The sequence below is a fragment of the Dermacentor andersoni genome, chromosome 3 (genome assembly GCF_023375885.2).
Source record: "Dermacentor andersoni chromosome 3, qqDerAnde1_hic_scaffold, whole genome shotgun sequence".
NCBI lineage: Eukaryota > Metazoa > Arthropoda > Arachnida > Ixodida > Ixodidae > Dermacentor > Dermacentor andersoni.
This window is the reverse complement of record NC_092816.1, coordinates 87,931,908-88,003,996: the sequence shown is the minus strand read 5'-3', so window position 1 is coordinate 88,003,996 and position 72,089 is coordinate 87,931,908. Positions and strand designations below refer to the sequence as shown.

At 45.7% G+C, this 72,089-nt stretch overlaps 3 protein-coding genes across 3 annotated transcripts; 2 read left to right on the top strand and 1 right to left on the bottom strand.

Annotated features, from left to right (window-relative positions):
- Positions 1–18,350: 18,350 nt before the first annotated feature.
- Positions 18,351–21,259, bottom strand: LOC129383185 (solute carrier family 35 member G1-like). The gene is made up of 2 exons (XM_055067506.2): positions 19,893–21,259; positions 18,351–18,535 (listed from the first exon to the last, which is right to left on the bottom strand). The coding sequence occupies exons 1-2, from the start codon at positions 21,189–21,191 to the stop codon at positions 18,386–18,388; spliced, it is 1,449 nt and encodes a 482-aa protein (XP_054923481.2). The 5' UTR covers positions 21,192–21,259; the 3' UTR covers positions 18,351–18,385.
- A 6,895-nt stretch (positions 21,260–28,154) lies between these two features.
- LOC126524974 (neprilysin-2-like) lies at positions 28,155–30,581 on the top strand. The gene has a single exon (XM_050173042.2). The coding sequence runs from the start codon at positions 28,155–28,157 to the stop codon at positions 30,579–30,581; it is 2,427 nt and encodes an 808-aa protein (XP_050028999.2).
- Positions 30,582–39,750: 9,169 nt separating this feature from the next.
- LOC126525059 (scoloptoxin SSD14-like) lies at positions 39,751–68,241 on the top strand. The gene is made up of 12 exons (XM_050173114.3): positions 39,751–40,027; positions 44,286–44,714; positions 46,536–46,658; positions 48,228–48,325; positions 50,710–50,899; positions 53,936–54,099; positions 57,555–57,747; positions 60,186–60,261; positions 63,469–63,662; positions 64,846–65,083; positions 66,783–66,896; positions 67,588–68,241. The coding sequence occupies exons 1-12, from the start codon at positions 39,999–40,001 to the stop codon at positions 67,732–67,734; spliced, it is 1,995 nt and encodes a 664-aa protein (XP_050029071.2). The 5' UTR covers positions 39,751–39,998; the 3' UTR covers positions 67,735–68,241.
- The last annotated feature ends 3,848 nt before the right edge of the window (positions 68,242–72,089 follow it).

Sequence of the window (72,089 nt, the reverse complement as noted above, 5' to 3'; positions counted from 1 at the left end):
GTAAAAATGTTCAAATTTACGAGAAATTTCTAAGGGAGGTTCCTGTAAACAAAGTAAATTAATGCATTGGAAAGAAAATTAGGTAAATTGCGCTCTGGGTCAGCAACCAATCTGGGTCTCCGGGATGCGAGAGGAGCAGGCTTCCTCGACGCCATGGTGGCTCCACGGTTCTGGTTGACTAAATGTTTGTGCAGTGCCTGCGTCATTGCGGAAGTCACGTCGCGGCCTCCTAACATGCGGTCTAGTGCGTGCGTCACTCGGAACGTGACGGTTGTTAGGTATGGCCGGACGCCAAGGGCCATACGTCATCCCCCTACCTTCTACTTGGTCGGACGCCAAGGGCGATACGTCATACCCCTACCTTCTACTTGGTCGGACGCCAAGGGCGATACGTCATCCCCTTACCTTCTACTTGGCCGGACCCCACGGCGCCGAAGAGGGTCATTCACCCGGCCTTCTCCCCGGATTCGTTGAAAAGAGGATCGACTTCTCCTTCCCGTGCTCGGTAATGCAGGAGGAGGGGCCCTCTCTCTGTGCCTGTCACGTGTCATCGACGGAAGCAAGATCCCGCCCGCACTTGTAGAGAGCCTATTTAAGGGGCTCCGAAATGTACTTTTGAGATACTTCAGACTTGATACTTCATGCTTTTATTTTCTTTCGGCTACCTTTGAATAAACCGTGCAAGTTTCGCACTAGCAAATCGTTTCGCCCTTGCTTGGTCGCCATGATCTACCGGATGCCTGCAGCCCGCCGACAACGCCACGCTACCCAGTAAGAAATGTCGGTCGAGCTTCGATAGGCAGGCGCCGCTACTGCTCGGCAGCAGTACGGTACGCTACCCTGGAGTACGCAAGAAACAGGTTGCTAGCAGTGGAATCGCCTACAAACGCAACAAACTGGTTGCTAACGAAGGGATCGCCCCTGAAGTGCAACAAGCTGACTGGCAGCGATTGGGATACGGAATCCTGGAGACCCCAACTTGGACGACAACCACGAGATCATAGCCTCTTCGTCCTGGCGACAACGTTCGGAAGGAAGGTGTCTGGATCATGACTGCATATGGTGAGTGCATGGCTTTTCTTCACTGAGATATCACTTGGTTTTACGTATATTTTTGGAAAGTACATAGCAGTGATTTTTCTTTAAACCGTTGACGGAAGTTTGAGTATGTCAAGGTTGTATAGAGTGAAGGTTTAGCACCACTAAGGGCGGCCATGAATTTGAAGGCACTAAAGAAGCCGGAATTGTTGAGCTTGGCCAAAAAGTTGGGCCTCCAAATTGCCGAATCAAAAAGAAAGCCGGAGATCATTGAGGCGATCGGAGCGACCGGGGCAGACGACGAGGAACTGACGGAATGTCTAGAGAGCATTAAAGAGAAAGAGAAAGAGGAAGAGCGTAAGCGCCTAGAGAAAGAGGAAAAAGAAGAGCGTAAGCGCTTAGAGGAACAAGAGGAGCGCGAGCGCGCTGCACGTGAGGCAAAAGAGGAGCGCGAGCAGGCAGCGCGTGAGGCCAAAGAAGAGCGTGCCGCACGTGAGGCCAGAGAAGAACGTAAGCAAAAGCACGAGAAAGAGGTAGCGGCATTGAAAAAACAGATACTATATTTCCAGCAGTTAAAGGAACAAAGACAACGCCTGTCTGAAAATTCTGTAGGCAGTACAGAGCAAAAGAATGAGAATGTATCTAGCAGACTTTCGCCAAAAGCCGACGAGAAAAGTATTGTCTGTGAGATTAGTGGCCCAGTCATACTCGAACGGAAAGGGCTAGCTGCTAACGATGCCTTAGTGTCAACAGAGGCCTTTAAAGGCCAGAGTGAGAGCGACGAGGTGCTGTGCCAACAGAGGATGTAGAGACAGCTAGGCCAGCTGCGAACAAATTGGTACAGTTACCGCGAGTGTGCGTCGCATCTCATGGTAGCGAGGTTGTTAGCGAGGTACAGAATACTGCGGACTTGACAGACACGAGCACCCATGTCGAGTCAGACCTGCGTGCCGAAGTTAGGTGCCAGCTGGACGATGCAGTTGAGAGTAGTTCTCGGGATGGCGAGCGCCGTAGCTCACGAGAGAACAACTGCATGGTTCAGGGATCGGTGCGGCTCTCCGCCAGTCTAGGTAGCCTAGAGATGGATGATTTAATTAGGAATCATTCAGACTGTGCGTGTGAGACAGCGCTCGAGACCGACGGGCTTTGTGTCGATGCACAGCGTGAGCTGGGCAATGCAGTAGAGGGCAGTTCGCAAGAGTGCGAGTTGCATAGCTCGAGTAAAGCCTGCTGCATTGTGCCAGAGTCGGTTGAGCTGTCCGCCAGTCGAGGCAAAGATAGAGTCGATTTAAATGATAATCCCTCAGACTGTGCGGGCAAGAGACCGATCCGGGCCGATGAGATATGTAACGGCAAGCACGAGGCGCCAGAAGGCGATATGAAGGAGAATTCAAAGAGGAAGCACCGCAGACAGAAGCGCCGTAAGGATCGGAATGCGATGGCTAAAGTAGCGAAGCCAAAGGCGGCAACAGGCGCGAAAAGGCAGGGCGCAGCGAAAAGAAAGGTGCAGTCGTCACGGACGATGTTGACGCATCAAACACGTTCGAGCCACCGGTCAAAAGGGGACCGAGAAGCATGTTCTGCACGGACGCGGAAAAAGGGCACGGGGCAGTTAAATTCCTCGTCGTTCCGTCGTTCTTTTCGAAGCTCAGCGTGCAGTATAAAGAAGCGCAAGGTGGCAAGACGAGACCAGGTGGGGAGTAGCGACGCGGTCAATCGAGGACATGATGAAAGCGGGGCGCCAGGACGCCAATTGGCAGGGGACTCTAACGTCTTGGGGGAGCTGATAGTGAGTCAGCCCTTTTGTTGTTCCTTCGTAGCCAGCGTAGCTTTCGGTCCGCGACCCCCTCGAGTACGGCTCAAAGTATGAGTCAGTCAAAAACGTTTGAGACGGGAGACCAAGGGAGCTTCCGTAGAAGTGACATGTTTTGTTTCATTTTTGAACATTCGGATAATTTTCGCGATTTGAGACTAAGAATTTCTTTCAATATGTAAGGTATGAGTTTTGTTTGTTTTCGTTTGAAAAGCTCCGAGATTGGAAAGATGCCTTTTAGGTAAAAGTTTAGTCTCGCGAGGTGTACATTAATGAGTAGATAGGCTTCCATTTTTTGTATGTAAGTAACCTGAGTGTCAAGGTTATCGGTGAGAGGCCTATCGTAGCGCGCGTGTGTATTAGTTAACTTTCTTTTAAGTGTTTTTTTTATTTTCTAAGGTTAAGCGCGTAAGTTTTCAGTGAGTGCATGATTTGCACCGAGAAGCGTTCTTAGTTCCATTAGCGCGTGTCCTGTGTGGACGGAATGAAGCAGAATTGTGACTGGGTTGCTCGTGTGTGTTGAGGGCAGCTGTATTCTGACTTCTTTAGTGAGCGTGCGTAGAACGAGTTATTAGGAGACGCAATTTTTTAAGGGTTCTGCGGAGTGCGTAAGTTACGCAAGTTTAGTTACTCGTTTAAGCTACGTGTCCTGTAGGTACTAAAGGAAGAAACGTGAGTAGGCGTAATGAAAAGTTTACCTACGACGCAAGTACGCGCTCTGAATAGTGACCACAAGGCTAGCGTGCTTGTGATTACGTACTTGTGAAGATGGCCAGACTGTTCAGTGGCACCAATACATGCGATAAGTACGCCACTGCGATAGGTTGAAAACATGCGGTTCGTGTAGTTTGGGCGGTGCAGAAGCCAGCTTGCTATATCACTGGTTCAAGAAGGCTAAGCTTAACGGCAATGCCGACGGTTTAAGTCGTTGCCCCTTAGAGTATCGAAAGCCTCATGCTCGCCCGGGTTTCCGTGGCATTTTTTTGTTCATTCATATGTTTTTCCGAAGTGGAGCCGACGGTTAGCTGATTTTAATAACCACGTCCTAACGCTTTCAACAAATGGCTGGTTTTAGTGTTGAGGGGGGGAGGACGCGCGTAGGAGATGGGAAAGGTGTAGCGGGTTTTCTTTTTTGTTAAAAGCCGGGTGTGTCTTGGGGGAGAGTGGCCTTGTGCTCGCTGCTTTGTGGTTGTGGGTCGGGCACTGTTCTGAGGTGATTCCTTGCCCACGCAGGAGACGAAAAGTTGCGAGACCTGCTTGCAAGACCAACTTCACCGGACCGGACCAAGGCGAAAAGTCACAAGAGCGCCACGAGGACTCATGACCACTCCCCGGAATCTACCTGCTTTGAACGAACGGTTCGTGACCTCTACGGGGAATCCTGATACCGAAACGCCGATCCCTCGTACAGCGGCTACTGGCCCCTACACGTCGGGATCTTCTTCCCCCGCCGGAGATGCTGTTAGGTATGGCCGGACGCCAAGGGCGATAAGTCATCCCCCTACCTTCTACTTGGTCGGACGCCAAGGGCGATACGTCATCCCCTTACCTTCTACTTGGCCCGACCCCACGGCGCCGAAGAGGGTCATTCACCCGGCCTTCTCCCCGGATTCGTCGAAAAGAGGATCGACTTCTCCTTCCCGTGCCCGGTAATGCGGGAGGAGGGGCCCTCTCTCTGTGCCTTTCACGTGTCATCGACCGAAGCAAGATCCTGCCCACACTTGTAGAGAGCCTATTTAAGGGGCTCCGAAATGTACTTTTGAGATATTCAGACTTCATACTTCATGCTTTTATTTTCTTTCAACTACCTTTGAATAAACCGTGCAAGTTTCGCACTAGCAAATCGTCTCGCCCTTGCTTGGTCGCCATGATCTACCGGATGCCTGCAGCCCGCCAACAACGCCACGCTACCCAATAAGAAATGTCGGTCGAGCTTCGATAGGCAGGCGCCGCTGCTTCTCGGCAGCAGTACAGTACGCTACCCTGGTGTACGCAAGAAACAGGTTGCTAGCAGTGGGATCGCCTACAAACGCAACAAACTGGTTGCTAACGGTGGGATCGCCCCTGAAGTGCAACACGGTGCAAAATGGGTAGGATGTGACGCCACGTCATAAGTGTATCAAATAAGCGTGCAAAATTAAAAAGTATTGAAGCCGCCGAGTGGTCCTTCGGCATATGAACTACTCGCGGGCAAGCGAGCGGGTTGAGACGCTTGGCGCGTTTCCACTTATTCTTAGCGAGGCTAGCTAAAACGAAGGCGAGATTTGCACGGACAAGGAGCGCGCAGAAAAAAAGATTTCACCAAAATGACTATAATGCTTTCGCATTCATAGACGTAAGTAGCCTGAAGTTTCTCTTCCGAATTCTTATTTTCAATTTCGCTCGTTAGACCCTGCACATGTCGCGCGTAGAATGCGTATTAAAATATGTACTTGCCGCCAAACGTGAAAATCTCTGTGAACCATAATGACTCATACGCACGCTAGGTTTAGGACGACAATTCGCTGCTTTACAAAATGTAAATAACTTAATTTCTTTCTACTATCTGTACCCAGCTGTACTAATCTGCTCTGATAAATTTAAGAGAATTCGATTATTCATTATGTTTTTCCGAATCTAATTCGATTCTTTCTAAACGAGGATAAGGAGAAAAATCTATCAGTAACATTGCTGTGTGCGCCCAGTGTTCCGCATTTAACTGAATGTTTCGCACCTGCATTATAAATCCAAAGATCACGTCTGACGATGTCTTGACGATGGTCACCAAGGACGCACTCTCGATCTGGAGTGCCTTGCTCAGGAACATTTGGAGTGCGAACGTGAGATGAGAGATGAGCAGCAGGTATCCGATCTGCGAGCCGTCGTAGAAAACCTTGAGGCGACCCATGGCTATGGACAAGATGGACACCAGGAGCATCGAGAGACAGCCGTAGTGAAAGACCACGACGCTCCGTGACACACCCTTCGTCGACCGTATGCACACGGTGGTGACGCCGTTCAGCAAAGCGTGACTCAGCCCGTAAGCGATGCCGATGTACTGCGTCTTCACTTGCCAACCAGCAGCGGCGGTCAGAAACGTCGGCTTCACCACGAGCGTAATGCCGAGCACTGACAATGCCATGGCCACGCCCTGGGTCCAGTGAAAGCGCTCGGCGAGGAACAACGTCGCCGTGATTGCGACCATGAGCGGGGTGAGGCTCGTCGTGATGGACGAGTCGGCGATAGTCAGGTAGGACAAGCTCGTCAGCCTCAGCATGGACGAGGCCATTGACAGAAGGACCCGCGCAAAAAGAAGTGGCTGGGCTTTTCTCGGTCCGAAAGGCTGCACTTCTTCCGTGGCCGTGGGGAGGATGCCTATGAAGACGCCGAACGACATGAATGTGAACACCTCAAGCGTGCTCACAGTCTCCAGGCGCTTGATGATCACATTGACCAGGGAAAGCACGGCACTGGTACCGCCGGCGAGTAGGATGCCCAGGATGAGCGAGTGGTAGCCGCTGCCGCTCTGACGAACCGGGGTGCTGTTCTCAGTACTTTCACTTTCGAGAGGTTTCAAGTCTACGCAGCTGTAGCTGCGGGCCATCTTCACGGCGCCTGAGGCAGACGACAGGGAGTGCACCAACCGTCGCAGGGATGGCAGGATGCTTCCGGATTGGCGCGCTTTGGTCTCGTTGAGGGGTATTGGATGCATCTCCGCAATTATCTCTCCGGGACATTTGGTATCTTTGGCAGAGCCGGTTACTGACACGTGTTTGTCGACGAGTGAAACGGATACCTCTTGCCCGAGGCCGGTGGATGACGATGTCCTGGAGTCGGCGTTGGGATTACAAGGCGAGGCGTCGTCTGATGAAAAGTGGTCGGCCGAAGCCGCTATCACGTTCGGAATTCCGGCGCAGGCCACGGTGCAGCTTTCGGTCGTGTTCTTGGCTCCTCCAGGCCTGCTGGCACTATTTCCCTCCTCATCGCCTGGGAGTACCATTCTGGCTTCTACCTGTTGAGGGCCACTATCCATTCTAGAAGAGTGCGCTGAACGATAATTCTTGAAGAGTGCTAGGCCTGCTCGCTACTGCGAATAACGCGTGTCAGAGCGTTTGGAAAGGAATCAATGTCTCCCACACGAGATTCTTCATCTTCGTTTCGCAGAACACTGACTCGGCATGCTCTAGCCGGACGCAGAGACTTTTATAATGTTATGAAGAAATCCAAAAGAATATAATTGTTGAAAAGGTATAACTTGTATCTATAATATTATACGAGTGAATGAAATTGCTCAGGTGAATAACCTCCCATAATTTGCCATGCCTGTCCATTCATACCAAAGTGCAATAGTCCAATGTGGTGGCAGCATATTCCCACTCTTTTAACAGCTGTTGTTACTAGAGCGTGGAAAACTTTTAGATGGGGCACTGGTGCTGTTCCGTGCCGGATCCTTGGGTTCGGCATGGGGTGCGATGAAAGATATCTGACTCGATCCTAACTATGCCCCATAAACTGTGACCAAATAGTAGTAACGGGGCGTCCTTCAAGAGAACTTCGGTATTGGCGTCACTATGGGCGCGGATATAAAAAAATACAGGAAGCTATGCTTTCTATTAATAGCTTTTTGCGTTTCGCGCATATCTTGCGCATGATGCTATCGCACTGGAAAGACAGGCATGTTTGTCATGTTCGCCTACGCAACACCGCCGCGGCAGCAGACGGAATACAGTACCGGCTTTTGAATAAACCTCGATAAACGATCGATAAAAGAACTAACGGATTACTTTCAATACCACTGGCTAGAAGGCACGCTGCCACAAGAATGGCAGCACGCCGATATTACAATGATGCCAAAGCCAGGCAAGCCTGTCTCTAAGCCAACTGAGACCCATCTCGCTAACATCATGTGTAGGAAAGTTATTCGAAAACGTCGTCCTGGCTAGGCTTCAGCCGTATCTAGAAGAGCAAGCCTTATTGTCGCACATAATGTTCGGTTTCCCATCAGGGCTATCCATTCAAGACGTAGTGCTCCAAATTAAGGAAGGGATAATTGACCATGTGAGCACCCAAGAAACGAAAGCCATCCTTGCATAAGACCCCAAAGGCGCGTTTGATAACGTAGCTCACGATCTCATACTCCTCAATCTAGCGGCAACTGAATGTGGCCGACGATTAAACAATTACGTCCGGGCGTTTTTCAAAGATCGCAATGCAACAATAGGTATAGGACATATACGTTCGGACTCCATCCCTCTTGCGGGAAAAGGCACGCCACAAGGGTCAGTGTTTTCCCCCGTGCTATTTAACAGAGCTATGGCTAGACTACTTCCCCTACTGGATGCCATATTAGGAACTGGACATGCTCTCTATGCTAATAACATTACCATCTGGGCGACCACTGGCTCAGATGGCGAAATACAGGACGCCCTACAAGGAGCAGCGGATGTCACCCAGCGGATGTCACCCAAACTAAGACGTTCCCCAGCCTTGCTCTCCGCCACACTTTTTACCCTACCCAGTATCCCGACAAATGCCCTATCTGTGGAGGAAACCCAAACCCCTAAGATTATGTGTGGGAATGCTCCAAACCACCCGCCCTTCCTACAATACCAAACGCTTCCAATCCCAGTGGGAAGCTGCTCTTTCCAGCACAGCCTTGGACAATCAGCGATACCAGACTGACCGGTCCAGCCGGATAGTAGCAGCAAATGGGGCTTTGGACTAAGGGCTCCATCCTCTGGGACTTCATTACAAAATAACAAATAAAGATTTCTACTACTACTACTACTACTACTACTACTACTGCTGCCTACGTATGTTCTTGTGAAGACCGATTTAGTTTCTTCAAAGTCCAGGAAAAATAAACGAATAACCACTGGCGACAGAACCAAATACCTATATGTCGTAAGTATCGGACCTACCATTAAGGTATTCCTGACGCCTTTGGTTATATGATTCGCAATCGCTCGCCAGACAACCATAATATTTATGTTACCTGCCAACGTGTATGGCACGACTTTCTCGATAGTCGAACGGGAGACTCGGGCGCGGCTGATTGGCGAAATGTTCGAGCAGACGACGTAGTTGCTTGCTGCTGTATTAGAGCGCAGCTCTTAGGCGTCCGTTCCTGCATTGGCGTCCCTCGGCGTAACCAAGCGAATGAGCACGCAGCAGGGGATTAAAGGCGGTGGTAGTAAAGAGAGCGCGAGGAGAAAAGCGAAGGAGGAGAGTATGGCAATAGCGTGGGAAGGAAAGCGGAGTGCCGCCAGGAAAAGGCACAACGACGGTGACCAGGCATGCAGCGAGCGCACCCACCGATATTGATACAAAGCCCTGGCATGGGCTTCGGACCTACTGCGCATGCGCTTCTTCACCTCCGCTGTCAACGCTAGAGAATGCGCTCCGTGCGAGTCAGGTGTTCCCGAGTTCCCGCTTTCTTCTGGAGAATGAGCGACACCACCGGTGGAAATGCTTCATCTGCCGCTGTTGCTAAAGAAGCTGCCCGAGCAGAGGCTCAGCGCTGCCACCAAAAGGACCCTGTGGTTTAGAATCAAATTATTTGGCCCAATATATAGGGAATTCAAAACACTTTAATGGCTGCGCTCGAAATTTGCATTAGGGAGTATCGTAATTGTCGGTGAATAGTTTCAAGGACAAAATACAACTAGCCCACAAAAATGCACGGATGTGGCAGGAAGAAGCAGAAGAAAACAACATGAATAAAACATATGGTAAAAGAAGGAGTGTGTCAGTTGAAGAACCTCGCAGGAAAAGGCACCTTGAAAGGATAGCTTTATTAACAAAATATGAACTCCTTTCGCTTTTCGTCCAGTCGTTTATGGCGCTTCTACGGACAAACACCGAAAGAAGTCGCAGGCCTGCGCGGCACACGCAGCACAGTCACAGTGTAAGGTAGATGAGTGCATTCATAGCAGCTGCATTTTTGGCAGCACGCTCCAGAGAATTTGTACCTTGCGAGGAGGCAGCATAACGTGCCCCGAAAACCAAACGCAGGCATTGAGAGTACGCGGCGCACTTGTAACATCCTTTGAACCGTGCCACGATACGATGCTGTTGATGATGCTGATCATTTATTTGCATCCCCTGTAAAACGAGGCTGCGAGAAATGGTCACCTAGCATGCTTGAGTGGACCAGGTCCAGCTACATGCAACATGGCAAAACTACGTGCAAACGCTACGCGCAGCTGCTACACGTCGATGCTACGCGGCTTCATCTCACATTGCGTGACCAGTGGCACGATTCGATGCAAATGATGATGCTGATATTGAAGATGATAATTAAGGTGATTTTTTGGTACCTTCTTTGAAACGGGGCGGTGACAAGCGGTTAACTAGCCTGCTCGATTGAATCAGTAATGTCATACATGTTTTCCATTCCATGATTTCTTGTACACCTCCTTAATCTATTTTTTTTTCCTTTTTCTTTAAGATGTGCTCGTGTATGATGTCAAGCGTGTGTGCAGTCGGAGAAGTACGTTGAGAGAGCACGTGGCAAATCGGTGGGCATCATGGTGCAGTGCAAATCAGCGCTGTAAAATTGCGTCAAGGCTATGTTTCTTGACTCTATGGAACTCGTCACGCAGTGCTCGATCTGGGCTTTCGGCGGCGTAGTAAAACGTGAAGTCGTTTTCAACGTCGTTGATGTAATGGTCCTCTAGTGAAGTGACTCGACTCGTGAGGGTCTTCGCTGCGAAGCTGCGGGGTCATGTTTTCGGTTAACCACATGTGAGGGTTCTCGAGTAGAAGCAGTGGCGCCTGATTTTCGGCAGAACGCACTTGAGGGTCGGCGGCGAATCTGTCGGGCCACCTTTCAGTAGCAAGGTCTTGGCGGCGAAGTGTTCTTGCGTGCTTTTCTCAAACAGGAACTAAGCTGTCCACACAAGGTCGATGGCGACCTGCGGCTTGTGCTGCTCTCTGTACAGTAGTCTGCTGAGCCTGACGTTGTTTATTTGGAGCCTTGTGCGTAGCTCTACGAGCCACTTCTTTGTAGCGGTTCGTACTTTGCGAGGAGGCGCTATAACACGTTGCGAAGAGGTCACCTAGGTAGCGAAACTCGTCGAGGTAGCGTCACATCCTATCGAGGTAGCGTCACATCCCTCGATACGTCACACGATAAGATGCAAGTGTAAACTTAAGCAAACAAAGCGCTCAGTCCACAGGAACAGCACAAACGTAGATTTAGATGTAGGCCCTTTTGATCTGCTGGCACGTGCCCGCTCTGGGGGATCGACCAAGAATCAGGTAGGTTATAGTAAAGTATAAACTAAGTTAAAACTTTATAGGTAAGCTGTAATGGAAAGATAGCGATTGCAGAGCATGCATTATTTTACGACATTGAAAATTCTACCGTGACTATAAAGCAAAAACAATTCAAGCTCAATTTAGGTGAAAGAAAAGAAAGAAAAAAAATTTCATGTTCAGAGTTTAAATCTCATTGATCCTAAAAGAATATCTAGGATGACAGCGCTAACCTTCCCGCTGATATGCGCAAGTGTAGGGGCAGCCAAAAGAATGCACATTTTGAAGAATTAAATATAATTCAGAGAGCCGGAGCGGTGTTTCTAGGGTTAGCTTTCTTAAGCTAGTAAATCGTTCACTAGAAATTAAAAAAAGAATTTTCTGTGATCTCATCTTCTCTACACGCATGACAAAGCGGAAGTAGAGGATACTCTAGAGGATAAGTAGAGATACCGGAAGTAGAGGACACGGCGTCACACCATGACATAGAGCCAGTGAAAGCTGAGCTTAGCCCCGATCTCTGGAGAACGAGGGGAGGAGAGAAAGCATGGCTAGGAAGAGGATAACTTGTAATCCTTCGTAGCTTTGAATTACGTGCGATAATGTTTTGTCGTAGCTGTACACTACGCATCTGCAATATCTGTTCAAACAATTTCAGAGATGCTTTAAAAATAACACTCAATTTTTACCTCTCGAATTAAAAAAAAGACAAAACTCAAGAACGACAGACCTTGGGTATGTATTGGCCGAATTTAAAGGGCTTTCGTTATTTACGGTTTGTTGAATAGATTATGCATTAAATCGCTTCAGGGTGTTAATGTGCTTTCCGTGTGTCACAAAATGTGCTTCCGTGTGTCACTCTGCGCCTGCATAATTAAACAATCCACGAAGATGAAACTTAGTGAAAAGGGAGGGACCATTATGGAATATCTGTGAGCGAAGATAAAGCCATGTGTTCTGAAGAATGACTTTGCAAAAGGATTCCTTATTCAAGTGTTTGGGAATATTACACAGCCGTTATCAGTGACGTTCATCAATGCCCCGATATAACCAAGCTTGTGTTCATTGGAAATCAGTATCGTGTTAATTAAGTGCAATGTTTGAAAGAACTTTAACGTTTCTAGCTTGATTAGAAGCCGTTGCAAGGGATTATTGAACCCTCCTTGCACTTTCGTTGAGTTATACGTAGTTCATAGTAGGTTTCCCCGGTGTCTTCGGTGAATTACAAAAGGCACCTTGTTTATGTATTTGAAATAGTAAGGGCAACTTATGCGTAATCTGTGGGCGATCTTCTAAGTGTGTTGACAAATTGCGGCCCTAGTTGAACGAAAAAATGTATGCAGGCTATCCAGACTTTAATAATTGCATCGCCATCGAAGTTACATTTACAGAAATCGGGGCGAAGTGACCAACTTTACCGTGAAATACAATACATGAGCATGAATTGCTGCCAATGTAAAATTTCCCAACAAGTGCTCGAAACCGTTATATGCGTGCAAGGTTTCAAATGGATCAGTCATACAGGAGCGATTAACCTTCTAATGTGTAAGCTTTAGAGGGACTGAACCAGTTTTTATGGCACCAACTTGTTTTAGTGAAATGAAAAGCTTAACGGTCAGACTATCGAATCATGCGATGGCTACACGGAAAACACAATGCAGGATTGCAAACACAATGCAGCTCTAAGGTGCCCGTTTCTGCGGCGAGCGTGAGCCTAGGCGTAACCGAGCGAAAGAGCACAACAAAGGACGAAAGATCGAACACGGAGCGCACCGGGGGATGAAACAGGCGAGGAAGAAAGCGGAGGAGGAGGGTACGGCAAAAGTGTGAGAAGAAAAGCGCAGTTCGGCGACGGTGTGCATACGAGATGGCGCCGGAGTAGCGCGCGGGGTCTGGCAGGACTGTCTACCGCGGCTGCGGCGAATCGCGCCCACGCGTCACCCACGCGCTGCCTCTCGCGATCTCCAGATTAACGAGGAAGTCGCGCCACACTTCGCTCCTTTTGCAACGTGCTGCACGAGACAGATTGTCCGCGCCAGCCAATAGATCGCGAAGTGACAACACGTGTAGAGCTGCGCTCAAATTTCGCATTAGGGAATATTGTTAGCGTCGGTGATCTTTTTTTATCAGGATTTTTCGATCTGTGCAGTGAGGATGTAGTCGTTCACTGGAATCATGCTGGAAAGAATGATAAGTGAGCGCGATAGAAATTATATGCCGGGATTGGCGGTAGGCAGATGACAAGTGCGGTCGTAGCTTTGAGAAAGCATTAGTTTGTTTATCAAGCCGATATACCTATAATTCATGTTTTCTGTAATGTTAAATTATTTCAACAATAACAGCTACGCGCTTTCGGAGTTTCCTGTGCGACAGCTTTTTTAAGAAGTGAACGGTGTTTTTCGCCAAGTCAAGTTCTCGAAAGTATAACGACGATTTTATACGTAATACGCAGTCCAGTGTGTTGTGGTATAGCCACGCGTGTACTTTTGAATTCCGAAGCATGTCGTCTCTCGAAGACCTCAGCGAGGTAGAACAAAGCTTATTAGCTCGAATGCGTGCACATAATGCCGCGAGCATACAACGGCAATCATGTGCATGCCATGCATTGAGGGACGTGAGTGCCACTCGTTAACATGGACTAAATTTTTTTACTTCGGAATACGCACAGAATAAGGCGCAAAAGTCTAATAATATACGAACTCCAATTTTGAGCAATAAATGTGTAGTTCTTAATAATAGTCGTCTTACGTACAGTAACGCCGTATACTACATCCTGTATGAAGGCTTGACCACCAGTTCGCGCCACTTACTGGTTTTTGAAACTTTCTTTGTAAATTTAAAATTATATTAGCTATTTAAATCGCGAACAGCGGGCAGTGTTCTATCATTATGAATTATGGTCATTTTATTTCCATCAACGTCTCAACATATTCTGGCCAGTTGCCAGTCCCTCTAACATCGCCATTAAGGCGTAAGTCGTAAGCCTTTAGGGGCTCATGAGTGTCCGTGCACAGTCCGTGGTGGACGCAGGAAAGCGGTGATCAATCACAGCCGGCGACACTGCGCTTGCATCCCACGCTCGCGGCAACGGCAGCGTCCGTTCGCAGAACAGTTCAGACAACAGCAACAGAGGCATTCATAGATAGGCTTTCGCCTATCGCAGTTTAGCTCAGCAAACTATCCATCGAGTTCTGTTACAACTGCGCGAAAGAAACAACTTCGCTGGAAATTAGGTTGAGTATGACAAGTCGTACAAGTATGCTATCGGATTTTCTAGATTGGCTTCACTCCCACGCAATGAAGATAAATAGGCAATAACAAGTGTAGTGCGATAGCGCAATCGTTTGTGCGTCTGGCTCCACAGTGTGTATTGCTGAAGTGACGTGAGCTGAAATCCTAGTGCTGGTGGCTTTAGACCAAACCTTCTTTTTTTGTTCGCCGTAAGTCGATGGTGTATCTCAGTATAAGGAGTCCTCCGAAAGATGACAAAATGACTCTGGTGACGAAAACAGTCAGGTTTCTGTAATGAACAGACTGAGGAATAAGGCAAACGCTGTTTGCAACACTTACATGCAGTCGCAGTAAAATATAAAAGAAAGAAGAAAGCAATAGTATCAGAGGCATAAAAGTGAACTTTTCCTTTGATCCAACCAATGGACACAGTAAATAGTCATGCTTGCTTTAACCGTTTCTCTACATTTCATAATAAAAAATGATGAGTCTTGAGTTCTTACTTGTGCAATATACAGTGGTTTGCTTGCAAGGCAAAATAGACGCACTGAGAAAGCGCGGCCATGTTGTGGAAAATCGCACCGGAAGATTCAGCGTTATCTTGGGCATTCAGCGAGACAACCAACGCATCCTCGCCAACTCTAACTTCAGGAAAGGCGGCGCAGTGGACGGCGAATGAGAGGTACTCCTCCTAATACGTGTTTATTAAACTTAAGCTCGTTTGATTGTAACCAGTTGCTTATGTCTCTAAGAAAATATGAGTTGATTAGGTAAAACGCAAGACGCTAACCTTCTCTATGAAAGGCTCCACATACTTGATGTCCTCTTCACTGCAAAATAAATATTGTGACAAATTACAAGATAATTTTCAATAAAATACAGAATTTTTAATTGTGGTACTGTTGAATCCTTCCGTAGGCGCTTCGCATCCTTGATGCGCAGTTCAGTTCAAAATTAATGTGAAAAATTAGAGGGACATATTGCAATAAAATACATAATTCTTAATTGCAGTACTGTTGAACCATTCCTTCATTACTACTTGAGTGCTTTTTTATTCAAAGTGACATAATAAATTTTCGTATGATTGTTATGATGGGTTCTTTAATCAAACCACATGAGCTGTCATCCCAGCGTTATTCCCATAGGGGGCTAAACATTGCCATACAGACAGGATAATACCAAACGTTAGCGAAATGTGAACTTTCTCGATACCAAACTATTGGGTGCCACACTGGATTCCCAAGACATATGGAGGTTTTACGCAATGTTCTTGAATTGAAAATATTTTCTCCTATATGTGCTTTCTCTTCTGCTAGAGTACGCTAGAATGGGACTTCTTGTGGAGTAGAAGCGTAAATTATAAGTTAGTCATCGTTAATGTTCGAATAAGGGATGTCTCTGGAGCCAGCGCTGCTACAATAAAACTTTGGCCTACCTAAGACAAGTCCTTTTGTTGGAACGTGAGCTCCACTTTGAGATATCTGTTGCTCGACCACTATTCGATCATTTCAACTCTCTATCATTCCGGGTGGCATTCTGTTGATTGAATTTACTGGATATCGTTTGGAGGGTGTACAAGTCTGTAGGTTCCTTGTGGGTAAACACCAGCCGGCGGTGACGGTAGCTTCGTGAATGCGTAATGATATGAAATGGAAGGAAACAGTGACCATGTTATATTTTTGCCTAAAGGCCCGGAAGAAAATAACTACTTTACTGGCGTTAAAATTCTTTCAGCTTGAAATCAAATCTGAAATGCAGAAGGAAAATGCCCATGTCGCGTGTAGTACAATACCGGGAGCAACGAGGGCATTTAATGGTATGCACATGATTATTTATGCGAGAACTGCCTGACTCATTGTGGTGTTATGTTACTATGCTAGCATTGAAACTAACGACACTCGATGGATTTCAACAAACATTGTTAGTCTCTCAACGAGAGTGCTTTGATGCTGAATAGCGGCGAATACGTAAATAACAAAGGTAGTTTTGTTCTTATGTCACGAGAGAGGACAATTATCTCCTTCCCACCCACTTTCAATAAGTGTGCGCATTCACATGAGCAAATTGTGGTTGATATGGAATAACTGAACTCAAGACTGCGAACTTTTCATAAGAACATACTGTCATTGGCCAGGAACATTTGTATATATTCTGGTTGCAATGACAATTAAAAACCGCTGTTCCACGAACAGCCCCAGCGAGCCAACGTGCACTGTGAATACAAGCGAGGAGTTTGAGTCACCTTTTGCGATATGGCGTCTGCACACCTTGTTGCCAAGAAATTCTGCTGCTACGGCTTCTCCCTTGGAATTAGATTGAATTGGGAATTACTGTACTTGTCGAAAACGTGAAAAAACATAAAGAGAAATGAAAAGCCCTAGTGCTATGACAAGACGAACACCAGTTGTTCAGACAAATTTAGTGAAAGCCGAAATGTGAAATTGCAAAAAAAAAAATAATTTTTGGTAAACCACTCCAGTATTAAGCTTTTATATAGAGGATACCCCGATCAGTCATTCTGGAGGGAACAGGCTGCTTACATGCTATACTTCAAGTGAAATTTTGAGTGATGAAAGAAACAGAGCAAGAAAAATGTATGTGAGCGAAGCTTTCGATGCTGGTTGCTTTGATTGACCATAGTTAGATGTGACGTTGAATTCTCTAATTCTCTAACGCTGAAGCTATTTACGAAGTCTCGTTGGGGAGCTATCTTAGGCAGAAATATTATAATCAATTTAGGGACGCAGTTCAAAGCTAAGATACTGCCACGGATCGAGAGTATTCCACAGTAAATGTAGCGCTTCATGTCGCATTTTGAGGAAGTAATGCAATGGCGATTGTATCTTCGAGATGGTCTTGTTTGGGCGAAAGGTTGGTTTGTAAGAATGAGTGTACTTAGGTGCTGGGTGCCATTCTTTCAAAAATAAATTTATTGAAAGACGGTGCTGGGGGCTCTGCTCCTCTCCTCCTTGTAATCCTCAAATTGTGCATATTAGTCGTGAACAAGGAACAAGCCCAACTTCCACCCATTCCTAAAATGCCACATTTTTTGCCCTTGCGCTTTCGAGTAGTTTCAGTCTGAGCAACGCTGTAACGCAGATATATTAGCAATTCGCCCAAAATATTTCACAGTTCGTCCCTAAGGCGAAGGACTTATTGCGATAGCAATGTATTAGACAACTGCACTAGTAAATATAAAGATGAAGCGGTTAGCAGTCTAGATAAGTAAGCGACAATTAGAGATATCGTGAAAGAATAACAAGGAAAATATTGATTGAACTGTAGTAACTGCAAGTGTAGATAATGATACAGTATAGAGACAGAGGTTTTAGGTACCAAGTTGGATAGTGATAGATGTAGCGAAACCCGATTAAATAAAGCAAGCTTGGGGTATATTTGTCCCCGCCCCTTTTCGAAGGGGACACCTATCATCATCATCACCATCATCCGCAAGTAAAATAGTCTGACGTCGTTCGTCAGCGAGGCCAGGAATATGGTGCGATATTTTGAATGCTATCAAACGCGGTCCTGTGTCAACGTTACTGCATGCACGTTACTCTTCTGAGAGTACGACGGTTCGTTGTATAGCCTGCGAAGTACGGCTACTTAAGCGAGCTACCCTGCTCCACTACGCAAGTTCTCATTCTTTTTCTACACTATGCCCGCAGAAGTGAAAGTTTACACATACTTGCTCAAATTTTGTTTAATGGGGCGAAGTTGACGGCCCATTAAATATTCGAAAAATAATAAAAAAACTATTCGAATTTTCGAATAGTAATTATTTGATTCGGAAACTGAACCGGATAGGGCTCTAGTCGATTCGTTATCCGAAAGTTTAAAATATTCGCACACCTTTAGGCGTTGTGCTGTGACGCCAAGGCTATATATAATAATTTGCTATTTGCTATTTGAAGAAGCTATATATATGACCTATATATACATGTGCTGCATGTATATTACTTACTGTATGTTACATTACCAAAGATAAAATTAAGCCATGTCAGGGCTCTAAGTGAAGCAATTGAAGACGTTTGAGAGGTAAACATATCCGGGAGCATCTTTATTTCAAAGCAAAAAACGCAGCTTGCGCTTCATGCTGCTTTGGGGATCTGCTGATTGAGCGATCTTCCGAAGGCCAAGGATCAAGACGCCGAAGAGAATCAGTGAACCACCGGTGACACTGAACATGTCCGGATGCACGTTCAAGAACACGGCCTGCGAACGCACGCGGGAGTATCAGATATTAAGTGCTGTCCAAAAATGTAGGCAGTAATTTCGTCTTATAAGTTTGAATAGAAAAATATGCTTTATAGCATACATTGCACACTGAAGTAAATACAAATGCTTTCGGAGGCGGACTCCGTTTTCTTCTTTACTGCTGCGTAGTTAACGCACTGTTAGCATTTCTAGGCAGGTGGCGAGCGGCTTAAAGGCACTGGGAAGTGGGGCTAAATGTAGCCGTCTTTACATTACAGTAGCGCACAACGTTGAAGGATACTGTATATATTGAAGCGAAAAAGGAAGTTAGGTGCGCTGATACCTCGACGCACGTGAAGATTCAAGAGCTGTCAAGATGAATTAATTTTTTTCGTGTTGACGCGACGCGTAGAGGGATGGACATTGACAACCGCCGGTAATTAGCTATATGCAGATTCGCTGTAAAAATATTCGAATTTACGACAAATTTCTAAGGCAGGTTCCTGTAAACAAAGTAATTTAATGCATTCGAAAAGAAAATTAGGTAAATAGCGCTCTGGGACGGCAACGAGTCTGGCTCTCCAGGATGCGCGAGGGGCAGGCTTCCTCGACGCCATGGTGGCTCCACGGTTCTGTTTGACTAAATGTTTGTGTATTGCTGCGTCATTACGGAAGTCACGTAGCGGCCTCCTAGCTGAATAAACATGCGGTCTAGCGCGTGCGTCGCTCGGAACGTGACGGTGCAAAATGGGTAGGATGTGACGCCACGTCATAAGTGTATCAAATAAGCGTGTAAAAATTAAAAAGTATTGAAGCCGCTGAGCGGTCCTTCGGCATATGAACTACTCGCGGGCAAGCGAGCGGGTTGAGACGCTTGGCGCGTTTCCACTTATCCTTACCGAGGCTAGTTAAAACGAAGGCGAGAGTTGCACGGACAAGGTACGCGCAGAAAAGAGCATTTCGCCAAAATGACTCTATGCTTTCGCATTCACAGACGTAAGTAGCCTGAAGTGTCCCTTCCGTATTCTTATTTTCAATTTCGCTCCTTAGAGCGTGCACATGTCGTGCGTAGAATGCGTATTAAAAGACGTACTTGCCGTCAAACGTAAAAATCTCTGTGAACCATAATGAATTCATACGCACGCTAGGTTTAGGACGACACTTAGCTGCTTTACAAAATGTGAAGAACTTCATTTCTTTTTGCTATATGTACCCAGCCGTACTAACCTGCTCTAATAAATTTAATAGAATTCAATGATTCATTATATTTTTCCGAATCTAATTCAATTCTTTCTGAACGAGGATAAGGAGAAAACTCTATCAGTAACGCTGCTGTGTGCGCCCAGTGTTTCGCATTTAATAGAATGTTTCGTACCTGCATTATAAATCCAAAGATCACGTCTGACGACGTCTTGATGATGGTCACCAAGGACGCGCTCTCGAACTGGAGTGCCTTGCTCAGGAACATTTGGAGTGCGAAGGTGAGATGAGAGATGAGCAGTAGGTATCCGATCTGCGAGCCGTCGTAGAAGACCTTGAGGCGACCCATGGCTATGGACAAGATGGACACCAGGAGCATCGAGAGACAGCCGTAGTGAAAGACCACAACGCTCCGTGACACACCCTTCGTCGACCGTATGCATACGGTGGTGACGCCGTTCAGCACAGCGTGACTCAGTCCGTAAGCGATGCCGATGTACTGCGTCTTCGCTTGCCAACCAGCAGCGGCGGCCAGAAACGTCGGCTTCACCACGAGCGTGATGCCGAGCACGGACAATGCCATGGCCACGCCCTGGGTCCAGTGAAAGGGCTCGGCGAGGAACAACGTCGCCGTGATGCCGACCATAAGCGGGGTGAGGGTCGTCGTGATGGACGAGTCGGCGATAGTCAGGTAGGACAAGCTCGTCAGCCTCAGTATGGACGAGCCCATTGACAGAAGGGCCCGCGCAAAAAGAAGCGGCTGGGCTTTTCTCGGTCCGAATGGCTGCACTTCTTCCGTGGCCGTGGGGAGGATGCCGATGAAGACGCCGAACGACATGAATGTGAGCACCTCGAGCGTGCTCACAGTCGGCAGCCGCTTGATGATCACATTGACCAGGGAAAGCACGGCACTGGTGCCGCCGGCGAGTAGGATGCCCAGGATGAGCGAGTGGTAGCCGCTGCCTCTCTGACGAACTCCGCTGCTGTTCTCAGTACTTTCGCTTTCTAGAGGTCTCAAGTCGACGCAGCTGTAACTGCGGACCATCTTCGCGACGCCCGAGGGACGCGACAGGGAGTGCAACAACCGTCGCAGGGATGGCAGGATGCTTCCGGACTGGCGCGGCTTGGTCTCGTTGAGGGGTATTGGATGCCCCTCCGCAATTATCTCTCCGGGACATTTGGTATCTTTGGCAGAGGCAGCTACTGGCACGTTTGTGTCGACGAGTGAAATGGTTACCTCTTGCCCGAGGCCTGTGGATGGCGATGTCCTGGAGTCGGCGTTGGGATTACAAGGCGAGGCGTCGTTTGATGAAAAGTTGTCGGCAGAAGCCGCTATCACGTTCGGAATTCCGGCGCAGTCCACGGTGGAGCTTTCGGTCGTGTTCTTCGCTCTTCCAGGCCTGTTGGCACTATTTCCCTCCTCATCGCCTGGGAGTATCATTCTGGCTTCTACCTGTTGAGGGCCACTATCCATTCTAGAAGAGTGCGCTGAACGATAATTCTTGAAGAGTGCTAGGCCTGCTCGCTACCGCGAATAACGCGTGTCAGAGCGTTTGGAAACGAATCAATGTGTCCCGCACGAGATTCTTCATCTTCGTTTCGCAGAACACTGACTCGGCATGCTCTAGCCGGACGCAGAGACTTTTATAATGTTATGAAGAAATCCAAAAGAATATAATTGTGGAAAGGTAATACTTGTATCTATAATATTATACGAGTGAATGAAATTGCTCAGGTGAATAACCTCCCATAATTTGCCATGCCTGTCCATTCATACCAAAGTGCAATAGTCCAATGTGGTGGCAGCAAATTCAGAGTCTTTTAACAGCTGTTGCTACTAGAGCATGGAAAACTTTTAGACGGGGCACTGGTGCTGTTCCGTGCCCGATCCTCGCGTTCGGCATGGGGTTCGATGAAAGATATTTGACACGATCCTAACCATGCCCCATAAACTGTGACCAATTGGTAGTAACGTGGCGTCTTTTAGGAGAACTTCGGTGTTGGCGTCACTGGGGTGGGATTGAAAAAAAAATACATGAAGTTATGCTTCCTATTAATTACTTTTTTTGTTGTGCGTAAATCTTGCGCATGATGCTGTCGCACTATAAAGACATGCATGTTTCTTATGTTCGCCTACGCAATACCGCCCCGGCTGCAGACAGAATACAGTACCGCCTTTTAAAGAACCACGATGACCGATCGATAAAAGAACTAACGGATCACTTTCTATACCACAGGCTAAAAGGCACGCTGCCGCAAGAATGGCAGCACGCCGATATTACAATGATGCAAAAACCAGTCAAACAAGCTGTCTCTAATCCAACTGAGACCTACCTCGCTAACATCATGCGTAGGAAAGTTATTCGAAAACGTCGTCCTGGCTAGGCTTCAGCCGTACCTAGTAGAGCAAGCCTTATAGTCGCACATAATTTGCGGTTTCCGATCTGGGCTATCCACTCAAGAAGTAGTGCTCCAAATTAAGGGAGAGATAATTGACCATATCAGCACGGAACAAACGAAAGCCATCCTTGCATAAGACCCCAAAGGCGCGTTTGATAACGTAGCTCACGATCTCATACTCCTCAATCTAGCGGCAACCAAATGTGGCCGACGAATAAATAATTACGTCCGGGCGTTTTTCAAAGATCGCAATGCAACAATAGGTATAGGACATATACGTTCGTACTCCATCCCTCTTGCGGGAAAAGGCACGCCACAAGGGTCAGTGCTTTTCCCCGTGCTATTTAAGATAGCTATGACCAGACTACCTCCACTACTGGATGCCATATTGGGAATGACGTCACTATCTGGGCCACCACTGGCTCAGATGGCGAAATACAGGACGCACTACAAGCAGCAGCGGATGTCACCCAGCGATATGCACGGGCAGGAGGACTTACATGCACAGTTGAAAAATCAGAACTGCTTGCAGTAAACACGAACTCGAAAGGAAACATCACCTACTGCCTGACATCACGTTAACTATCGAGGGTGAACCTATAAATAGGGTAAACATATAACGGTTACTGGGACTCCAAGTCCAAGCCAACGTGAAGGCGACACACGCTGCTGAAGAAACAAATTAATCTGGTAGTTGACGTGACCCGTAGGGTCACCAACCGCCGTCACGGTCTGAAAGAATTCGACGTAAAGTGCATCATACAAGCTTTAATCGTAATCCGTATCACCCATCACGCACCATCCCACCGACTCACCTAAAAGCAAACAAACTAGTTAGACATCCTCATACGCACAGCAGGGAAAACGGTGACAGGTGTTCCCATGTACACCTCAACAGTGAAACTATTACAGCTTGGTTTGCACAGCACCATGGTCGAATTATTCGAAGCTCAGAAACTTAACCAGATCGAACGTACCGCGCGACGTTCCTGTCAGGCCGCGATGGCAGGCTACGAAGGAGGGGAGCATGCGACACGACAAGCACACCCTTGCAGAGCCAAACGCCAAGTGTTTATTTTGTACGCGCCCCATAGCTCGTGCACAGAGAGCAGCCTTGGTTATCTGATATGTGGCGACCACTACAGAACGACTGAAACGTATATTGACCGGAAGGCACGTACTCAGACAATCACGATACCCAACATCAGAGTTTGCGCCACGCGAGACCCTGTCAATCGCACCAAATATCAGATAAAACATTGCAGTGGCCCCATTCCTCGGAATACGCACCCCGAACACTATGAAGGTGCACGTGCCATCGCAGTACACTGAGCATACGGCAACGACCGCGACATCTTCTATACAGGTGACGCATGCTACCCCGACATTACAGCTAAGGTGGCAGGGGTAGACGACTGGAGGGGCGAAGCAGTATTATCAGCCACAATACGGACTGACAACTGAACGGAAGCGGAAGAATAACTCTCACCATAAGCGCTCAACCCCCAGATAATATATATTCTTACGATTCCCAAGGCTTCCGTGTGGAATTCGAAACGTCTTGTCACTTAATAAGTTTTACTTGGTCGGTGTGCATCTTTCTCTTTCATTTGTCATACCGACCACATGGGCTTCCGTCGAACTCTCGATTAGATTCCTAGCAAGCATGTCGAAACTACGCACAAGGCCGGATTTCTCCGATGACTCATAAACTGCTACACAAGAACCAACATATCCCTCAAGTTCACCTAGTATGGCAACGTGGGCATGCGTCTCTCCCTGGCAATTTGCGCGTTCGTGCGACAGCTCGAGGCCTCACGCGTTGGGCGCAGGTGGAAGGCCGGTAAAACAGAGACTTGGTGGAAAAGGTACCACTTACATACACACATATACTACAACACTACAGACTGTCCCATAGAGCGTTCTCTCCACCACGTGTGAAACTAAACCGTGCAGATGCAGCCACTTGGCGCCAGATCCAAGCTAAGACGTTCGCCAGCCTTGCTCTCCGCCACACTTTTTACCCTGCCCAGTATCCCGAGAAATGCCCTTTCTGTTGAGGACACCCAAGCCCCTACTACTACTACCATTCTATGTGGGAATGCTCCAAACCACCCGCCCTTCCTACAATACCCAACGTCTTCAATCCCAGTGGGAAGCTGCTCTTTTCAGCACAGCCTTGGACAATCAGCGATACCTGACTGACCGGTCCAGCCGGATAGTAGCAGCAAATGGGGCTTTGGACTGAGGGCTGCATCCTCTGGGACTTTATTACAAAATAACAAATAAAGATTTCTACTACTACTACCACTGCTACTGCTACTGCTACTACTACTACTACTACTACTACTACTACTACTACTACTACTACTACTATTACTATTACTACTACTACTACTACTACTACTGCCTATGTATGTTCTCATGCAGATAAATTTCGTTTCTTCATAGCCAAGGAAAAATAAACCAATAACCGCTGGCCCCAGAACCAAACACCTTAATTGTCGTAAGTATCTGACCAACCATAAAAGTATTCTTGAAGCCTGTGGTTATATAGTTCGCAATCACTGGCCAGACAACCATAAGATCTACGTTACCTGACAACGTATATGGCACGACTTTCTCGATAGTCAAACGGGAGACTCGAGCGCGGCTAATTGGCGAAACGTTCGAGTAGACGATGTAGTTGCTTGCTGCTGTTTTAAAGCGCAGCTCTTAGGCGCCCGTTCCTGCGTTGAGCGTCAGTTTTGGCGTCCCTCGGCGTAACCGAGCCAACGAGCACAGCGAAGGAAGACCGAACGCAGAGCGCAGCAGGGGATGAAAGGCGGTTATAGGAAAGAGAGCGCGAGGAGAAAAGCAGAGGAGGAGAGTATGGCAAATGCGTGAGATGGAAAGCGGAGTGCTGCCAGGAAAAGGCTTAACGACGGTGACGAGGCATGCAGCGAGCGCACCCACCGATATTGAAACAAAGCGCTGGCATGGACTTCGGACCTACTGCGCATGCGCTACTTCACCTGCGCCGTCACCGCTGGAGAATGCGCTCCGCGCGTGTCAGGCGTTCCCGAGTTTCCGCTTTTTTTTTTTTAACATTGAGCGATGCAACCGGTGGAAATGCTTCATCTGCCGCTGTTGCTAAACGAGCTGCCCGAGCAGAGGCTCAGTGCTGCCGCCAAAGGGACCCTGTGGTTTAAAATCAAATTATTCGCCACAATATATCGCGAATTCAAAACACCTTAACGGCTGAGCTCAACATTCGCATTAGGGAGTATCGTAATTGTCGGTTAATAGTTTCAAGGACAATGTAAAACTAGCGCACAACAATGCATGGATGTGGAAGGAAGAAGCTGAAGAAAACAAGATGAAGGAATACTGATGGTAAAAGAAGGAATGTGCGAGTTGAAGAACCTCTCAAGCAAAGGGGCCTTGAATCGATAGTTTTATTAACAAAATAAGAACTCGTTTCACTTATCGTCGAGTCGTTTTTGGCGCTTGTACGGACGTCACATTCGTCGATGCGTCACACGATACGATGCGAGTGTAAACTTGAGCACACAAATAGCTCAGTCCACCTGAACAGTACATTTAAATGTACATGTATATGTAGACCCTTGTGATGTACTGGCAGGTGCCTGCTCTGGGGGATCGACCTAGAATCAGTTAGGTTGTAGTAAAGTGTAAAGTAAGTCAAATCTTTATAGCTAAGCTGTCAAAAGATGGAGATTGCAGAGCATGCATTATTTTATGAAATCTAAAATTCTACCGTGACCATAAAGCAAAAACAATTCCAGTTCGATTTGGGTGAAAGAAAAGGATGCTAAACATTTTATGTTCAGAGTTTAAATCTCATTGATTCCAGAAGAAAATATTTAATGGCGGCGGTAACCTTTCTGTTCCTATGCCTAAGTTTAGGGATACCCAAAGAACGCACATTTTGAACAATAAAATATAATCCAAGAAGGCGGAGTGGTGTTTCTAGCGTTCGTTTTCTTAAGCTGATAAATCGTCCACAAGAAATTTTAAAAGAAGTTTCTGTGGTCTCATCTTCTTTACACGCATGACAAATCGTTGAAGGTTCCAGACAAGCCCTGTATATGCGAATCGAGAAATAACAGTACAAGAGCGGATTGTTTAATACCACGCGCTGGTCACTTCTTCCTGTTCGTTATGCTTGTTTGCTTGCTTGCTTCCTATATCATGGCGCGTACCTACAACACAGGCATGGCGATGAAGCCGGCAGTTAAACGAAAAACTGTTATATGAAAACATGTGTTTTTAAAGGAGAGCAAGCTAGAAGGTAACTAATGTTAATCAGTTAATTCGGAATTCTGTAACGTAATAAATATAGGATCAGTAAATTAACTTGAATTGCAATTTTGTGAAATAATTACGTTTCTACTAAATGACAATATGTCTTTTCTTTTTCGTCATTGTCCTTGCCGCTCTACAGTCATGGTATTTTCCGCCCTTTCAAGGGATGCGCCGTCACAATGTGAAAGTTAACCCCATGTATGCCTTCAAACGTGAATCCCTTGAATAAGTATGGCTTTATACTCACCACAACATGCAACTACAATGCAAATTGAGTGCGTATCGACGCTATGTGGCTTATCGACGTTATGCACTATACCTGAGTTCTCGTACGCTAGACGATAGCTGCAACGGACACCGGGGGCGGTGGCGGCGGACACCATCGCCAAACGAAACGGCTGTTCGAATGAGCCCAAACCAGCTTACGCTGTAGAACAGATAAAACAATTAAAACAAATTCAGCGGGTTTTGTGCACCAAAACCACGATACCATAGCAGGGCATACCGTAGTTGGGAAATCCGGAACATTTTGCCCACGGGCATATTACACTTCGCCTCCATCGAAACTCAGTCGCCGCGGTTTGCATTTGTTGCCGTGCTCTCATGCTAAGCGGGGGAACGCCAAGGCCACGGCCCCACCACGGCGGAGAGACATGCATATTCGGCCGTGCAGTTTTTATGAACAAACTTTCCTAAAAGCGGCACAATTCCCAAAATTGTGGCACACGTTGCTGAATGACAACAAATCAAAAGTGGCACATGTCTCAGCGCGGCCATATCACGCTAGGACATAAGGGGTTGAAACTTGGGAAGGAGACATAAAATAGATTAGCGACACGTAACGCAGGTTACTGCTGACAACGATGGCGCTGCACTGAAGTTCATTGGAAAGCAAAGTTGGCAAGACTTTCAAAGAGATGGCGCAATGTCTAGTCACTCATCTACTGATGCAGCCACCTCGGCTGACTTATTCGACATTAAACAAAAATATGATGGCGGGTTTCAGCCACCGACATCAGCCTGTTTCTCAGCCATCGGGGTTTCAGCCTGATACGAAGGTCACTGGGATTCATCCTAACAATTATCCCTGTAAGAAGGTCGACAAAAAAATTTCTTAATGCACATTTTAACGCAAGACATTATGACTCAGTTCTAAAACAAAGGTTGAAGGAAAACCAAGCTTGATGTACCACTCCTCTGCTATGATGGCTCTTGTAAGAACTAATTGTGAAAATTTTATATCGTGGATTGTGCATTGCTGCAAATTCTCAAGATAGTCTTTTTTGATGCCTCCGAATGTTGGTTCAGCCGCAGGAAGGTCTGTATGTCCATTTGTGATACTTCTTTGACGCAGTGTACAAACCCTGTTAATTTCTTGAAATTACCAATTAGATTTTTTAGGAAATACATAAATTAACGCTCGATTTCTGACTAAATTTCAGATCGGAAGATCACAGATTTGAAATTATACTAAAACTGCAGATTTGGTGTGCATTTATAAATCATACGTTGTCCATAAAAAGTACGAACTTCTTTAGCATTACCCTTTAATTATTATTCATACAAATCCTACTTTGTTCTGATATAGTGTCTGCTTTAGTTTTTTATCTGCCTTCCTCGCTTTCACCGCCGGCTACGTGGCCAATGCTCCGCAGTGGGTAAGCGCCATGTTTCAAACACCGAGCATGGAATCGCTGACTGACGCGTCCACGTGAAACCTTCCTCCAGAATGTCCCAAGAGGCAAGAAACGAGCAGCGAAGTGCCTCGAGAATAACAGTCCTGCCACCGGCTTATCCTAGAGCTCGGACTGGCAGCCTCAGCACATTACCCGCTTTCGCCGTTGTGCTTCTCTCGACCGCTGGCTGCACCGTGGTACTGGGCGCTTTAGTCTGCTTCTACACAGCTTTCTCGGGATCAACATTGGCGACAGTTGGCGCGCGCGGCATCGGCAAAGGCGAGCGCCCAATTTTTGACGTGTCCAGCTTGAAGGACACGGTGTGCCGGTCTCAGTTCTGCGAGTGGAACAAGGACTACATTCTTGATGTCGTGGACGAGACGAAGGATCCGTGCGACGACTTTTACGCTCACGTATGCAATCCCCAGCGCTGGCTTGACGCGGGCAACAGAAGCACATCGAGGCCCTTTTCGGAATTCAGCGCGGCGCAGCTCATGGACGACATGGAAAGATTCTTTCGCTACTTCGTTGAACTCAGAGGCAAGCCGATCGGAGACAACTTCCTGGTACGCATGATGTGGGTCTATGATGCGTGCAAGAGAGACTCTGGGGCAAATGGTAACGCCTCTGCCGAACTCGCCGACATACTTAGCGCTCTGGGTTTGTCTGGAGCGACGGGGTTCGAGAGTGCGATCGTGGGAACTATTGCGCGAGTGACAGCAATTGGAGACAGGCACTTGAGGCTCCATCCGTTGTTCAAGGTTCACGTAAGGCACGCAGGCGCGCTAAACTCAACAGCGGGCTACGACGTTATTCTTTCGGCGCCTCATACGCACTACCGACGCTTTCTAACAAACTTTCCCGGATCAACCGATTCGCAGTACGTCGATTTGGTCACCAGAGCGCTGATCTTGTACTCCGCAACGACGAGTAGTGCCATGGCGAGAAAAGTAATGCTGCTGGAGAAGCGACTGGAAAGAATGATGTTGACCTCGGAAGAGCAGCTGATGAGGCCTCCTCAGGAAAAGTATTCGTCGCTTAATGATTTGTTTCTCTCCGACAGATGGGACTGGTCACTCTATTTTAACACTCTGTTCAATACCTCTGGCAGAGGCATCGGCAACAAAACTGAAGTCTTCGTTAACGATCCCACATTTTTCTGGGGCCTCGGCGCTGTCTTGACCGTCGCATGGGAGCCGATCATCGTAAACTACATGATATTTAAAGCCATCGTAGAGCTCTCCCCCGTGTTGGGGCAAGAAACAGAATACCTCATTAGGCTTACGCACGACTACGAAGCACAAAACACGGCCGAGCGACAGGCAGCTTGTTTCGGCCTCCTTGAGAAACTATTCAAGTACGGCACCGGCATCGTCGCGAAGTTAACGCTCGGGAAAGAATTCGCTACCACGCCACGGTTACACATGAACCGCCAGCTCTCGTCTCTATTCGGCGTGTCCCGCAGGCTGATCGCGGACTTGGTGAACTCGGGACGCTCGTGGATTAGTGCTGCGGACAAGGGCACGGCCTTGGGAAAGCTACATGCCATGAACTTTGAGTTTGGCGCTCAATGCAACCTTGTCGAGTACGAGTTATACAGACGAGCGTTAGAGGCTAAATATGATGTGCACGTACCACAATCGGTAGCTCAAAGCGCGGAAACCGGAGTTACGCTACCTCACTGGAACCATTATTCGCTACCACGCGTCGTGTTCAACCTTTACTCCCTAGCGGCGAATAGGTATTGGGATGCCTGGGGCAACGACACGTCGCCTGCCTATGACAACCGATACACACTCACAGTTTTCCGACCGGGCTACGAGCTTCAGCGCCCTAGCAATGTGCTTGTCCTCTCGCACGCTACTACGGCGTTTCTCACCCATCTCAGCAACATCATCGAGCCTGTCGTGTATGGTGTGGTGGCTGTGCACCTGGTGAGGGGCTTGCTAGAAGCGCTTACCTTGAGTGGATCTTCTCTGGACGCTCACTTCCTGTCTCGCCCTTGGTGGAGCATCGCGACCTTTAATGCGTACGAAAACGTCAGTACCTGTCTAAGGTCTGAGTACCAGCCGTTCCTGGCTGAAGGAATTCGCATGCGTACGTTAGAAATGGACTTTATAGACAACGCTATTCTCTACCCTCTGTTTCGTCTTTATAGAAACGAAGTGACCATCCGCGGAGACGTGAACTTGACTGATCGTTTTGAAAAGCGTGAATCGGAAGAAATAGCTGAAATGGACCAGATGTTTTTCTATAATTTGGCCATTGCTCTATGCGATCTGAGGGACGAAGAGTTGTGGCAACAGCAAAAGCTCTTTCACAGAACTCCAGCTCCATGGCGCGTAAACCTTCCACTTCGGAACTTTCCCAAGTTCGCTGAAGCTTTCAAATGCAAGCCCAGTTCCCGAATGAACCCGGAACGGCGCTGCACTATCTGGAAAGAGAAACTAGAATTGGAGGAAAAATTAATACTTACCTGAGATATAGAATTCTTGATTTGAGTGAACGAAGAGAAGGAACTGAATGAACGTTTGCGATTCAGAACACTACAAAAGTGCAACGCGATAAACTTCCCTGTGTTATAATGCTAGCCACACTAAAACTACTTCCTGTTGAATTACGTCGATACCCAGTTTATGTCGCCGCTACACATAAAATTACGTGTGAGTGCTTTGACAGTAGCAAAGCAGCTAGTGTAAACTAAATAAAAATATTTATGGCCAAGACGACAGCTTCTACATGTGCGGGGTAACAATTATGGTTTGATCGTCGTAAATACATTGAACAGAAATTATTGACGACCAGTCGATGTCGTAGCTGACTTTACGACAAGGAATAGAACCACAATGCGTCACTGATGATGACGAAGATAACGATGCTGGTGAAATCGACGATGGCATGGGAACATCGAAAGTTACAACGAAAGCTATGAAGGCTATATTGCTCGCACGTCGCGCACTTGAACTGAAGGTTTTGGCAGTGAGAAAACTCCTGCTGGCACTGCTTTCCAGGAAATAGTAAAATGAGAAACACAAGAAACAGAGCGGTGGAGCGTGTAGTAGACACCACAGAATTGACTAAGTATCCTTAGAGAATATTACTATAGAAAGTCTGTCTACAGTTACAAAGCCAAAAAGACTATCCAGATCCAACACACAAGTGGGAATCCCTTTGAAGCGAGGCTTTCGAGAAACAGACATTTTTGTACGTCTGAATGTGATTCGTACAGTTGTGTATATTATAATGCGGTTTACTTTTGATCTCATGCAGCGTAGTGGTCACAACTTTAATGTCATGTAATGTTGTGTCTATGCAATACACTGTTGGGAAGCTACGCCGAAATGCAAGCAGGAACCCACTGTGTAAGTCGACGCCCTAGGCTCATGTATCATTGTTTTATTATTTCTTGTTGCAAATTTCAGCGGCATGCGTGATAATTTGGAGATTTGACAGTGTCAAGAAGCAGTATTTCCTGTCATATATCTGTGGCAACTCAGTGGCAATCGAGCCAAACAGGCCTGCGACGGCCTCCCAAAATTAAACATAGCGCGAGTTCTTGCAGTTCACCTAAGAAAGTCAGTCTTGGTATGAAGGACCTATCGGAGACGAAACCATAGCATTTCTCCTAAGACAGCGTGCCGAGATACAAAAACCCAGGTCCTGCCAATTCATAAGCAGAATCACTCAAATAATCTATCTCACTCGGTTCCCGAGGCATGCCGGTAAGTGTTTCATGATGTATCAATTTACTTCTTGCTCGTAAAAGTTAATTTGTTCGTTGACCGTAAAATAATGTTCCGTTGAGGTGATCCCTACGAAGGTGCACTATTTATTAGCATAATCAGATCACAGGTGGCATTGTATTGCAGGCTGCGTATGCGGAATATATTTGAGCTGTGCGTAGCGATCAAAAGGACTTAAAAAAAAGCAGCGACGATTAAGATACTCCCTAATGCGAAATTAGAGCGCTGCTCTATACCTGTTTTCATTTAGCTATATATGGGCTGACGTGGACGCTCACTCTTTTGCGGCATGTTACAAACGGAGCAAAATGTGGCGCCACTGCAGCACGAATTTGTAGCTCGCGAGAGCCAACGCGCGGGGCCAGCGCGTGGGTGACGCGTGGGCGCGATTCACAGAAGCCGCGGCCGACAAATGTCCCAGACGACGCGCGCGCTACTCTGGCGCCATCTCGTAGCCGCCCTCGCCGCACTACGCCTTTGTCCTCACGCTTTCACCGTGCCTTCCTCTGCTTTCCACCTCACGGTTCCCCTGCACCATAGAGTTTCATATTAGTATACCTAGAGGCAAATCTGGCGCTGCGATCGTTCAACCATCATGGGAATGATGGGAAGTACAGGCTTCGGATTGGCATTCTATTGACTGGCAAACTAGTCTACAAGAATTTTTTTGGCAGTTTTGGTTTCGCTCCAAGCGCAATTGCTATAACCTGCAGTGGGACAGTGCAACGCAAAGCTCTCTGCCTTTGTTATGTTGCTCGGAGTGGTAATAGCGCGCTGGGCCAGCGACTGGGACGATGCTTGTGTCGCAGTGTGGCGTCGAAGCCGTGACGAGAAAGCGGCGGCATCGTAAACGTTGAAAGAACATGTTTTGAGCGTTTGGACCTTGGTTTGTTAAGTGCGTTAGGTTGGCACTGTAGCGTTACGTGCTTCATGAAACTTCAGAATAGGACAAAGAAGGCGCTACTGATACAAGATATATACAGTTGTACTTCTAGTGGCTTGACAATCAAATTTTATTGAGGGCTTCATTATGTACTCGTTTATGTGCTCATTGAAATGCGTGTTTTAGGACTTTGAGAACACAAACTTACTTGTGGTAGGAAAGATAGCTGCTTCCTAGCTCTAGTCTAGTGTCGCACAATGTGTACCCGCAAAGCCACGCTGTAACGCTTCGGAAGCGGTACGCCAATATAAAATATGATGAAGCATACTCGTAGGAGGCCACTAGCGTCCTAGCTAGCACTGCAGCAGATGTGCTTAAAAGTACTTGAAGACGTTCAGCAATCGTGACAGCCGACGCAACCTTTCGAAAGAGCGAGAGAGTTCGCAAGTGCCTGTCGTCTGCGAGAAAAGTCTCGCGTTTGCAGCGAGCAGGCGTCGTAGCAGACGACACTTGTAGCATTCCGCTCAAGGGCGCAACGCTTTGTCACAATACAACATTTTTATTTCTAGAAATACTTGATGAGTATTTTATATAAGTACATGCACGGTTGTTTTGCTGTTGCAAAAATGAATAAATAATTATTCTTTGGCGTTAAATTGAGAACAGAATCGCACAAGTATGCATACCCTGGTGTGTCCTGGTGACAAACTATAGTAAACCGTGCTTCCATCTCAAGGTCATACAAAGTTTATGTAGCGTGTTGTACATTATATAACATGCTGCAGAAATAGAATTAGATTTTACGAGATAATATTTGAGTATAGCTTTGTTTACTGCGCCAGAAGCAAACGTCACTAGTCTGAAGACCGAAGTCAATCCGAAGCCTGTACTTCCCATCATTCCCATGTAGGTTGAGGCAACGCTCATGAGAACCCCCGTAGACACTAGCGCCACATTTCCCTCTAGGGTTTATTTAGAAACTCTATGCCCTGCACCATCTTCTCCGCTTCCCTCCTCGCGCTTCTTCTCTCTCGCCGCTTTATTCATCCGCAGCTGCGCGCCGCATTCGCTCTCATCTTTCGCTGTACTCGTTCGCTCCGTTACGCCAGGATTGCCGACGCTAACCGCAGGAACGCGCGCCCAGTAGCTGTGCTCTCAAAAAAAGAAAAAAAGAAAAGAAAAAGAAAACGTATCGGTGTCTTTTTTTTTTTCTGCCCGGGACACATCAAATTTCTTCAGTTTAGATAAGCCAATGTGCTTACCAGCGCTCTCTGAAGCTGATGCTTAATCGTACGGCACGAGCGGTCAAATAGTGATACGGATGTCTTTCAATAAAAATAACAGAACGATAATACACGATAGCTTTCAAGAGCGATTTGGTGCATGTCTAATGCGGTTCGGACGTCACGTAGAAAGTTTCTCTTCACGTGAATGAGAACTAGAATACTGCAACTGGACATACACATGATTTAGCTACATCGCTCTAAAGGAAACTACAATAATAAACTGTTGAGTACATGTAAAACGCATTACAATATTAGGTCACTGGTTATGGCGCGGCAGTTAACACTGTTCGAAAAATTCAAGGAGCTTATCTTTTTGGCAGCATGCTCAATTCTTCTCGAGGTATGTTTTGCCTGTAAAAAAAAAAAAGAATACTGGAAAGCCCATACCTCAGTATTTGAACCACATGGTGTATTGCCTGGTAACTCACCAAGGCTACACTACATTCCTGCCATATAAAAAAAAGATTCAATGGTTTCTGCATCGTTATCACATCAAAAGAAGGGAAAGGACATGCATTTAGTTTTAACACTTTGTCTATTTTATTCCTCACACCATGGAAATAACCTGCAGGCACACTTTGTGCATTTTTCAATACACCTACGGAAGATCGGGCGTTGATTGCGTTTGTACGTCGACCAAGTTTTTAAAATCAAGTCATCGGTAGTACTACGAAACAACATACAAGAGATAATGTCATGCTTTGCTCCATTTTCAATTTTTAGCTGCGTGTCTCACGAAGATGAAGAAATAATTTCTGTTTTAGGTTTCTTTCGGTTGTAGGAAGTTGTATTGCTAATGGTCATTGAATTATTTAAAGTGAATACGTTATGTAAAGAGCCCTACCGGATGTTGTGAAGATTCAAAGCGAGTTTGACATTTAGGCCATCTTATATTTATTCAGGCAATCACTTTCGTTCTCTGTCCACAACGCTGAGTAGGCACTTGCGTAAGAGCCGTACCTTAAGTACAGCGAAAAGTAGCTGCCACGGAATGAAAGGCGTTTGGCAATCTTTACACCGCTGTTTGTTCTCGTGATAACGCTGCGACAAAAGCACGCAGACGGTAGCCCAAAACCGGACGCCGCTTTTACCGTAGATTGAGCCATAAATACAGAAGTAAAACTAACAACAACGCGGCTAGAGTTATCTCGGCTTTCGAGGTCGTATACCACAGCGACAGGTCACGCACTACCCGTTGGAAAAATTCCAACGTGCGCTATATACCAGACGGAAGGGCAACTCTATATGGCGGTTGTCAAAACGAGACGCATCCGTAAAGTGCAGTACGAAGCGCGATATGCCACGGTCTTAGCACCTACGCCATAACCACAAAAGTGAATGATGTTGAAGTACAATAATCTCGTCTAAAGGCGAGGCACAGTTTTCTAACCTAGCAAGGGAGCATACGTGCAACTATCCGGACCAATACAGGAGTATGTTGTCTTGCATCCTACGAAGAAATCAACGTCCGTTTGATGGCGCAGTACAAATAATCTTGACACTCGCATACCGCTAATACTTTTGACTGTGACTCTCGACAGGTAATGAGCTCACGTACGATTCGCAATTTGGAAGATTCATTGCGGTTACAGTTACTCTATAATGAGCCATACGAATCCGAAGTTTTGATACTATTGAACACTGCTAGTACGTTCCTCAATAATAGGTTATACGCATTTTAAAGCGAAGCTTTCTTTATCTACAATTCTACAGTTTTCGCAGAGTAGATTTTCATGCTCATAAATAAAGCCGAAGCGCGTTTGGTGGCGGGATTTGAACATGTGCGCCCCCCCCCCCCCCCGCCCTGCGCACCACCCCGATACTCAAACAATTATGCCATGATTGCACCTACAGTTTTGTATTCCCACGCGTGGTAAATTATGATGATCATTCACCCTAATATGACACATACCTACAAAGGGCGATCGGTCAAGAAGCGTATCCACGTGCAGATTATGACAATGATTTCAATGCTAGGGTAAATGCCCACAATGGGGGCCAGCCAAGAATCGAGTCAATGCACCAATGCCAAAATAATTCTTTGAGATGATCGACTCGTGCTGATTATGGCTATGATTTTCATGCTATTGCACATGCACACAACGCGAGCTAGGCCAAGAAGCATGGCCGTGTGTTGCTAGTGATGATGATGTTCATGCTACAGGACATGCCCATAACGGGGAACTGGAAGACGAGCGGGTGGAACATATGGTGGCACAATCTATTCCTTAAGATCGGTCACCGTGTGTTGCTGATGATTGTGATTTTCATACTATGGCACATATCCAAGAAACACGTTCGCGTGCTGATTACGATAATGATGATTTTCATACGAGTCCAGATACCCGAAAGGAGGGTAGGCCAAGAAGCGGGAGGTACGTGTCGTGCCAGCGCTAATTAGCTCTATGATATGATCGCCGCGGGTTAATGATTATTACAATATTTTTATCATAAAACATGCCCTCAGCTTTGGCCCGCACATGCCCGCTTCTTGCGCAACCCCCCTTTGGGCAAGAAAGCAGCTGGTACAACGGGACATGCTCATCGGCACAACGGGATATTGACCAATAAACGGGAGGTACTATCTGTCTGAGGTGATTGCCGCGTTTTGGTGATGATCATCTTTTTCATATCATGGCACATCCCTCCAACGGAGCACTGCCCAAGAAGCGGCCGATAAATTTGAAATAAATAAGAAGAAAGGGGGGGGGGGGGAAGAACTAAAAGCGTATTTAAGGCTTCTCACATTGCGTAGCACGGTTACGCGAGACCACATACACGCGGCAGCTTCATTGGGGCCACAGACACGTGAATAAAAATGGCCAAATATCAACAATTTCATTAACTGCTTCACGAAAGCTTCGCTTTACATAGATTACAAATAGTGCATTGGATCTGCCCATATTTTTGGGTGCTGGCTTATGTAAATCGTATTAGAAGCATTCTACACTATATAAACACTCGCCTTGTTGGGTGACTTTTCCTTGCGTTTGATTAAGCAAAAATTATTAACTTATCGCTGTGGTGAAAATATTTCCGGAGAACCATACACGCCGTCTACATAACAAATATGTTGCGTTAGGTTTATTTTAACTGTGAAATGAATTTTCACCGAGCAATCAGGAAGTGATGGGCTTTATCTTAAAGAGAGCAGCCTCTTAAGCGCTGTCATTATCAATATTATTCATGTAAGCATAAACAAACACCACAAAGAGAATGGAAAGCTGGGTAGCGATTGTCTTCTAAGATGGACACAACGGCCACTCTCTTGAAGAGAACAAAAGAAAGACAAAGAAGGAAAAAGTCTCAAGCGCTTAGAATACACAAGATACAAACCAGTGCGCTTGGATTTGCAAGAAACACGTTGGGCAAATGAGTGGCGATCTGGCACCAAATGTTTCTCTGGAGGAATCTTTCGAAAACTGTAATTTTCGCATATCTTTTTGTAGAACAGATTTAAGGCCGCTTTTGTGTCGCACCCCCTACGCATGCACATACAGCTTACACGTCATTCCAGAAGACTTTTAAACTGGAGTATCCACGGTAAATCTCGCACAGTGGTGTTCCCAGTTAAGCCAAATTAAATTAAATTCTGAAGTGTTGATGACGCTTGCTTGCCACAACCACGACCTATCTATATGAGATGCCGTAGTGGGACAATCCGGTCGAAATCAAGCTGTAAGCTCTATTAGAGCGCAGCTCCTTGGCGCCCATTCTCGCGTTTCACGTCGCGGTCGGCCTCGCAGTCTTTCCTCGTCGTAACCTAAGTCATCATCCACTTGCTGCTCTAGCTGCGCACGCTCCTGCTACCATCTGTCGCGCACGGCGCGAGTTTTGCTCTCCCGGTCTCCTTCAAAGCCGGATCACGCCCCCTTCCTCTGCGCAGCGCCGTTGCAGTGACTCGCGCCGCTACCGTCCACTTCGCCCTCGCCGTCCCTACTCCTGCTGTCGCGGCACTGCCGCGGTGCCATCGGCCGGCGCTCCTTGCAGCCTCGCGCGTGATCCACGGCTCTCCGCTCCTCCGTCTCCGCGTCGCGTGGCTATACGGCTGTCAGCTGTGTCTCTCGCTTCCCCGTTTGCGGAACGCGTTCCTCAGTGGCATTTGTCGCCTCTGGCAGTGCATGTGCCTGGCTGTCCTGCCGCCTCCACTCTTGCTCTATACCTCCCCTTACCTGACGCAGTGCCGTTGCGGTGACTCGAAAGACAGTTATAGCGTTTCATCCTCTCACTTCTACTTCCGACCCCGATCTTCTGCTGCCACATTGAGGCTTGTCTGTGAAAGAATGAGTGACCTCTACTCAATATCCCTGTTCTCGGGCCGTTTCCTCATCCCACCTCAGAAGAAACATTAAATAATAATTGCTAATCTCCCCCCCCCCCCCCCACCTCTCTGCGGCGGTGACCCACTATAGTATAGCGCGTCGCCAGAGCGCCGGCTCGACAGCAGCGGACTGCGGTGTGTTCGGCACTGCACGTTCTGTATGCGGTTGCCTATTGTTGAAATAAGGCAGCAGCTGCGCTCAAAGGTCGCACTACCAAGAAGCGTAATCGTCGGCCAATTTTTCTCTTGAAATAAACATAAATAAACCAAATGAAGTGGAGCTCTATCTTCTTGATTCTTGTACTTTTGTTATAATGAAATACAATGATAGAAAGGCTGTCACCACTTAATTTCGCGCTGCGATTAGGTTGGCATTAGTGCAGTAACTCTGAGATTCCGACACCTAGTGAAACATATCAAAAGTCACCGACGATTATGATACCCGCTAATGCGAAATTTGAGCGCAGCTCTATACGTGTTCTCATTTCGTAATAAACTGAGGCATCGCAACGACTGACTGAGCCGCGACGCGCGGCGCTATCTATAGACAGTCCACACAGTTGACGTTGTCCGGCAACTGCAGCGTATGCAACCGTAATTTTTACCGGGAAACGCTTGCGGCGAACGCTATGCGCGAAGGCAAGCTTTCTCGTTATTTTTTTTCTCTCGTACTGCCGCTGCCGCGGATGCGCGGGCGTGAGCGTCCTGTGGTGGTGCTTCAAGGCGGCTTCCTCCGCTTTGCTCCTCATGCTTCCGCTTTCCTCCTCGCGCTCTCTTTTATCTCGCCGTCCTTCATCCACCATTGCGCTCCGCGTTCGCTCTTTCATCGTTCGCTGGGCTTGCTCGCTCGGTAATGCCAAGGGAATACGAGGCACGCCGACGCCCAACGCAGGAACGGGGGCCTAAGAGCTGCGCCCTAAAATGCGCCTTTGATAAAGCGTCACGTTAAGTGGCATGTTTGTTTCATTGAGTGGTAATTCACCGGCTTCTGTTTAGTATGACGGCAGTAAGACAGTAAGTCATGAAAAATTGCCTTCGCTTAACGATCTAGATCTATAGTTGTTTATCAGTGATACTAAATGCTATGAACGCTAGAAATCATAGATGAGTTTTCATGTAGAGTTGAAGTGGCATAAGTAAATGACGTGTCACTTAAGTAGCAAAATTAGTACATTCGCATTCACAATGGGTTCCGTAAACCTCGTAAAGAGGTTCATGTCAGACTGGGCTCACCGACTTATCACAATAAATACCTTATGCGGAGGTATTACAGTCAGTAAAACTAAAGCACGGAAGGCACCCTAAAGCCAACAGACGTTGAAAATACTGAATAGCTCCTCGTCGGATGACAGCACTGCAATGAGTGAGCGTAGTGTCTCCTTCTAATGCGACGGACAGTAAACACGTCTGGCCAATACGTAGTCGTGAAACGACGTGTTTCCGTAATCTCTGAAAGGAAACAAAACTAGCACAAGTGAGAGCGTCTTATCTTTGTGGTTGCTAGCGTAATATCTGTTTGTTGCCGTGCCCCTTCCAACGGTTAGAAACAGGCGAATTGTGTCTAGAGCAGCGTCACTTTGCTTTCAGGTCTTGGACCACCCTGAACATCCCCGATTGCTTTGGAAGCAGTCACAAGGAAAGGGACGTACTACCGGGCAGAAAATATGATCTCACTACGGCGGCGACGTGATCCGTGAGTTTTAAAAGGCGTATAGTTTCTTGTAAAGAATTGTGTATATTAAATCTACAATGCATTTCGCGCGTAAGTTCACTTATTATTTCGAGGCTCCTACGAAATCCTGCGGTCAGCAATCCCGATGGCCTGGAGTGGCTTTCAGCAATTGAATTTGTGGTATTTTCGTAAATATGTAATATCCCGATTTCCTAATTTCTTAATAGGATACCTCTGTGAAAATTGTAAGAGCGGTAAACTATTTATTCGTGGCTCATGTGGGCTAAAATTAGCATACGGAACGATGAATCGTGCTCGTCAAGAATGATTATCAGTGACTGATTCACACTGTGTGCGTTTTGTTCTCGAAAGCCTCTACTCCATGCTATACAAAGCAAGCAATGGCCTAGAAATCAGACTTCTGTCCCCCTGGACTTTGCGACAAAAAACTATCGCGTCTCGCTTGCAAAAAAAAAAAAAAAGAACAATACTGGTATGAGCCATATCATTCGATGTGATGTTCAGTCTCACGCTTCTATTCGGAAGCAGTGCGAGTTTATTTTAACAATGCTCCTTCAGATCTGAACCTATTTACCGCCAACAGAGCGAAATGATACTTTTATGCGACCACCAGCCACAGCGAAGCACTTGAGCTCGAGACCATACCATTGTCCCGGAGTGAGATTTTTTGTGAGGCGCTATTTGCGTAGCTACCACAGATTTGCTTGCTATAACCACGGAAGCAAACCATATAGCATACACAGTACATGGATAGCATTGCAGAGAATCTACTTGGAAAACCTCAACATGCAAAGAGGGAAAACGTTCATTTCAAAGGAAATTATAACGGGTTGCTGAAATTAATTTCTGACCACACATGTAAAACAGATTATATTTGTACAATAACACAAGATGATAAAAAAAATGTGGAAGCATTCATTATAATAGTATTAAATAATTTAGTGATAAGCTAGCTGGAGTGTCCCCAACCGAAAACTCCCTCCAGAGTAACATGAGCGCTACCATGGATCTTGCTTTGTGCTTACAGCGCTTAATCGGAATTTGGAGGTAGAAAATTCAGCATATAGAAATTGACATGATGAGGTTTGCGGGGTAAAGTGCTTGATGGAGGAGATGCGCAAAGAAATAACTAAAATAAATCAGTGCCTCCTAGAACGCCTTACAAAAATATTGTAATAAAGGATATGCCAACTTGAACAGGATCATAAAAATTTTCAGCTATAAACCTCTCTTTACGAAGTGCCCTCTGCACGAAAGCTCAAATTAGGAATTAAAAATACTTAATTAGTCCTCGTAATAAGGACGCGTGTTTGCCAGTGGCGGTGGTGGCCGAGAAGGAGAAAGCACAACGTGTAATTCCCTGCCGACAGAGTTGCGAAATATTCTCCAGAGAGCGTGGAGCGCGTAATAATGGCGTCATCATCAACGACAGGTTACAGTTTTACAGCTTCACAGGTCTTGGATTATTGAATGATAAGAGTAGCATAAGTCCGTTAAGAGCTATTTCCGTCGTAGGCTGCGATTTTTATAGTTCGTGTAGTGTTCCCGTCATGCCTTTGGAGCGAAACTACGAAGAATACCGGAATAATCTACCCCGCAAACGCGCATCGCCGAATGCTTCAATTACGCAGCCCGTTCGACATAGTTCGGAAGAGAGACGTTCCTGAGAGCGATCAGAGTGTCCAGTTTGGTTGTTAGGTATTATTTGCGCGGGAGGTAGTTAGCGCGTGAGCTGTGACAAAATCAGCCAGTCACTGAATCACCCTGAGCCCCCGTAACGAGCAGTGCGCGGAGGGGACGACGTTGCGAGAAAAGTCTGATGATACACGTGCCACATCTTGCGATTCTACTTCTCAACAAGAAAACTGAAATATTTTGAAGTAGGCAGTTGCTCCGACAACGGATTATAAATCTATAACCGGAGCTAGAGAAATATTGTACAATGAAGCACGTTCTCCTCTGGAAGCAGCAAAATGTGAAATGGTATATAACGCAGAAGTTTAGCGATTCAAACGAGTGAGTGCGTAAACGAGTGCTTTTCATTTTGACTCCAAAATGAGAATCATCCTGAAAGACTTCAGGGTGTAGAAATCAAACACGTTCATACACATGGCTGCCAGCTATAAAACCTATAGGAGTCATGTGTGTAAGGTCTTTGTGTTAGATGTGCAACAAACACCGTTTGAGTAGGCCTTACCCATCTAAAACTGCTTCGTCAAAAAAAAAAAAAAAAAGAAAAGTCGCTACACAAGTTAACAGGAATAGTGGCTGGAGAAAAGTTTATAATGATAGACTAAGTGTTTTCATTCGCTGCTTAATAAATGCTGGCCCATTCCTTCCTCAGCCCCTTGTAGTGAGCTGGAAACAGCAAGTACGGGGTTTAGGATCTGCGTTGGCCATTTCTGCGACATTATTTTTCATCATTTAGCTTAGCTTACTCTCTGCTTCCAAACATTTGCAGTAGCATGCGAAGCGTATGTCTAGGCTCACTTCCTCGGGGTTCATCAAATTGCTTCTCAAATTTCCAGCTTTTCAAATGTTGCTAGCTTATGCGGCTTTAAAGAGTCACGCCATATGCAGGAGAGTGGTGGACAGAACAAACTCGTGCCGCCGTCTCAAAGAGATTGTTTAATCGATAGCCGCAGCGCGCAACTCTAGGACCGAAAATTTATGCACGAGTAATATTCCAATGCTATTCTTTTTCGCGATTCGTCATTGGTCCGACTAGCGCTCCACTCACAATACCACCCGGATCTGCAGGCTGTAAACAGTGGATGGCAAGAAGGGAATAGGAAAGGTGTAAGGAGAATTCTTACATTACACGGCCCTACAGGATTCATTTACGCCAGCTTCAACGACACCACCAGGACCCATATTCCCCAAGGGTGGTCTTACGTAAAAGCTTGTTTTATTCAATTACCCACGGTGGGGCGACCGCCCACTCATGATAGCGATCGTGGTGACAACCACAGTGACCGAGGTGGCACTTATAACAATTATGGTTTGCTCTCAAAAGTGCAGGATGGCGGGCAATAAGAGGGAATAAAAGCTGCTCAAGGCAGCTTGACTAGCCCCAGATTTCCAGGCATTGGCTGCAGTAGGGAGTAAAAGTATGCTACAAGCATATTCGTAAATAGTGTACGTGCCGCTAACAACGAAGCAGTGTGTACCTTGTACAAGATTATACATTCGTAAGGAAAGAAAAGAAAAAGCGACACAAAACAAAAAGTGGCAAAGCGGCTTAGCTCAAAAAAAAAAGAAGAAATTCCATAGAACAGAAATAAGGGTGCAATACAATCAGCGATTACCGCAATTTACCGGCAATCTCAACCGCCACCTCCGTTAGGGGTGCTTTCAAGAAAACGACGCAAGGTTCAGCGAGATCACTGGTGAAGTTTCAGTCGTCGAAGCCGTATTTTTCAGATGTTTTAATTTAGGAGGACAATCGAATGTGCTAAGTAGAACCGTGTCGTGTAGCGAAGTTTTTTAAATGTTTCTACTGATCCTATCATTTATTATTCGGCTGCACAAAGCTCCACCACCATTGCTGCTGGGATCGGTCACTCGGCGGGTCAGATTATAAGAAACAAATTTTGGCACTCATTTGCCGTGGCTTGCTCATTGATACGCTTTATGATCAGCTACATTACCGTGAATATGAAAGTTCGCAAATATCTCGCATATTTAAATTTTCCTGCAGTGAGCTACCTGTTCAACTGAGTTAAATACGCTATGTGCTCTAAGCCTCGCACCGCAGGATTAGAGCCGCTATAATATCCAAATTTGTTTGCTTCGTTCAGTTGCTTTCTTATCATACGCCACTCGCAGCCAGACGATCTCGGCGATAACGTAGGCGGCGCGCAGATCGGAGCACTGATAAAACGCGAGAAGGAGTAGCATTGGAGTAGACTGTTTGCTACACGTCAGCGCAGAAGCATTGTAGTAGGCAGCTAAGCCAAAACAGAAGAATGGCCCACGACGAGGTACGCCTGTAATATATTAAAATTGGCCCCCGTTTCTTAGTTTGCCCAAGATTTTGGTGCTGCTTTTTAAAAAAAAAATTGTGCATAGAGCAAGCACCTCTGTGATGCGCCAAACCCCAACACCACGATTGCGCAACATCGTTATTAGAAGAGCGTGGTATGTGAGCGTTTTCTGAGTATTTAATCACCAATCTTTGTTGCCTTTCACTTTATTGTTATGATGCGAGTGCCACGAAATTAACAATAAATATTTCTTTCTTTCTTGCATCTCACAGGTACGGCTTCATAGTGGCATTAGGTGTGATCATACTTGTGTTAGTATGCGGACGTTCTCAAGAAATTACAGGTCAACATGACGCACCCACTCCTGAGCCAACCGCGCTATCAGATGAGCTTGTGTTGACGGCAGCACCACTGGAAACGAAATCGCCTTTGGCGACAACCATCACAGAGTCTGCCGCAGTGCTCGATTCCACTTCTGGAGGCACTGAAGACACGGTATTTGGTGGTACCGAATCTGCTGGTGACGCAGGTTCTGAATCTACAACGACGACAAACTCCGCTTCTACACCACTCGGAGGCCTCGATGACACTGGGTGCGATGACACTCCGGCGGAAGATACCGTCACTCCGGATTCAGAACTAGGGAATTTTAGTCACTGGGCAGTGGCGACAGACGCAGCACCGTGCGCTAACGTGACTAGGTAAGCAGAAATTGATACTTATACCTCAGACTGGTAAAAACATTGCTCGGAACAGAGCATGAATGATAACCAAGCAAGGTGTGGCTTATGGCTACGGCTTCCGTCAGTTTCCCCTGTGAACTTTTTGTTGCCCAACACAGATTACCGGAATTTTTTTAAGGTATGTGCTTTGACGGGCGCAAAGTAAAGAATAACAAATAGAAAAGGAAACAAGAGAAGGATCTCGAAAGCTTCTCAGCTTGATCGTCCGTGTTCTGCTGCTTGGGAGCAAAGTCAAATATCGCGACGCAAGCACCAAGTGTCGACACATTAACCATCCCTGATTCCTTCACCGATTACATTCTTTAGGGGAAGGTTAACCAAGTTGTTGAAAATCAATGTGCGGTAACACATGTGGGTCTTAGCACCGGTCTGCCTTCAGGAAGGCATCGTGTGGGAAAAGAGGCGCTCTCAAGACGTGTGAGAGAGTTATAGTGAGCTGGCGCATATGATGCAGTTGTCCTAAGAGTTCGCAATCTATGCACTGCACACTCCTTGGTGCTTGCCATTCCGCTGCACTGATGTCCTGCGCGCGAACCGGGAAGCTTTATGGCAGAGCGTATGTCGCCCTCCGCTGCTGCAGTTTTAATGTTTTAAATCCTGACGTGAAACGAAAGGAACAGTCAGTGATGGCAACTGGCACATACACAGTCTACATGTGTGCCAGCGGCAATCGCCAATCTTCACGTAGAAGCACTTGGCGACATTTGCGCTGTGTGGACTCACAATTTTAGCGATATCATGATTTCTGAGAGCAGCTTTATTCTGCTGTGCTGCTGGTATCACACGTTTAATGGCTTAAAGAAATAACCACGCGGAAGTTATGGTAAACACTGCGTCAGAAGAGATTATCCTGTCGCTACACCCCGCCGCCCAGCAATCTTGACTTTTCTTAAGAAGATAAGAGTAATGGATCGCAATTGAAAAGGAACATGGCATATAGACTTAGGACTCTAAATCGGCAAAATTTACAGTTCCCTAATGCAAGAAAAGCGGGGCAAAATTCAAGCAAGGCGTAATTCCAAGAGACATTAGAGACAAACCTCGCAGTTTTGTAAAACTTCTGAATCCTCTTTGTGCCCCATGAGGATGCCAGAAATGTAGGCAACAGCTTTAAGCAGTGCGACACAAAAGAGCTGTGTCGCGCTGTTTCAAGCTGCTGTTTGGAAGATGTACGACCGATCTCAAATGAACACGGTGTCAAAAATGCTGAACAAGCAGGAAATAAAGGTAGCGCGTCTATTGAAAGAAATTGTCAGATAGCTAAAAAAATGCACATGTCAAGCGCATGTCGCAATACAAAATGTCTCCGCTGCTCCGCCGATATGTAAGTTGCTGCCCTTTGGCCTATTACCATCATGGTATGCCTGTGCCCACACAAAAAAAAGCCTGCGCTGTTGTTACGGATACGCTTCTTTACTACCTGAAGGCAACAGATTTGAGTGCCCGACTATAGACATCCTGCACCTAACTTAGTGGTTGTGAAAGTGCGATAGACTCATGTTTTCTCTCCCTCTTTCACTCCCCATCCCGCTCCCCACGTGTAGGGTAGCACACTGGACTCAGTCTGGTTGAGCTCCCTGCCTTTCCTTCCTTCATTCTCTCTCTCTCTGTGCAGCGCTAGATCATTTGTGGCTATACATATGCCGTCACTGAGTAGTGCAGAATAAATGAGCAATGCAGGGCACCGTCCCGCCATTGTAACGGTGTATGCGTTTTACATACGATGGCTGATGTTATAGTATGTTGTGAATGATACCTTCGTTCTCTGTTATCCATTAGGAACATTATGAAGAAAGGCGGCAACCTTGCAGACGCAGCCGTAGCCACCATGCTGTGCATGGGCGTCGTTCTACCACACTCTATGGGAATCGGCGGCGGATTCATGGCAACCATATATCTCAGGTAAATGCTTCTCGACTGTGCTATTTACACTCGTAAACAAACAGAGTCACAGGTGCAATAAGTACGAAACAGCATTATCTATAGTATCGCCTCTTTTGCTGATAATATTCATAATTAAGCTGACTGCATGTGGCGATGCCGCAGAAGTGACCACGCGTACGAGTGAACCGTTTCCTATTCTTGCGTAGACGACGAAATCAGGTAGTTGAACATGGCGACGCAGCAGAAAGCTATGCTAGACGCATCTATGTTAAAATATTTGAGCAACGCATCTGAGCGACAATTGTACGCGTTTAGGGAGCACGTAAAACAAATGCAAGTGGTCAAAAGTAAACGCTTGTTGTTGTTTTTCGCGCGTTAAAGTCAGCAAAAGATAAACAACGATTCACGGAAAAGAAAATCGGAAGTATGGAAATGACGAAAAATCGCATACGCGATGTTCAACTCACGAAGTTGATGTTGTTTTATGCGAAGGCTAAATGGAGTTACAAGCCAGGTACAAAAACCGTGCGCGCACTCTTTTTGGCGTATGGTGAAGAAAAGCGAGAGCTAAGCGAGAAAAAAATGCAGTACAAAGGCAAGACTTTGTCTAGCCTTTTTGTTAACAGACTAAAAGCAAAAAAGAAGGGCATTTCATCCTGCGCCTCCTGGCCCTTTAGGAATCCTTACATTTTGTAGCCATCGCAAACTGGAGGATTAACGGTAAACAGCAGGCGCAATGTTTACCTTGTTCTCGTCCCTGTTTTGCAGACAGGTTAATAGCTTTCGACGTAGCACATTAAATTGGTGAGACGCCAGAGCCGGTACGAGCAGGGTTGCACGCGAGTTGTGCTAGAGAGAAGTACTTGTTCTCGGATAATCGTTCCTGTGTATAATAATAATACTAAAAAACTCAAAGGATGTTCTTGCACCTTTTTTAAATATTCCTAGTGTTGTCTTGCTAAGCTGCTGGTGTGCACGCATTTAGAATGGAAATGGAGAAAACGATAAGAGATCATTATTATTATTACTGACAAAGGCGATAACAAAATAAACCTTACATAATACTTTAGGCGACAATACGTGAAATGCTATTATTACATTGCAATGTGAATCTCAGGTGCAATTTTCGGTCTAAGTATATATTTAGTCAATGAATGCTAAACTCTTTCATGACATGGTCAGCTAAATGTAAAGCAAAAATAGCAAAAGAAAAAAACAGATCTCGAAGTGTGTTCCGGGCCCACTTTGAAGCTTCCATAGGCGCAGGCGTGTCACCAGCCGACAAACCGATAAAATTAAATTCTATGGAATTCATAGAATCACTAAAGTAACAAAATATTTTATAATATGGAGCGTCGCACGCCAGTACGCGAGAGATAGCCATGCAAATAATAACACAAGCAATCTCAAGCCACGCTAATACGCATAAAACAAGGAAAAGTGAAATGAACACTCTAGGTCTGCTTCCAGTGCAATTGTCTTTCGAAATGGGAGCCAAAAATATACATACACAATTTGAAATGTAAGCTGTGATAATGAAGTATTGAGATGATTATTTTTATGCCATTTTATTTCTGTTTCGCCAAGACGCGCAGGAAAGGCGCTGACTTTGATTGCAAGGGAAAGGGCTCCAGGTGCAGCTAGGTGGGACATGTTTGTCGGCAACGAGACATTGGCCAGGAGAGGTACGTCTTTACTCACTAGTTCTTAAGCTTTTGAAAATATTTCATTGGGAGAAATCGAAACGCCGGCATGATGCTTCCGCTACTGGCATTGTGAAGTCATTTGGCTTCCGCCTAAAACATTGCACCATGTAGCACTTTAACGTATGTGTCGAAAGACTCATAATGACGTAAGTCTCAATACTCTTTTAGCCGATGGCCGTCGCACTCACTCGTAATTAACTATTGATTTACCGTTATTTTGAATGGCAATTCAGTTTCATGAGGGTTTTCACAATCTAAAGGACAATGGAGAACACTATTGCCATCTATAAGTATTGAAAAGCAATTCTTTTTATAAGTTTGAACTGACTTCTACGTTTTCTAAAGGTTGTGTCGTACGAAGAATAACTTTTTAAAATTCGAGTGAGAAACATTACGTCTTGCAGAGTTTCAAATTGAATTAGGGATCAGGAGTAGGCTCCTTCACTTTTCGAAGCTGCCGCGCATGTTTTTGCTGCGTCTTGGTTTTATGAGTGTGCGGCATCTACGTTGAGCGTTCAGTTCTGTCGTGGGATATATTTTAAGGGCTGGTTCGCAAGCCGCCATCTGTCCCGTCCTGCGACTGCCACAGCACAAGCGTCCGCCAGGCGAGAGCATCTTATCGGCCATTTCTCGTCAAAAACAGGACGCTGGGCACGTTATATAGGAGCATCGGCCAACGTACCCGCCAACCCGTTTGTCAGGAGAAACGAGCGAGGAAGCGTTCTCTCACGACGCACGCCGGGGCCGCGACGGTGACGGGACGAGGAGGATGAGAGCTGTGTCAACGAGGCCTAAATGCGTAGATCAAAAGCGATAAAACAGCCTAGGTGTCACTGTCAATGCAAACGCGACCAAGCAAGAGGTGGACGGTTGTTATCCCACAGAAAGACATGATGCGCGGGGTGCTCAGACATTACTTTCAAATGCAATGTGCAGCGAATTCAGAAGATTGAGTTACCTAAGATGGGCTTGGCGCCCAATATTGAAAGAGTTGGAAATCAATTCAAATTGAAGTCAATGAAAGAGAATTTCTTCACGAGCGAGTAGGGGTTGAAATGGGGCGGGTCACTGCGCACGGCCCTCTATCGCGTCCCCCATCTCGTGAGGGGCGTATAGGAGAAACATCGAATTGCATATTTTTTTTTTTACTGCACTATTGTTGAGATCTGCTCTCATATAATACAGTGCTACCTTTGAGAGCGGTTGCCATTTTTAGAACGCGAATACCCACGAGAACGGCCTTTACTTTTTAGCCTGCACTACAATCCTGAACAGCCAAAATTTTTGACTGCGCTACCTTCAGGGTCGGCCTACATTTTTAGACTTCACTATATTCGGCATGGGTTAAAAAAAAAAATTCAACAAACACACATAGCCGACACGGAAAAGTACGGGTAACTCGCTAAAAAAGACATTTTCTTTAAAATTATTCATTAGTAGATAAACTTATATTTTGACTTCGTCCCACAGTAAATATTTTTGTAAAATGCACGGTTACATATGCGTCGTCACCAGCTATGCTTCGCAAAGCAGGCAAGTTCCTCGAGGTTGAACGTAATATGCTTTGCAAGACGGTGCGTTTTAACAGCCCCCGGAGTTTCTATGCCCGTTCAATTCAATGACAACTGAAAATGTGTTCATAATCTCATTAATGTTGCCTCCATACAGATCGCGAAACATACCGCGATTACCATATTGCACTTTCTACCTTATCTTCAAGCTACTCTGATCATTTCTTGATAGTTTTGTGCGTTTAAGGATAGAAAGCTGAGAAAGGCGCCAAGTATTCATTTTGTGCTGCCCTTTTTGTTGTGCCCCTTTATTGATTAGAGCTGCACAAGTCACGAAAACTTGTTCGTTAATAGCTTCTGTTTTCTGAATATTCGAATTATTGTTGCAATCGCTTTTTGTTTTAGGGGGAGAGGGGGGAGGAGGTCATATGTGAACTCTCACATATGCTAAGATGCTGTATGGCTTTTCTTATGAAGTTACTTTCCTACTGATATTATTTTGCACGCTTCTGCATTGATAAGTTTGTGAATTTTTTAGGTAATCTACGCTCACGTACTCAATGTCCACACAGTGCATGCAAAGTGTTTACAAAATGAAAGAGTGAATGACAGCAAGTGACTCGGCTCATCGGCTTGTGTGACTTTAAGCTTAGCTGCAGAAGACGAAGGCGCACGGTTTACTTTCCAGTTCCGAAACCGCATTATAACGGGAAACGTCAAAAAACGCTTCTCTTTAGATACGGTACAAACAAACTCGCGCAATGTAAGGCGGGTCTAACTATCTAGCTTCATACAGCGCTATGCTTTGTTCAGACACGTAGCACGTTGCTTCTTGATTGTGAAAACACGCAGGCGGTCTGTCCGTTGCGGTGCCCGGCGAGCTCCGTGGCTACCGCACCCTGCTGCGCGAGCTTCACTCCACTCTCATGTGGCGGGATCACTTCGACGACGCCATTCGCCTCGCCCGGTACGGCTTCCCCGTGGGGCCGCACTTGGCCGCCACCCTTCAGAAGCACAAGGACGACCTCTCGGACAGCCTCAAGTGAGCATACATGTCTTCCCACAGTGCCCGGAGTTTGGACGAGTATGGCCAGGTTGCCACTGCAGCGCCCTCCTCCGGCAGGTTAAGGAATCGCCCAGAGGCGTGCAGGACAAGATGCCAAACCCGTTTGCTTTTCGAATCCAATCGGCCAGCCATATCGTGCTCGTGCGCATGCCAGGAGCTGCGCATGCTTATTCTCTTCCACCCTTCCCGCAATGAGCGTAAATATTATTTTCCTCATATACGATGAAAAGAGAGACGTGCGGTTTCCGGCGTGCGCGCGAGCATGACACGGCTGGTCTATCGGTTCAGGAGAAAGAAAGAGTTAGACATCCCTTCCGCGTTCGCCATTCCTACACTATACTTGCACAGAGAACCTGCAAATGTGACCTCACGGAGACATTGCGCTAACTCCCTTGTTTTTGTTGTTTATTAATACACGAACATTTCCCTTTGCTTGCTATCCGTAGAATATGGGACGAGAAGGTAGAGCTAGGTTTGCTAGCTTTAGCTCGTGCTATAAATTGTGATTTGTACTCTGTTTTAGCATGTTAACAGAATAATTTCAACACACTGAAGATTCAGACGCATCCTGTTGAAATTCAGTGTAAGCGTAGCTAGTGAAAAGTAAAAATAAATTAAATAATTTGGGGGGAGGGGGAGAAAACGGTACCAAGATGACGGTTACATGCTATAAAAAGTGTCAGCTGCTTTCTGTCTGTTTTTTGTTAGGTTGCCAACTGACGGACACTCGCTCCCTACTTTTACCTCCGATATACGTTGCTATGTAGGTACGGTTTTCTAGTCAAATAAAGTGGATAAATAATGCCACGTGTCAGATAAATATTACTAAGGTCAGATTGCGCAGCTTTAAAATACCAGTCGATAAACTCAAGATGGCACGCTTTGTCCCGTGTCTCATTTTGATTTGCGTTACCCTATTCGCCTGCAGCATCTATATGCTACAAGCACACGTAACTGTGTAGTCCAACTCAGAGTATACAGATACGTGTTGCACTCTGACCCGAAGCGATGGCTCGAATGGTATGGTGTATCGTTGCTAAGTGCCACCTGGCGGGCTCGAGTGCTGGCTACGGCTGTGCCATTCTTGTGCGAGACAAATGCGACAATCTTCGTGCGCTGAGACTGTAGTAGCCTAGAGCCAGTGTTCGACTGACTTCAATTTTTGTTAGCTGCTAATCGATTGACGTACTACACTTGGGCAAAATGACAATCGTATATGTGCCCCCCCCAAAAAAAAAAAAAAATGAAGTGAAATGCTTGAGACTGCTACCAGCGCCTGTAGCACCCTGTCATAACCGAAGAGCACATAATGCTGACCAAATGGTCTCGGAACCAAGAAAAGATATAAATGCGTAACCAGAGGATGGGGCTTAATCACGAACACACCGGATTTGTATTAGCGTAGAGAAAACTGGTTACTAAAGTTTACCATCAAAGGGAAGGAGACAAGTTTCAGCTTCCCTTCCCCAGTGTAGAGTAGCAAGATGAAGCGCGCCAGCTCCAGGAGATCTTCCCTGCATTTTTCGAAGACATTCCTTTCCTGTGCGTCACTCTTGGATGGAATCCTGTAAAGCTAATATGAAACCTAAAATCGTTTGGCAGTTAAACTTGATATATTGTGACACAATGTTTTGTATCATCTTCATACATTGCACCTGGTCGGGAAGTGTCTGTTTTTGCTCTTGATTGATGCGCATGTGCGAGATTTGTGGGCAGATAACGTGTTAGCTTTAGTTTTATATTTGGTACGACTAATACATGACACAGAGGTTAGTTGTACAGTAGCAGTAACAGTCTGTGGCTTAGTTCACTTGTGAAGCCCTTAAATAACAGGTGATTTCTCGTATCATTAAACTTTTTCTCTCTCACTCTCTCTTGTTGTTTTGTGATGTATTAGCAATTTTATAGAAAGGTTTTAACTTGTGTGTTCGTATATTTCGCTTATTAAAATGTAGAAATGAAGCTTCGTCAGCTCCGACCACATTGCAATTGAGCGTAATGTAAAAGCAGCAGCCACGGGAGAAGGAAATGAAGTAGCGAAATATTTGCTATAGTTGTCGCATAAAGTTACCGCCAAAAGTAATCTTTTTTACATATTAACTACTTGAGTCGCGTATTCTGATGTACTGCCGTTATATGTGCCCATGTTGCATTGTTTTTATTACAAAGCACTGAAGAATTTAATGAGTGAAAGTCAAGGGACTGCGACGGTGCTCTGCGCATTTTCTAATCACGACTCATACTTACAGAGTAATTAAAGATTTTTATTATCCCGTCATTATCACCATACTCCCTCCCCCTGTGCAGGGTAGCCAACCGGAACTACCTCTGGTTAAGCTCCCTAGCTTTCTATGCATCGTTTTCTCTCTTTTAATTATCCAGTCATTCATGCGGCGTTTTTCTTAATGAAAAGAACTAGCAGTCTAGAAAAACATCAATAACTAAGTCATCACCTGAAAGCTTTGCGAAACACAATTTTCCGTCCATGCCTAGCGCAACGAACGAAAATGGAGATACACTGTGTATGAAGAGGGTTCGGTTTACTCACAGCGCATCTTGGGAGGATTCTTTCTTTGCTAGTACTCAATATCCCTCAAAAGAAGCGGCAAGAACAACTCACATACTCAAATGTGACTGCAGTATAAAGAGGTAAGGATTGGCGGGTGCTTCATGAATATTTAATACAAAAATATGCGAACTATCAACTACCCTGCAGCAAATGCTGTGCTCCGCATACAATTAGTAAAATGCTCGTGATATGCACATGTATTTCCCTGTGTGTATATGTGGCGAATGCGTATACTTGTACACGTCTGGTATGTGCTACGCCTAAACGCAACCCACGCTGGTGTTACTCATATCATCTGTACAGTATGCGAAGTTCATATGATATGCACATAACTAAGTCATGTGAAATGAATACGTTGCTGGCTCCTAACGCAATAGCCCATGCATCGACAAGAAGAGAATGCCGAGCGTACAGTCAAAGCAAGTGAGTGCTTCCAATTGCAGGAAGGTCTTCTGGAATGAAACAACCAATGACACTTTGGCCGAAGGGGATCTACTGGTCCAGCCGGACTTCGCGGACACCCTGGAGGTTGTAGCGGACAAGGGACCTGACTATTTCTACAAAGGTGGAATAGGAGAGCAGCTGGCAAAAGAGATCCAGGAAAACGGTAAGCAGCAATTTATAGCTCTGAAAACCGCAACGAGACATCATTGGAATAAAAGGAATCCGGTCATGCTGAAAACTGTGAACGTTTCCCTGCGGCTTCGTTAGTGCAGAATAAGGGTGCTGCGATGTTACTGTTCCGAAGCAAACTGATTGTCAATATAGGTAATGTGCGATGTCCAAATAACACACACACACACACACACACACACACACACACACACACACACACACACACACACACACACACACACACACACACACACACACACACACACACACACACAAACACAAACACACACACACACACACACACACACACACACACACACACACACACACACACACACACACACACATATATATATATATATATATATATATATATATATATATATAATGCCTTGCAATGTATAGTCGATGAAATTGCCGACACCACAACTGGAGGTGAGTGGTACTGACAGCTTCGCACTATAGCCGACGAAATTACCTAAGAGCTTATGCTTGCGAACCGGGCACACATACTATGAGCATAAACTTTAAATGCGCGTCATGACCTTAGTCGGCACTATAAGCGGCTACCATAGAAGCAGTGTTAAAATAAAGAAACAAAAGGGAAGTTGCAAAACCGAGAGCATTGCCCTTCAGGAAGTCGGAAAATCAAAATATCTCGCAGACATCGCCCATCAAAAGAAGGACACTGTGAGTCCCAGAAACGCATCTTAAGCTTCCTCCTTTAATGTAGGGCATGTGTGCTTGCGGTTTAAAGATTGCGCAGGTCACTATGAATGTTTTTGACAAATTGTCATTTTTTACAAAACTAAATATTTCCAATAAGTAAGATTGCACCACCTACCCGCACACAATACGATAAGTCCTATGAAAGATGTGAAGGTTCATTTACAGCAGCGTCAAAAGAAGCTTATAGAAAAATAGCGAACACATTTTTTTATATTTTAGACTATGCGGCACAGTATGGAGCGGGACAGGGGACACAGGGAAAAACAAGGACAAGCGCTTTGCCTATGTCCCCTGTCCCGCTTCGTGCTGTATCACAGTCTAAAATTGAAAACCAACTAGCCCAAACCATCACCCTTCTAAGTTGCATTATTTTAACTTGAGGCAAAGCGGAAAAAAGCACGTAGGACAACAGAAGAAAACGAAGACCCGGCGCTATTGTCCTAAGTGTTTTTTGCGCTTTGCCTCAAGTTACGCAGTACCAACTAGCCCACCAGTCAGTTCTGTTGAACATTTTTTTTTTCTCGTGGATAAAGAAAGCTTATTTTTCTACAGCAATTTACTGCTTTCTTAACTATTTTGTCCTAGCTAATAGCGTGTTCAGCCGGAAGTCGCAGCATTATGGCCTAAAAGAGAAACAAAGCTGCAGAGCATGTAAAGGTCGCAGATTCGCCGGACAGGCGAAGTGTCAGGAAATTAGTAGACAGCTATACGAAGTAAGGATAGTAGCTTTATCGCGCGTATAAGCTCGTAAACATTGGCTTACGAAGTAAATTAATAAGCACGGTTTCACGGTTGCACAGGAAAATGTAAAGAAATCATACTCGATGATTGCGGACACTCCCTGTGAAAACGCTTGCGGGTGGAAGAGCTGCCGCCGCAGCGAGTGAATTGACTTTCGTGCTGCGTCTCGCGTCAACGCGAACTACGCGACGAGAACACAGCACACACGGTGCTATCAGCCATCGGGCAACTAGACTCTACTCATCGCAGGACTCTTTGATGATAGGGCCCGTGTGATCGCGCTTACCCGTGTCGTACGCAGCCACTATTGTGTTCAACCTCCCCAGGTGCCTTGCGCGCAGTGGAAGACGGTGCGCTGTTACCGCACTTGGGCTTTATATGACAAATTACGGCGAGGCCGACGGCGATGGCGACGGCGATGGCTACGGCGAATATGCGCCTGCACTGTGCATAATATATGCTATCACAATAATAACGGTTGCTTATACCGTTGGTCAGCTCTCTCGTCTCTCGCTCCCAATAAGGTTTGTTTTCAATATTGCGTGAAATCATAACAAGGTTTTTTTTTGTGCCCTTACTGTTCCTATTATCATTTGTAGTCAGCTCGGAGGAGCTAAGGATATCTTTACAGACACGGGTGTGCTCCTCCGCTTCAATATCCACAATCGCTAAAGTGTTTCTTACGGCAAACCAAGCGGGAAAATTCTGCATTATCAGTGCTATAGAAAATTGTGCATACTATCACGCACTATATACTAGTTCCCCATGAAAGACATTGCACTGGCATTCTGGCCTTATTTTTTGCGAAATGTTACAATATGTTAGACCGTACATGAGTTACATCACTGCCATTCGTACCCTAGGTCGAGACTTAATAGATTGCATGGCTTTTATATATTGAACTGTGGTAATGACGAGTAGTGGTACACAGGCAAACGAAAACTCTCGAGGACGAACGTACCCTAACCCGGTCATCATGAATAAAATTAATCCGGACTGCGGGGTTTCAGTCTATTGTAGTAAGTGTGGGGGTTTGCTCGATTTACAACACATGCTGTGGCGCTGCTTCGCGTTGGCCGGTGATGGTTCTCGAGGTGAACAGTGGTGGCAGCGGATGCTGCACAGTGAAGTGCTGGCGGACCAACTCAGGGCTGTCCAGAGGGCCCGTGTGATGGCAGAGGGGCTCGGCCTCTCTGTACCGACGTGGGAGCGGCCCGCATCAGTCCTAGACTGATCCCTCAGGACCTAAATAAAGTTCTTCATACCATACCATACCGTCCATAAAGAAAATTCACATGGAGAAAAATAAATAAAAATGAAGATATATATGAGAACAAGGTAGTGGGTATACTGGAGTCGTAGTTGGCAAACAATGGATCCAATAACCCTGCAGAAGGCTGTCTGTTACTTATGCATCCGTCGCTATTAGTTCGGGAGACGTTGACAATGCTTTCGATTCAAAATGTACTACGGAATTCGCAGTGCGTGGGTGGTCTAAATCAGTGTAAATGGGAATGGAAAGTTTTTAAAACAATAGTTGAATTGGCTTAACGTATGGGGATGGCGTAGTCGGAAGGAGCGAGCGCGCCGCGTCTGTATCAGAACCGTCATAACGATGATTGCGATGTGGCAAGGTACAGGTTCATCTTACTAAATTTGATATCAAGGCAAATGCAGTCTGTTTTAATCACGAATCTGGATCACAAAGTCGTGACAGTCTGCGAAATAAGCTATCCAGGTTTAATTGCATTTAATAATGCTACGACGATCGGCTCTACTATCGCTGTCATACGTGGGTTTATATGAAGTACAACGCCCTAGATTAAAGATTCGCTGCCATTAGCACTTTGCGTTTTCGTCCTCTTTTGCGTCATGGTGCATTTCTTCCTCTGCGCTTTGAAAGAACGGCTCAATCGGGCCTAACAACAGCAAGCCAAAGTAGCCCGACTTACCGAGGGCTGCCTGCTTTCGGTGCAGGTGGAGTGATCACCGAGAGCGACCTGAAGCATTACGATCCCGAGTGGAAGGCGCCCATTGTTGCTGATCTGCCCAACGGCAACACCTTGTACACGACGCCGCTGCCTGGCAGTGGCGCGGTGCTCGCCAGCATACTTCGAATCAGCCTCGACGCCCAGGAACGATCCAACAGCACAGTGGACCAGTGGCACAGGTTATTTGTTCTTTTTTTTTCTCGTGTGGGAAGCCTGATCCATGCCTCTCTGTAGGCGTGAAAAAAAAAAACAACAACTTCCGTGGCAATTTGTAAGCTGGAGAAAGTTTAATGAAAGGGAACACTGTCAGCCACCCGACACCCACGCGATGCTGCAAACTGTTGTACCTGCAGCTTCGAGCCATCGATTCATTCGGCCTCACTGTGCGATCTACTATAGCAACATGGTTAGTTCAAATGATAGAGCGTAAGTCCTGGAAAGGCGTCAGCCCTAGGTTTAATTGCCGAACCGGGCTATTTTAATGCCTCAGCATTAAAACGCTCATGCAAGCGAAAACCCGGCGGCGGCCGTCGGTTACCTTGTGGAGTGAGAAGAAGACACTTTATTAAAGAATAGTCCGGCAGTTTTTGTAGTGGTGAAAAAAATAATTGGAAGCAGGAGGAAAGTGTGGTGTAACTAATGAATAGGAGGAACGAGGGAATGACAGGCTGTAAGAGAGGGCGCGTAAAGGAGGTAGAGGGGGATGTGACGTTACACCTAAGGAGCCAGAAAGGTGTGGGACGTCGCGTTTCCGCGCTCGCAGCTGGCAGATCACCAGAGGAGATGAGGGACTAACGCTGTGGCGAGCAGTAGCAGGCTCGGCAGATTGTCTGCGGTGTTTCAAAGTTTCATTTCTTGTGAAGGTGGATGTCTTTCAGTATAACTTAAAATGTATGGCAGTACCGTCAAAGAGTGGTATAGAAAGTCGTGCTGAGGAACGTCGCTGAAAGACGACTGAGGCGACGGGACGGCGACGACAGGCCGAGTTAGGTATTTTAACTGCAAAGCTTCCCTTCTGAGAAACCCGTATGTGTTTCCTCTGTATATTCGTTCTACCGTTGAATGAATGGCAGATTTAGCATTCATCTCTCTGGCGCACGCATTTACTGTTGAAAGCCGCTTAGTGTCACGTTGTTTCGATCAGAGCACGAATGCAGTTATAATGACGACTCTAGGCAAAAGGCTCAGGTACTCTTCAGTAAGAATATTCTCAAACCGCGACATTCCGAATGTTGCGTAAGTTTTGCCTCCACATGTAATCAATATGTGCGGCTTCCTCTTCCGGCTTAAGTGTTGGATTGTGCGCACTTGAATTTCGCGCGCGGATGTCATTACGCAGTGCATCGATTTTAACGCACCGCTTAAGTGCATGATTCGTCCCTCTAAATCAGGATAACTAAGAAGCATGCCAAACAAGAAGTGCAGAATTGGCAGGAACGGGATTGTAGCGCCGTATGTAACCGCACTCATCACACGAACGTGAACCTGCTACTTGTTTCGCCATCAACAGAATATACAACATGGAAGCTTCAGTGGGATGTCAGCGCATGTTTTCATTTTCGCTCCTGTTATCGCATGCCAAGCCTCCTTTCACTGTACAAGGGACAATTATGATATTACTGAAACGTAATTTACTTTATATAATACAGTTGAGCTCAAGGTTTCTCTTTACTGACCTCATACGAAAGCCTAATGGTCACTGCTGCAAAAGAATAAATCCAACAACGTCGCCACCTACTTTTGAAAATCACGGCGGCTGTATCTGTCAGGAAAGCCGAGCATAATACACGCTTATGCATTTCGCCTGTATGTCCACTCGTACTGTGACCATGCCGCCAAATCGACTGTATAAATATAAGTTTCTGTAATTTCAGGGCTATGAAGAGAAGTGGTCTTGGTGAATGAAGGAATGTGACGTACTTATCTAGGCTGTATCATCTTCAAACACGAATTGCTCAACAATATTATTAGCGTACATTATTTTCGGTATGTTATTGCAGTTTATAGCGTTCAACACGGCTGTCGGTAACATATTACTTTGCAGGTTTAATAGAAAACGCAACCAATATTTTTGTATATTATGTATCCACAGAGGATGGCCAAAATGTGTGTGTCTTTGACCTTTGTCATTTTTGATAGAATAACCCCCCTACCCCCCCCCCCCCCCCCAAAAAAAAAAGAAGACTGAAAAGGAACAAGAAGACAAACATTGTACTGAATGCAGCCAAGAGCCCAATCGCCGACCAGGCCTCTCAAAGAAACATTCATCAAAAACTCTGAGCGAGAAAAGGAACTAAAAGAATGTTTGATCAAGAGAACTGGCGATCTGTATCGAGATTTGGTTCAAGTTTACGCTTGTCTTAACATAGTTGTGTCAATTCAATTTCACAACAAATCACGACGTGTATACGCTTTACCGCGCCATGTCAAAGTTGTGAACCGTCGAATTAAATTGCACTATTTTGCGCAGCTTCGTTATAATTTATAGAGATTTCACTGTATGTGTCAACATAGTTAATAAGTCATCAGTAATTGCTGAAATAATTTCTCCAGTAAAGTGAACATAAGTAGCTGCTTGCACAATAACAGACCGTTCCACAACTTTCTTTCTTTTCAGCTTCATAGAAGCCTGCAAGCATAGTTACGGCGGAAGGTCCCGCCTCGCCGACAGCGATTTTGAGGACGTGGAAGGGGTGAGTGAAGAGATCCCTTGTGTGGCTAAAAAAGAATAGTTTTGCCATATGAGCAGAGAATGAAACTAGTTGCAGTTCGCACAGGTTGAGCTTCGGCAAATTACGAGATGAATAGACAGTATCGACATATTTGCACAGCGCAAAAGACGAGGACTGAAGGAAGAACACACACAACACAGGCGCTGACTTCAACTGATCTTTATTTGCGAAATCGCCAGAACTATATACATGAGCAAAAGTAATGAAAAAACAACTTTTGCATTATGTCACGCATGAACGTCTATTGCATCACAGCCAGATACTTGATTTCGTTTTTGGTGAGGGCAATAGACGGCATGCTGATGCAAACGTCACCCAGCCGCCTCTGTCACTCGCCTGTGTTATGTTCTTTCTTCAGTCCTCGTCTTTTGTGCTGTACAAATATGTCGATATTGAATCACCAACTCGCCCAAGCTTCCACCTTATCGAACGGACAGAGCAAAAATCATATTTATAAAGTTTGCTTGCTGATGTGTCCAATTGCGTCTATCTGCTTAGTAAAAAGAAATTCTGCAAGATTGACAACATTAAGTAGCCGAAGGCATGCAGGTGCCCTTTCTCTGCAATTTCTTTTTTGCAGTCCCCCAAAACTCTGGAACTGTTACGACACCTTGGTGACACTAAGGACATTATAGACCGTATAATTGATGCCTGTCGTTCGTAACATAAGCAAAAAGGCAGCAGCTGATACAAGTTCACTCCACAGAGCACGTATGCAGACCAGCGCCACCTAATGTCTTTACGTAAGGCAATATTCAATCCTAACGGTTTAAATCATGAGCCTTCAGCCATCCTGCCTTAATCTTGGCATCAGATATGCAATGGTGGTGGGCTAGGTCAATTTTCGCCACCTAGAGTTCTTTACCCGCCGTACTGGCTCGATGGCTATTGCGCACGCTGCAGAGCCCGAGGTCGCAGGTTCGATTGCTAGGCGGGGAGGCCACATTGCGATAAGGACAAAATGCTAGTTGCCGGCTTGCCGTTCTTTTGGCCTACATTAATACTGAACAATTTTGGACAATGCTTATTACGAGAAAGAAGTACCCCCTAGGGTTGCTCTTTGAGGCTTCATAAAACACACACACACACACACACACACACACACACACACACACACACACACACACACACACACACACACACACACACACACACACACACACACACACACACACACACACACACACACACACACACACACACACACACACACACACACACACACACACACACACACACACACACACACACACACACACGCACGCACGCACGCACGCACGCACGCACGCACGCGCACACACACACACACACACACACACACACACACACACACACACACACACACACGCACGCACGCACGCACGCACGCGCACACACACACACACAAATATATATATATATATATATATATATGAATGCTGTCCATTGAGTTACCCGGGTTTAATGCTGTGAAGTTCAACAAACTGCAAAAGGGGCAATGTCCGAAACCCCTGGCCACGAAAGCATCCCAAAACTGGACAAAGTTAATGCAGAACACTCCAATACGGCGTCCCTCATAACTATCTGTGCAGTATCCGTACACTGAACCTCACAATTCAATTTATTTCTCGAACAAGCGCCAGTGACATAAGCTTTCAGCGTTCTGTCCCCACTAGAAAGTTGGACTTTGGAGTCATAAAGTATTAACCGTGTGATACAGTGCTCTATGTAGAACACTGCGATGGTGAGAAGCCTTCCGTAAGTCGTGCAGGTCTTAAAAAAAAAACATCAGCCTGGTGTACTAGATGACGGTTACTGCTATTTGCTGACATTTAATAACTACGCGGGACCCGCCTTGGCGGTGCAGTGGTTGGGGCGTTTTGCGACTAAGCATTAGGTGGCGGGTTCAATTTTCGCTTGAGTAGGGCGCACTTCGATGGGGGCAATGTGCAAAAAGGCTGGTGTATTTTCATTTAAGTGCTAGAGAAATAACCCCAGGTAGTCAAAAGTAATCCAGATATCTTTACTACTGTGTACCTCGTAACCCCAGTGTTTTTTCGGGGGGTTACACTCCATGAAACAATCGAACTAACGACACGAAGGTAACGCGCCGTGTAGCTGCTTTCATCAGATGTTATCATTCGTTCAATATATTCGTCGAGAATTTGATAATTTTCTCTAGCCACATCACAGCATACTGAACGCATAAAGAGCAGCTATGAATAACTACTACATTACTTTATCGTTTCTGGCTATGAGGAAGAATGTAGTGAGGTGCTATACATCAATTTGGCCCACACGTGCCCTGCTTAGGGCGAAGTTTAAGGAATGCCGGTGAAAACTAATTCTGAGCCTTGCCCTGTGGCATCTTTCAAGGCTCAAGCTCGAACTGTGGGCGCTGACAAGTGCGTGAGACTCTCCAACATTTATTTTGCGAGTGCCCTTCATAGACGTCACAGCGAAAGACGCTGGCTTCGACGCTAGCAGGAATTTGTAGGCAAACATTGTACGAAAGTACTATTTTGTCTGCAATATGTGACCGTACAGTACCATCAATAGCTACAAGGCCAGCTCTGGATTACTTGAGGCCGTCGGACTAGACGCAAGGCTTTAGGGAAACTGCATTGTTAGTTTATATATGCATCCCTTCTTCCTGCCTTCATCATCATCTTTGATCACTCTTTTTTGTAACCTTTCCTTCTTCCTCTGTGCAGATCAGCAGGCCAGAGAATGCTAGCTCAGGCGGACCTCTCTGCCTTTCTAATAAATTATCTTTCCTCCTCTCAACGCTCACTGTATAGTACGGGCGTCGAAGCTATTAAGTAATTTCGTCATCTTGAGTTCTTTAGCCGGCACCTCAATCAGAGCACACAGACATTTTTGTATTGCACCTTAATGGGAAGGCTGCCGGCGTGGAACGGATGAAACCATGTGCAGCAATTGAACGCATTATGGCATACAAAAGAAGAAAGCAGCAATTGTTATCCCGCATATCTGTCTGAAAAATGTCTGGATTCTCCCTCCAGTAGTTCAGCTAAGTCGTTCTTCCGCTTAACCACTTGCGACTCTGCTGAATTAACTTTGAGATCTAGTTGCTGCGGGAGTTGTAGCATGGAGCGATTTATTTTTACCTTGACATCGTGCACATACATCTGAGCTCGATCTAATGTGCGTAAATGCGCATCGCAGCTCGAACACAACATGACCACGCCCGAGTGGGCTGCTGCCGTGAGAAATCTTATCAACGAGTCGTTCACGTTCGACGACCCCACCTACTACGGATTCGTCAATGATTCCTTGCCCAAGGATGGCGGCACCGCACACGCAACCTTCTGGGGTGACAATGGAGACGTCATCGCCATTACCTCAACTATCAACAGCCAGTGCGTATGCCGCGAAATGTTGTTCAGAACGTCCATTATGGTTTGTTAATTATACGCCTGGCATTTGCAATTGGATATGTTAAGGTACAATGAAAAAGCAAAGAAAAATGTATGTGACCGCACCATTAAGGCGCAATCTTCGGAACGAAGTGGTTGGAGTTTCTATCGGTACTTTTCGCTACAAGATGTGTGAGTGTGGGTGTGTGTGTTTGCGTGCGTGTGTGTGAGCGAGAGAGAGATAGAGAGAGTGTGTGTGTGTGTGTGTGTGTGTGTGCCGACATCTGATTCAGTTGGAAAACTTGGCATGAAATTTGTGACCTAAAGAGAGATGGGGTTGAACGTAACTTCCTTGTCCTGTGCCGCACTGTTCAATATTCTGCGGTTTGACAACATGTAGCAACAAACCCATATCAGGACAGTCTTAATAAAGTAAGATATATATGGTCAACAATAATCAGTGATTAGTCAGGAAGTTTGAGACGGATGTACATGAGTGGCTATAACCCTCTCTTAACAAACGTTGCCTACAAGCAACGTACAGGGAAGAGAAAATACTTTTCTAGCTGAGTTTCGGAAATGAGTACGAATTTTTTTGCTAAATACATTCAACCAACACTGATTGAGAGGCAACAAGCACCATTTGTGGGTTCAGAGCCGGACCTCAGGACGAGGTGGAATAAGTTCAACACGCGACTCACTTTCTTCTGAAAGTAAGGTCATAGGAGACAGACCGGCGCAAGGTGCCCGGCTGTACTGTTGTCACACACACGATGGAACGCAAATCAATATGCACCTATGGTTTACTTATGACGAGAGCTGTGCCTAAAATATTCTGAACGAAGCCATAATTTACTTGGTGTGAAAGCTACTTCGAATTTTCTCTCTGGGGTTTCCTCCCTTCTTCTGGAAGAGTTCGCAAAAAATAATTTTTTTAAATTTTAATTGATTATGCTTATTACCGAAGCGCTTTTCACATTCAGCTAGAAAAGAAACACTATTTCGGGTGTTTGTATATGCCGTCATTAAACTGCAATAATTGACCGATTTATCTTTCCCATGAAAATGAGAAATTATTCTTTACACAGAGTAAAAAAAATTCACAAGAAAATGCGATATCTACACGTTGAGAAAAAGTGTGACTTTCCCGCTACGCTAACATAAAAACTTTTTCGCCTGTCTCCAGTTTTGGCAGCCAACTACGCACGTCCAGCGGCGTGATTCTCAACAACCAAATGGACGACTTCTCGACGCCCGGCATGAGCAACTCGTACGACCTCTACCCCACACGGCCAAACTTCATCGAACCACGGAAGCGGCCCCTCTCTTCTATGGTACCGTCCGTCTTCGTGGACGGTAACGGAGACGCAGTACTTGCACTGGGCGGCACCGGAGGGTCAAAAATCACGACCGCCGTGGCTTTGGCAAGTGTATTCCCGATGTAATCGATGCGCTCAAAAAAAGAAAGCAACCATTTACATCGTGGCAGGAATTGGGTGCCCAATGTATTAGCGTTCTTTCATCTATGCTGTGAATCGATTCAGTGATAAAGGCGACCATATTGCTAAGTCCGACTGGATGGAAAGCTGTTAAAAATGATGCGTTATGAGCAACGCGAATGCCAGAAACTGTCAAAACGAGCACACTCACAAGCCACGACTGGTAAATCAAGATGGTTAAGTGTGCAAATTGTACACTTTTCTTGCTATTTTGTGCAGAACGCTCAGAGACCTTATGTTGTGCGTTTCGAACAAGCCTATTCGACAATGTGAGACTCTACGTTCCTTACGTTGTTAGCCCCATGTCCCTAAATTTACACTCTATAGCTCTCAAATTCAACGGAGGTACAAAGGCATGAGCAGACTGTTTTTCCACACGTTTAAGAAACTCACCTAGTTGATTGCACGCACACTAACAACCAAACAAACAATTGGTTCATGAATGCAAAACACCCGCTTCGTGCTAAAAATATCCAGAAGTTGAGACTATCAGGATCCGTGTGCTCAATTTCATTAATGCCCAATGGCCAAATGAGCCACATGAAAAGAAGAGTGCAGCCGAAAAAAAAAAAATGAAACCACCATGGCTAAACGGCATTTAGTCTCCAAAGTCACCCCGAAACGTGGTTGCAACCTAACCCACGAGATAAATTGGAATGAAACTGAACGGAAAATTTAGGCGCGAAATTCGTCAGCAACACTTTGTCTACCTCACGCGTGAAATCTCGTCATACAAATCGGAAAGATTAAATTAATTTATTATCAAAACTTAATTTATCAAAACATTAAACCTAATTTATCAAAACTGCAGTAACTTGTATAATCGTCCCTGATTACATGTTCTGAAGACCAGATACGATGTGCGTGTAATTACGGTTTCATTATGAAGAAACGCCCCAAACATCAGTGTGAAAATTGTTTATGGCCAGTGACCTTGCTTTTACTTAGTATAAGCGGTTTTAATGGAGCTCGTATGTGAAAAGTGTTTTGTTGTTCGCCTATACATGTCAGTTATTAATAACTTTTAATCGCAGGGACATCGCCATTATAGAATGGGAGTGAAATTGTTAACCTTTGTACTTTGAACTTTTACACTCCTTGATACTAATGTCTTGACACGTTTTGTGAGCACTGCACGTTTCTGGAGCCGCATCCGACCTTAAAGTATTGCGGCAAGATATGACTCTAATATTTAGGTGATGACTTCACGAATGGATACTTGTGCTAAGGCCACCGATGCCAGAGGTGTAGAAAACATGACAGCTTGTGTGTATGGTAAATGAAATGCCAGTGTGTGTTTTATTTTGAAAGGAAGAATTGTCATGCACTCAATCGTAGCACGAAACTACATTGAAAACCCATATAGTGATGATTACATTGCACTGAGTTTTACACCGGTGAGAATTAGAAAGAAGGCAACTAGTCGTTTTTTTTTTTGCTTTAAGCGTACTGGTTTCTCAGAAAACAGGCTTCAGAGCTCAAGAAAAATTCTTCGTTATCCGGGCTTTTATGAGACGTTCTACGATGCTTTTAAGTTGAGGTGATGAAGGGAACATTTTGGGATGGCGATCAAATCATAAAACGTTGTATAATATTTTGTTCCTGTTTCAAATTTTTGATGTAGGTGGCAATGAGAGCCCTCTGGGGAAGCTACAACATCAAGGAAGCCATTGACCTTCCAAGACTTCATCACCAGCTTATCCCGAATAGTGTCATTGTAGAGCCGGACTTTCCACAGGTGAGGCGAAGCCTAAGCCAGGTGAATTGCAAGGTGCCAGAGCTCCTGAAGTCGTTGTCCAGAATGGGTGAACAGCAATCAGCGACGCTGCATGTCGCTACATCATTCAGACAAAGCACAGCGTCAAGCACGCAGCTGTATTCTGAGGTGGTGTGGTTTTTGGCAAGGGCTATGCATTTCCGTGTGCATAAATCCACTACTAAAGCTTGGTCAAAAAGGGTCAAACAGCATATTCTTGAGCATCATGACACAGGACAGAGCACTGTCCTATGTAATGCTGTTCGAAATTCAGCTCTTTGACCCCAAACGCAAGAATTAGCCAATCGTGGAACCCCACACTATTGCATCGATGATGCTGTTCTACAGTTTTTGTCCTACAGCGATCATATGTTTCTATGATGTCAAATTTTAGTGAGACAAACTTGCACATATAATGGTAAAAACGTGAATGCAGGGGCGGCAACGTGCGAGAAGCACCTGGACTAGTGCATATTCACGGGAAAAAAATTTTGTTATCTATTGAAGCTGCAATGCAGCCTGTTCCTGCACATCGCTTTAGCGTTCTGTTGAGAGGCTGCTTGTGCAGTAAAATCTGAGGTGTCGCGGGAGCACGCAAGTGACCCTTTCACATTTGGGTTGCGACGTCAGCGTATGATTCCCGGCTAATTCTCTCTATTCTTGCAAATTCCAGGAGTGCATTGCCGAGCTGGAGAAGAAGGGACACGTCTTCGAAGTGAAAGAAGGAAAAATCTCTACCGTCAATGGCATCACGAGAAAGGGGGACCGTTTGTACGCCAGCTATGATTTCCGGAGAGGAGGAGGGGTGGACGGCGAGTGATTGGCATCTGTATAGTATTTGTGAGCGTTGGCAGTCGGAAAACAAAAGAGAGGTGGTGTCAGTCAACATCACGCAGGAAGCCGGTTGCAACCATTCCCCTCATAGCTCTAGTAAAATGTGCAACATTGAACAGCACCCTGTCTTAATATCTGCACAAAATTTTGTCGAAAATAGAGCGTCCCCTAACAAGGCATAAGGATCGACGAATGTTGCACTGTGATAATCGGTTCTAAAGATTTCTTTACTCGTTTTCTTAGTAAGCGAGAATTTGCGCCGTAACCGATATATGTCGCATAATCATAGTATCGTAAGCTATCGTCTGTGGTGAAATAATTTCATAATTGAATGAATTCTAAAGCAAAATATTGGCCATATTGGAACCATGTTACAATGCCACAGCGAATCCATGCTCTGGAAATGATATTACATAAGAAGAATAACATGCTCTGTTTGTGAACAATTTTTGGCATACAACATTCTTGAAAGGCGAATAAAAAAGTTTGTGTACGTCTTGTGTCATTTGCGTAGTTTTTCTGCAGTAATTGCGCATGACTAAAGCTCAGCACCGCATTTTTATGAATGTACATGAAAGGCTTCAAGAGAGTTACCACGTCGAAAGTATTCAAATATTTCTCTAGTTATCTTAAGTACAGTATATGCTTCTTATGACATATAAACTGAGAAAGATAGCTCTCTCGCAGAGAAATAGACGAAAACTGCAATATTAGGATAAAGAATGTTGGCGGAGCGCCTTGTAAATGAGATCATTATGAATTTGTGCGTTTTCCGACCTTTCGAAGGCTTTATGCGGCCTAGAATATAATATTCCTCTCGAAAAGTTATGTATCACCTCCGTAGCATAGCATTTCTCATTGAATATTACTTAACGAATGAACAACAGTAACCTTTAATATAAAGGCATCTTTCTACCTTGGATGAAGACAGCGCTACCATACAAGACGAGGAGCACGCAGACAAGGCACTTACAGCTCCATGAAATTATTGAGACGCCTTGCCTTTTACCCAAAGATAAAGAATAAGTATTGGCAGGAGAGTCCACTTAAACAACAGAAGAAGGAAAAGTACTCGTGGCATTTTCAAGACACACGCACACATATCACTGTTCCACAGTGCCACGGCAAGAAACTCAATTTCTTTTTCTGTGAGGTTGCAGGAAGGACTACTAACGCAATTATCTTTTGAGCATTCAATCTCAAATTCTTCTGCTACCTCTCTCGTCGTTTTGTTTTGGGCAATTGAATAGGACGTTTCACTGAGAAAACACAAAGTAACGTTTGCGCTTTCTAGAATGAAAGGGAAGATTTCCAGAGATGGTGAGTTTGGCCAAATTGTTGTTGTACGCTCTTTATCTATCATTGATACATATGCCGATCTGGCTGATGTATCGATTTGTCCAGGTAAAAGGGGGTATCGAGTCAACAAGTTCGTGCGCACATTCAACAAACTGATTCCTCTTGCTGTGTCCGAGTGCCAGAGTTACCTTTTGCGCAAGAACTAAGCATCTTGCGTGTTGCGGAAAATACAACATTGAAATTTCCTAGGTATACTTGATTTCGTGAAAGGAAAGAAAACCGAAGACAGTGAAGCGCCAAACTACCAACTCTTTACTGATAGCCTCAGAAACATACCGAAAAGAAAAGACAATTTTCGAGCGTGCGCAGGGAGACAAGGTGTGACGTGGAAGAACATGATCATGATAACATATTTTAAAGAAAGCACATTTCTGCAGAATATAGTATGGTACATGTATCGCTGAGACAATCAGACCCTTTCTTTTTAATATAAAAGCTTCCAACTTTCTGGCAGTTTGGTCCCTACATTTGCCAAGGATCAAAACTTGCTCAAAGCATGGCGTACAACGACAGGTCTTACAATGAGCAGGAACATGCGCATTGTCACACTTAACAATACCATTAGCATGCTTCCTCAGTCTGTCAATAATACAACGTCCCGTTCACCCAACGCAGGAGCTGCCGCAATCAGGGATCTCTCATAGACCACCCCTTCAACACAGTCCCTGAAAGGTTTGGCGTGCTGCTTCTGGCACGCCCGCGGTCCATCGTGTGTGATCTGGGGGCACAATTGAGCCAGCTTGTTGGCAGCCGAAAAGACAACCAGAATGCCATTTCTGGTAGCCCTCTTCTTGAGGTTATGGCTCATAAGGTGCACATACAACGGACTACCTCTGGCTTAACACGCTCCTTTTTCTTCGAGTGCGTTTCACACTGGCACTGCTAGTCAGTGCTTCTACTTTCAGCTTCTGTAGTAGAGGCTGAAAGCAGAACGCTTTTGTAGCAGAAGCCCCATCTCTCCTCCCCCCCGGCTCCTCGCAACGTTGGGTACCTCGCGCGCGACAGAAGACGGCGCGCTTCCTCTTCGAATTCGTCCCATTCGCGCGCGTGGCGTTGAGCCGTGGTTGTCAAATCCCCTCAAACGCTTTTACTCACACATACAGCGTTTGGCGCACGGCACCGGTGTTATCGCCTTTGGACTCTATAGGGAACCTCACGACGATGCTGACGCCCAAGCCGACGCCGGTGGCGACGCTGACGGCAGAAATGTGCTTGGAGAGTCCATGTTATCGCTACCGCAATAAAAAAACGTGCAACAAGTTAGCGCAGATCTATATACGGAGCAGCAATGATGCATGAGAGCAATAAGGTCATTATGAAATCCCGAAGCCCTCCTTTAATCTGAGCATGCCTATAACCAGAACTGAAAATATGGTGTCACTCGACGAAAAATATGCTCCCATATGGGGCAGTCCAAAAATGTGGGCCGCGGCAGCAGGCAGCGCAGTCTATACAACAAACCACATTGTATACTAATGCTACGGTGTACTAATGCGCCTAAGAACTTGTCGTTCTTCAATGTCAATCACTGTAGACTCGTGCTTTCTTAAAGAATGACGACTGAATGAAAAACTGTACACTTTGTCAGTAGCCCTCTTCGTACTTGTGTGGACAGATTGTCCTCATATGCTCTCTTTTATCTTACTATGTCCCCATCCAACACTGAACAGCTTCAAAAGGACAATCATTCTGCTTGACCTCTCTTCCTTTAATCCCGCATTTCCCACCGCTTCCAATTTCAAGAATACTGACTTCCTTGACAAGCTCTACAAAGTGCCCCTTTCCTTTGCTGATCACAAAACATCATATTTATGTTGTCGTACGTGCTAATGCCACGCACCCATTTTTTTTCATTTTTTTATTTCCATCCCCTTTCTGATAAGGTCTTTCACACTTCTATTTCCGATCACATGGTGCGAGAAAAAGAATCTAAATTAGCCATTTGCTCTTAGAGCTTAGTCCCACATGAAATATCTTATCTGCAGTCACACAAAATCCGGCAGAAGTATATTTCTCTCTCTCTCCTCTCACGTCCTCTAGCCATCATCACACTTTGAGAACCGCCGAAGAAAAGAATCGAAGTTTGGCCCTTCTGCATGGGGTACCAGGGCTTACTCTCTTGCAGCTAATACCTATTTATTCTCTAACCTAGCCTATTCATCAGACATTTTACCTGTAGTGTTCTTTAGCAGGCCAGAGCAAGCTAAAGCTCAGGCCAGACTATGCGCCTTTCTCTAAGTAAACTTTTCTTTCTCTCTCTACCTAATTTTAACAGCATTCACTACCTTGGTATAACTGCCTTGGCAACGGCATAGTTAATTACATTACTGACTAAACAAGTTAGTGACTGTTACTAAAGGTTCTCAGCTATTATTTCCTAACGTAGTTGGCACCACCTGGACACAATGTTTCTAGCCTATCACGCATCTATCGGATCCACTCTAGCATATTCCATAGCGGGTCCATTTCTATTCCAGTCGGTCCAGGATATTTGAAACGTCGTTGTTGGAAATTTACAGAATATGTATTGTGTTTTGTCAGCCTATTAAGAGGAAGCTGTAGCTCAGGCTCTCCTCTCTAAATAAATGGGAAATAAGAAAGCGTTTTTCTCAGCAACAGCTGAGATGAGGTTTGTTGAACTTAAAAGGAAAAGTTAAAATCTAGTGGCTATTGGTTCCGAATTTTCTATATACATCAAAAATATTTTAATAAAGCTTAGCAACTGAAATTTTCAAATATTGAGCAAACGAAACTGTTACGTTTACAACTGAGCAACTACGAAATGAAAAATGATATATCCATTCCGTCAATCGCACTTAATAGTACACCTAAGGCGGATAAAATTTATATATCATGCATAGCTATCATATGAACCACTAATTTGTAAATAGAACTTTTGGAAAAACCTTGTAAACAGCGTAAAAACTCACATATAATATAAATTGACGCATCAAATTTGTACTCTTTGGATGCTGTAAACGA

Excerpts from the sequence above, each read along its gene's own strand:
- LOC129383185 (XM_055067506.2), bottom strand. The coding sequence starts at position 21,191 with ATGGATAGTGGCCCTCAACAGGTAGAAGCCAGAATGATACTCCCAGGC. Across the intron at positions 18,536-19,892 it reads TCTTTGGATTTATAATGCAG|GCCGTGTTCTTGAACGTGCA; the intron begins GTACGAAACATT and ends GTGCGTTCGCAG.
- LOC126524974 (XM_050173042.2), top strand. The coding sequence starts at position 28,155 with ATGTCCCAAGAGGCAAGAAACGAGCAGCGAAGTGCCTCGAGAATAACA.
- LOC126525059 (XM_050173114.3), top strand. The coding sequence starts at position 39,999 with ATGATCTCACTACGGCGGCGACGTGATCC. Across the intron at positions 46,659-48,227 it reads ATGGCAACCATATATCTCAG|ACGCGCAGGAAAGGCGCTGA; the intron begins GTAAATGCTTCT and ends TGTTTCGCCAAG. Across the intron at positions 63,663-64,845 it reads ACCTCAACTATCAACAGCCA|TTTTGGCAGCCAACTACGCA; the intron begins GTGCGTATGCCG and ends GCCTGTCTCCAG.